Source organism: Muscardinus avellanarius, assembly GCF_963383645.1.
Source record: "Muscardinus avellanarius genome assembly, chromosome: 4".
Taxonomy (NCBI): domain Eukaryota; kingdom Metazoa; phylum Chordata; class Mammalia; order Rodentia; family Gliridae; genus Muscardinus; species Muscardinus avellanarius.
Genome location: NC_137789.1, coordinates 119,573,266 through 119,643,604, shown reverse-complemented (window position 1 = coordinate 119,643,604; position 70,339 = coordinate 119,573,266). Strand labels below are relative to the sequence as shown.

General features: G+C 49.1%; 2 protein-coding genes across 3 annotated transcripts in view; one reads left to right on the top strand and one right to left on the bottom strand.

Moving 5' to 3' along the window:
• Positions 1-30,203: 30,203 nt before the first annotated feature.
• PSAP (prosaposin) lies at positions 30,204-61,778 on the top strand (the record flags this gene model as incomplete). The annotated part of the gene is made up of 14 exons (XM_080693590.1): positions 30,204-30,243; positions 46,407-46,540; positions 47,712-47,786; positions 48,647-48,772; positions 50,416-50,616; positions 51,171-51,314; positions 52,642-52,698; positions 56,446-56,577; positions 58,515-58,610; positions 59,319-59,577; positions 59,661-59,818; positions 60,105-60,185; positions 60,468-60,575; positions 61,743-61,778. 14 exons carry the CDS (start codon positions 30,204-30,206, stop codon positions 61,776-61,778), a joined length of 1,647 nt encoding a protein of 548 aa, XP_080549716.1.
• Positions 61,779-63,644: 1,866 nt separating this feature from the next.
• Positions 63,645-70,339, bottom strand: part of LOC308262624 (cadherin-23) — a gene marked incomplete at both ends in the record, with an annotated part of 17,466 nt that continues 10,771 nt past the window's right edge. The window contains 13 exons of one of the 2 annotated variants that reach the window (XM_080695160.1): positions 63,645-63,971; positions 64,693-64,797; positions 65,116-65,238; positions 65,335-65,464; positions 65,937-65,997; positions 66,107-66,147; positions 66,309-66,388; positions 66,466-66,586; positions 67,006-67,103; positions 67,648-67,904; positions 69,310-69,471; positions 69,545-69,796; positions 69,890-70,019. In XM_080695160.1, coding sequence (XP_080551286.1) covers positions 63,645-63,971; positions 64,693-64,797; positions 65,116-65,238; positions 65,335-65,464; positions 65,937-65,997; positions 66,107-66,147; positions 66,309-66,388; positions 66,466-66,586; positions 67,006-67,103; positions 67,648-67,904; positions 69,310-69,471; positions 69,545-69,796; positions 69,890-70,019 — 1,887 coding nt within the window. The remainder of the gene's footprint in view (positions 63,972-64,692; positions 64,798-65,115; positions 65,239-65,334; positions 65,465-65,936; positions 65,998-66,106; positions 66,148-66,308; positions 66,389-66,465; positions 66,587-67,005; positions 67,104-67,647; positions 67,905-69,309; positions 69,472-69,544; positions 69,797-69,889; positions 70,020-70,339) is intronic. The other variant, XM_080695161.1, reaches the window with a different exon arrangement.

Genomic DNA, 70,339 nt, shown 5'->3' with positions numbered 1-70,339 from the left:
AGTCCTGTAGTGGGCAAGGTAGTGCACGCCTATAATCCCAGTACTTGGGAGGCTGACAGGAGAATGGCAGGCTGGAGACCAGTCTCAGCAACCTATGGAGGTGCTCTGCAACTTGGTGAGACTGTTTCAAATTAAAAATAAAGCTGGTGGTACACACTTGTAATCCCAGCACTTGGGAGGCTGAGACAGGAGACTCACAGGTTTGCAGCTAGCCTCAGCTACTTAGTGAGGCCCTGTTTCAAACTTTGAAAAAATAAAAAAGGGGCTGAGGATGCAGCGCACAGGTAGGATGCCCCTGAGTTCTATCCCCAGTACCAATAAATGCATAAATTATTAAATAAATAAATAGAGCTACAGAGATAGCTCAGAAATAGAATGCCCTTGGGTTTAATCCCCAGTACCACACACAAGAAAATCATAAAATCAATACATTTAACTGTCAACATGTAGAAATAAACAGGTTAACAATTAAAATATAAGGAGTAAGGATTGCATCTATAACAGGGATGGAGCCTGGGCCCTGGAGCTCAGTGCCTGACACGTACGGTGCGTGTTGAGTAACTGGCAGGGTGCAGGGAAGGTTGAGAAGTGGCTGCTCTGTCTTCCCCTCGCCACCACTGGCTTGTCCATGAAGCATTTAATAAGAATCTATTATGTACACGGTGCTCAGACGTCAGGGTAATGAGCTCCCTGGCTCGTGGGGAGGCAGCTGTAAGGCCATCAGGAGCCCCAGGGACGTTCCTTTTATTTTATTTTAATCAATTAATTAATTTTGATACTGGGGATTGAACCCAGGGGCATTTTACCTCTGAGCTATACTCCCCAGCCCTTTTTATTATTTTATTTTGAAATAGGGTCTTGCCAAGTGCTTGAGAGCCTCACTGCACTCCCGAGGCTGGCCTTGAGTCTGCAGTTCTCTTGCCTCTGCCTCCCACGTCCTGGGATTGCAGGCTTGCACCCCCATGCCTGGCCCCAGCAGGGTTCTTCACGCATCCTGGGGGACCTGCTCACCCCCGGGATTGAGGAAGCTTTCGTAAAGAGGGGGAGATGCTGGAACCCGAAGGACAGAAGTCTATGGGGCTTGAAGGAGGATGTAGGTATCCTAGGCCATAAATGCACATTCCTTCACTGTTCCATTTCTTTACTCAGTCATTCCAAAAATAATGCTCACCAGCACTCCCCTCCCCCCCTGAACTCTCCCTCCTCCCCTCTGTTTCTAAAGAAAGTTTCTAGAGCACCTTCCCTGTTACGTGCTGGAACACTGACCATATGATGAGATGCAACAAACAAGATTACTATCTGTCCTCATCACAGGCTTGTGCAAGTTTGTGCAAGTTCACCAGAGAGTAAGTAAATATGCTAGAAAGCAAGGAAAACCCAAGAACAGAGGGCTGGAGCCGGGTGGAGAGCGAGGGCCAGAGGCCTTTTGGGCCCCGAGGGTGTCAGGGAACACGTTTAGCAATGGGCAGCCAAGCCGGGTGTGGTGCGCACGCTTGTGATTGCAGTACTTGGGAGGCTGAGACGGGAGAATTTCAGGTTCAAAGTCAGCCTTGGCAATATTAGCAAGACTCTCAGAAACCTAGCGAGACCCTGCTTTCTTTCTTTTTTTTTTATTTTCTTTTATTTTTTATTTTTGGCGGTACTGGGGTTCCTGGAAGCCCTTCTATCTCCGGGCTACACTCCCAGACCTATTTTTATATTTTTTATTTGGAAACAGGGTCTCTTAAGCCAGAGAGGCTGGTTCCGAACCAGCGCGATCCTCCTGTCTCCGCCTCCCAAGCGCGGGGATTACAAGTGTGCGCCACCACGCCCGGCTAGACCCTGCTTTCAAATAAAGAAATAAAATCAGGCTGCAGGCATAGTTTGGAAATAGAATGCTTCTAGCTTCTAGGTTCAATCTCTAGTATCAAGAAGAAAAAAAGGAAAGAGGGAAAGAAAGAAAGAAAGAAAGAAAGAAAGAAAGAAAGAAAGAAAGAAAGCAAGCCAGCCAAGTGGGTATGGTGGCTCAAGCTTGCAATCCCAGTACTTGAGAGGCTGAGAATGCCTCTGAGTTCAGTCCTCAGTAACACACACACACACACACACACACACACACACACACACACACACAAACGGGAGGGGGGAACAAAGAGTGAGGCTGCCAGGTGGGAATAAGCCCTGAGTGTTGTCAAGAGGGGAAGGTGACAGACCACTGCAGATGTGACAGGCAGATAGTGCCACCTGATTGGCATCTTATTTTCTTTTTTGATGCTGGGGATTAAACCCAAGACCTCGTGCATGCTAAGCACTCACGCTATCACTGAGCTACACTACATCCCCAGCTCCTGATTAGCATTTTACTTCTTTTTTTTTTATGTTACAGGGAAGCTACACCCCCCAGTTCTTTTTATTTTTAATTTTAAAATAGGATTTTACTAAATTGCTCAGGATGCCGGGCATGGTGGTACACGCTTGTAATCCCAGCACTTGGGAGGCTGAGACAGGAGGATCACACAGGTTGGAAACCAGCCTCAGCTACTTTGTGAGGCTCTCAGCAACATAATGAGACTCTGTTTCCAAATAAAGTATAAAAAATAGGGCTGGGAGTATAGCCCAGAGGTAGAAAGCCCCTGGGTTCCACCCCTAGTTCCACCACCAAAAAAAAAAAAAAAAAAAAAAATAATAATAAATTGCTCAGGATGGCCTTGAACTTGCATATTCTGGTCTCAGTCTCCCAAGTACTGGGATTACAGGCTTTACAGTTTACAGGCCTGTACCACCACTCTGGTCTCTAAAGTGATTTTTTTTCAGCAATGAGAATTGAACCCAGGGACATTCTACCTTCAAGCTACACCCCCAGTCCTGATTTTTATTCTTTATTTTGAAACAAGGTCCCACTAAGTTGTAAAGGGCCTCACTAAGTACCTGAGGCTGGCCGCAAACCTGCAGTCCTCCTGTCTCAGCCTCCCAAATACTGGGATTACAAGCATGTGCCACCAAGCCTGGCTTAAAGTGATTTTTTAAAATGCTAATCAGAAATCCAAGGCACAGCCCTGTAATCCCAGTACCTCAGCAATGTAGCAAGACCTAGTTTCAAAATAAAAGATGAAAAAGGGGCCCGGGTGTAGCTCAGAGATAGACTGCCCCTGAGTTCAATACCCAGTACCTTCCCCCCCCCCCCCGAAAACATCTTAACACCACAATAATCAGCCGTTTTCCCCAGAAGGGGGTACCCTTTAAAGCTGTTTGGGTCTGGGCAGTGGCTCACATGTGTAATTTTAACTTCTTAGAGGCTGAGACAGGGGACGTAGTCAGTAGTAGCTACATTTACTTCCTGTCCCCCAAAAATAACATTTGAAAAAATTTTATCAAACTTTTTGGAGGTACTAGGGACACTAAAAAGGCACTTTATCTACATCCTCAGCCCTTCAATTTTTTTTATTTTTTGGGGGAACTGGGGATTGAACACAGGAACATTTTGTCTTCAAGCTACACTGCCAGCCCTATTTTATTTTTGAAACAGGGTCTCACTAAATTGCCTTGCTAAATTCCTGAGGCTGACCTCGAGCCTATACTCCTCCTATCTCAGCCTCCCAAGTACAGTTGTGAGCCACCACAGGTGGACTTAAATTTTTGTTTATTAGCCAGGTATGGTGGTGTACGCTTATAATCTCAGTACTTGGGAGGTTAAGACAAAAGGATTGCAGGTTCAAAGCCAGCTTTGGCAATTTAGTGAGGCTCTCAAAAACCTAGTGAGAACCTGTTTTCAAATAAGCAAATCAGTCTGGAGGTATAGCTCAGAGATAGAATGCCTTTGGGTTCAATCCCCAGTACAAAAAAAATTATTTATTTTTTGTTTTGTTTTGTTTTTGTAGTGCTGGGGATTGAACCCAGGTGCATTCTACCTCTGAGCTATACCCCCAGCCCTATTTTTTAATTTGTATTGTGAAACAGCGTCCTGTTAGGTTGATGAGAGTGTTATATTTGCTGAGGCTGTCCTCAAACCTGTGATCCTCCTGTTTCAGCCCCCATGTACTAAGATTATAAGCGCGTGCCAACTCATGGCAAAGTTCTTATTTTGAGAAAGGGTCTTGCTAAACTGCCAAGGCTAGCCTCAAATTTGAGATCCTTCTGCCTCAGCCTTCAAAACTGCTTTTGAAGCAAACTGAGATTACAGGCATGCGCCACCTCTCCCAGCTCATTATTAATTTAAATTCACAAATGGTGAATCGGACGTGGTGACACACACCTGTAATCCCAGTACATGGGAGGCTGAGACAGGAGGATTGCAGGTTGGAAGACAGCCTCAGCAAGTAGTGAGATTTTCATCAACCTGTTTCACAATAAGCAATAAAATAGAGCTGGGGATGTAGCTTGAAGGTAGAATACCTCTGGGTCCAATTCCCAGTACCACACACACACACAAATCACACAAATGGTGCATTTTTGTGGCTGCTATATATTGTATATGTTCTTCACATATTTTTTTTTCCTGTGCATTATTGGAACTTCAGATTTTGTTCCTTTGGTTCAAGAAGTGTACTTGCCACATCCCGCCCCATCGACAGAGTCAGCCAAGACAAGACTTATTTTCCTTCAGAAAATATCTGGCTTCCTTCTTAGAATTCGAATAAGCATGCGTTCCCATGACAACCATTTCACATCTGAGCCTTGGCAGGGTTGAAGAACCGCTGCTCTGTCTAATGTACTGGGGGAGCGGAGCCCCTGCGGAGGGATGCACAGGTAGTGCCTCAGGGAAGACTCGTTGGTGCCTCTCGGACAGAGCAGGAGGACACCAGGGGCAGGGACATGGGCAGCAAGGCTGGCAGACCTCGGCCAGGTGGAGGTCTCTGTGCCTCCCAGGACTTGGGCATGTTTAACTTGAAAGGGGCGTGGTGTGGAATCCAACCCAGGCACCAGAATCCCCACCCGGGATGGAGCCAGGAGCCACCTGGATACCACGAAGACCACCGATGAGAAATGGGGGCCGGGACTAGGGTGATAGTGGCTGAGGTGGTGAGAGGTGAAATATTTGTCTTCTCTCTGTGTTCTGCAGCCTGGCACATTTCTTTGGAAAGGTGACTGACTCTGGGCTTGGTGCTAAGAGCAAAGACCTAGGAATGTAAGGCCCAGTCCTGCTGCTGAGTTGCTATGTGACCTTGACCGGCCACTTAGCCCTTTCTGGGGCTTATTTTTTGAGCAGGAAACACTAGTTTAGCCCTCAGGGTGCTGTCAGTGCAGGCAGAGCTGCTGTGGACGTGCCCTGAGAAGGCAACGTGCTGGGCCCCAGGACACTCCACCCAGCTATCCTGGACCTCGGCCTCACCCTGCTTTGTGTTTCTGGGACCAAGGATCCAGGACTCAAGGATGGGGGGTTGACTGGCCGCTGCTGCTCCTGGCATTGTTTGAACATACCTAGCCCAAACTTCCCACTAGCAGATATCCGGGGCTCTACTGTCTACAGGCCTCTCTGTCCATGGGGCTAAAACTCTGGAAAGCCACACATACACACACACACACACACACACACAGCTACATAGCCCTACATATACACAGCCACACTTCCTGTCCAGGGTAGGAAACCTTTATCAAAACTCAATAGTAAACTGGGAGAGGTGTTATGTGTCTATGGTCCTAGTACTTGGGAGGCTGAGATAGGAGGATCATGGGTTTGAGGCCAGCCTGCTAGGCAAGCACTCTACTACTGACTACATCCCCAGCCTAAGACCCTGTTTTAAAAATAAAAAATAAGCCAGGCGTGGTGGTGTACATTTGGAATCCCAGCATTTATTTGGGAGGTGGAGACTAGAGGATTGTGGTTCACAGACACCCTCAGCGACTTAGTGAGGCCCTTTGTAACTCATTGAGAACTTGGTTCAAAAATATAAAGACTAAAAAATAGGGCTGGGGGTATAGCTTGGAGGCACAATGCCCTTGGGTTCCAAAGGTTCCAGTACTGCAAAAATAATAACAATAATAATAAAATAAATAAATAGACTGAAAAATAGGGCTAGGGGTGTAGCTCATAGGTACAATGCCCTTGGGTTCCATTCCCAGTACTATAGAATAAAATAATATAAAATTTAAAAAAGGGCTGGGGGTGTAGTCTGGAGGTAGAATGCCCTTGGGTTCAATTCCCAGTAATGTGCGCTCACGCGCGCGCGCGCGCACACACACACACACACACACACACACACACACACACAGCCAGGCATGGCAGTGCATACCTCTAATCCCAGAACTTGGGAAGTTGAAGACAGGAGGATCACAGGTTAGAAGCCAGACTCAACAATTTAGCGAGGCCCTCAGCAGTTCAGCAAGACCCTGTTTTAAAACAAACAAACAAAAATAAATAAAATTAAAATTAAAATAAAAAGGGATGGGGGGTATAGCTCAATGGTAGAATTCCCCCTAGGTTCAATCCTCAGTATCCTCCCCCCAAAAAATTCCTGGTGATAATTATAAATTAGAAGGTCACCCTCCCACCATAGATTGTAGGAACCTCTCACACCTCCATCTCTGAAGGCTCCTGAAGGACCAGAACCCAGCAAAACCAAGAATGTAACCTCAGGATCCCCTGCCCCCGCCGCACACACACACAGACTATACCCTAAGTACCCGGCGGGCCCTCATCAGCCCTCAAAGCTTGAGCCTTTTGCAGAAATACAAGCTCCCCCTTCCAAGGGGGAGGCTGGCACACATTAATTTTCATCCCTGCTAAGTGTCCTTGTCCCTGTAACTCCCACCACAAAGCTCAGTAATTGCCATTCCTCGTTCCTGGAGCAAAGCTTCTTAGGCCTCCTAGATTAAAAGAAATTCCAAGTTAATTTCTTAAGCAGATTATCACTAGGGCAAAAGCCCAGCACAGGAGAGAAAATCTTGCACAAGGAGTCAGGAAGTGTTTCTGCTCTAGCCTCTTGCTGGTGCCCATGGAGAGGTCTCTTGCCTCCTCTGGGCCTCAGTTACCCTTTATGAAAAAGAATGCCACTGGACAGGAGCTCTCTGAGGGACTGGAACTTCTGTAAGATGGTGTTTGTGTCTCAAGGCCAAGGTCCTCTCGGCTCTGACCTGCAGTTGCTGCACTAGGGCCCCAAGAGCTCCTTGCCCGTTTTCTAAAAGCGGTGACCTCTGGCTTACAGGCACTGACATCTGTGCCTTAGCTCCTGACCCAGGGAGTCACAGGGCTCACCCAGGGCCAGGAAGTGGCGCAGGTCAGGTGGGGCTGAGCTGGTGGCTCTGAAGCACGTGACCCAGGCAGCTGTGGGCTCTGACTTCCCCAAGCTGTGACCCCGTTCCCCGCCACCCTAAGCCCTGGGTGAGGGGTGGATGGGCCTGCGGTCGCGCTGGGGAAGGCAGCCCCGGCAATGTCTTTTCTGGGCCTTTCCCAGGAAGCCCGGCTTAAAGTGAGTGAAGGCTGCCGCTGCTCCTAATGTTCTCACTAAACCAAAGGGCCCAGAAACCCAGGAGGGAGAAGTGTTCTCTTTCTAGGCTTTCCCACACTGTCTGTATTGTTGTTGGTGAACATACACACCCTTGGTAGCCAGGGCAAAAAAAAAGTCTCTTATTTTATTTATTTTTTTGTGGTACAGGGGATTGAACCCAAGGGCATTCTACCTCTAAGCTACACCCCCAGTCCTGTTTTATTGTTTATTTTTATTGGTGCATTGTAATCATATATCACATTGGAATACAAGACTTGAGAGGATATACAAGCACACATCATCCAATTAGCCCTCATCCAGTCCCCATCCCATTCCCTCCCCCTCCCTTGATCCCATGCTTGTTTAGTGATTAACTTTGATACATATGTTTATGTACCTCCTGCTTTTTAAAGAGGCTCCATCCTCCCCTATTCCATACCCTCTGATTGGTCACCTTAGTTGCTTCACTATAGGGCCCTTTCTATAGCTTGACCTCTTCCTGTTGCCCCTTTCCTCCTAGTTTTTGCTGATTAGGGGAAGCATCTGATTTTTATTTTCTGTGATATTTCTCTGTGCATGCCGCGTTGCAAGTACTGATCCCACTCTTGACGACCCCAGTAGTGGCCTGGCTACCCGGTGGACTGATCCAGACCTCGCTGACTCAAGCAGCGGCCTTGCCTCATGGGAGACCCTGATTCTGGTCTTGCTGGCCCCGATACCAGCCTAACCCCTCAGCTGGCTCTGATCCCGGCCTCAGAGGCCCCAGTAGCGGCCTCACCTCATCACAGCAGGCTCCAATGCCGGCCATTGGCCCTGGCACCGGCCTAACCTCTCAGCAGGCTCCGATCCCGGCCTTGGAGGCCACAGCACCGGCCTTGCCTCATGGTGAGCTCCGATCCCGGCCACGCTGGCCCTGGCACCGGCCTAACCCCTCGGCAGGCTCCGATCCCGGCCTCAGAGGCCCCAGCACTGGCCTTGCCTCACGACAGGCTCTGATGCTGGCCATTGGCCACGGCACCGGCCTAACCCCTCGGCAGGCTCTTATCCTGGTCTCGGAGGCCCCAGCACTGGCCTTGCCTCATGGCAGGCTCCGATGCTGGCTACTGGCCCCGGCAACGGCCTAACCCCTCGGCAGGCTCCGATCCCGGCCTTGGAGGCCACAGCACCGGCCTTGCCTCATGGTGAGCTCCAATCCCAGCCACGCTGGCCCTGGCACCAGCCTAACCCCTTGGCAGGCTCCGATCCCAGCCTTGCCTCACAGTAGGCTCCGATGCCGGCCTCACTGGCCCCAGCACCGGTCTAACCCCTCAACAGGCTTCGGTCCCAGCCTCGGAGGCCTCAGTAGCGGCCTTGCCTTATGGAAGTCTCCGATGCCGGCCGCTGGCCCCAGCACCGGTCTAACCCCTCTGCAGGCTCCGATCCCGGCCTCAGAGGCCTCAGTAGCGGCCTTGCCTCACAGAAGGCTCCGATGCCGGCCACTTGCCCCAGCACCGGCCTAACCCCTCGGTAGGCTCCAATCCCGGCCTCGGAGGCCCCAGCACCGGCCTTGCCTCACGTTGAGCTCCAATCCCGGCCTTTATGGCCCTGGCACTGGCCTAACCCCTCGGCGGGCTCCGATCCCGGCTTTGAAGGCCCCAGCACCGGCCTTGCCTCATTGGCAGGTTCTGATCCTGGCCTCACTGGCCCCAGCATCGGCCTAACCCCTCAGCAGGCTCTGATCTCAGCCTCGGAGGCCCCAGTAGTGGCCTTGCCTCACGACAGGCTCCGATGTCGGCCATTGGCCCCGACACCGGCCTAACCCCTCGGCAGGCTCTGGTCGCTGCCTCGAAGGCCCCAGTACCGGCCTTGCCTCACAGCAGGCTCCAATTCCGGCCTTGCTGGACCCAGCACTGGCCTAACCCCTCAGCCGGCTCCGATCCTGGCCTCGGAGGCCTCAGTAGTGGCCTTGCCTCACAACAGGCTCCAATCCCAGCTTTGCTGGGTCTGTCGCCGGCCTCACCCCTTGTCAGGCTCCAATCCGAGCACCCTCTTCGCCCAACCAATTGTCCCACGTTCTCGAGGGTGCGTGGTGGTAGCATTCTGCCTCTGGGGATATTATTTCAAAGGTTCCAGGTGTAATGCATCAGATCTCTGCCTCCCCTGAGTACTGGCCATTGCCATTGCCACTGCCTCCACCATTTCAAATCTTTCCCAAGCTCTTTTTCCACTCTGAATGTTGTCCAGTGTTCCTAAGCATGTGTGACGGTAGCATTCGACATTTGGTGTAATTTCTCCAAAAAAATAAGGTTGGTAGGATCCGATTTCTGCTTCTCCTGAATACAAGTCTCCACCGCCATCGCGGAGACCGCTTTCAACACCGCCTTTCTCCTTGGTCTCCGCTAAACTCTCTCCTTACAGGTGATGTCCAAGATTCTTAACAATATAGAGAAACAGCAGTCCTCCTTCACGGGGAATTTTCTCCTAAGTTCCAGTGCATTTGGATAAGTTTTGTCTGCATCTCCAGTATCCTGGCATCCGCCACGGCCTTCTTAACCCCTCTCTGATATTTTTTTTTTCTTTTTCTTTTCCTTTTTTTTTTTTTCTTCAATAATAGAAGACAGTATGTGTGGTTTGAGGAGGTAGTGGGATCAGGCACTCAGTAGCATTGTGACCCGGCCTGGTTTCCCCATGGGTCCAGCGTGCTCCGCATTACTCCGCCCAGGGCCCAGAGTCCCGCGACCCGGGCCCCGGCTGGCGTGCCCCACCCGACCCCTGCCCAGGACCCAGGGTCTTACTGCACCCGGTTTCTCCAGGGGTCTGGTGTGCTACGCGCGGTCCGGCCCAGGGCCCAGAGTCCCGCGACCTGGGCCCCGGCTGGCGTGCCCCGCCCGACCCCTTTATTGTTTATTTTGAAACAGGGTCTCACTAAGTTGCAGTAGCCTGTGTTGCTGAGGCTGACCATGAACCTTTGATCCTCCTGTCTCCGCCTTCCAAGTACTGGGATTCACCACCATGCCTGGCTTTGATAATATTAATAATACAGAGCCATGGGAAGTCCCAGTGTCTCTACACAGTCACAGCCTTTTATTTCTTGGGCAAATCACAAATCTCTGGTCCTGGAATCGTGTAGGTCTCTAGTTTCTATGTATGGCAGAATTCTGTTTTATTTCAATTAATAGACTTTTTTTCTTAGAGTAGTTTTTAGGCTTACAGAAAAGCTGGCAAGATAGCACAGAGAATTCCTGTCTCTTCTTTTCTACTAAAGTTTCCCCTGTTAACATCTTGTGTTAGAATGATACATTTGTTGGCTAGTGAGTCAATGCTGATACATCATTACCAACTGAAGGCCATAGAATTCACTGTTTGTGCTGTCTCCTGCTTGGGTTTTGACAAACACGTGTCCTGTATCACAACTATCATTATGGTATCACACAGAATAGTTTCAAGGCCGGGGATGGGGGTAGAGTGTGTACTATGCATTCTTTTTCTTTTTTGTTTTTGTACTGGAGATTAAACCCAGGGGTGTTCTAGCATTGAGCTACACCCTCAGCCTTCTTGTATTTAGGTTTCAAGAAATCAAAACATTTATTTATTTATTTATTCATTTATTTATTGTGATACTAGAGATTGAACCCAGGGGCATTCTGCCTCCAAACTACACCTAGCCCTATTTTTATTTTTATACAGGACCTTGCTAGGTTGATGAGAGTATCACTGCTTGCTGAGGCCATTCTCAAACCTGTGATCCTCCTATCTCAGCCTCCCAAGTACTGGGATTACAGGTGTGTGCCCCCACACCTGCCTTATATAATTTTATATTATTTTATTTTATTATTATTATTATTTTTTTGCAGTACTGGGGATGGGACCCAGGGGTATTCTACCTCTGAGCTACACCCCAGCCCTATTTTTCAGTCTTTTTATTTTTTATTTTTTAATTTGTTTGTTTGTTTGTTTGTTTGTTTATTCTGCAGTACTGGGGATGGAACCCAGGGGCATTCTACTTCTGAGCTACACCTCCAGTCCAATTTTTTATTCTTTATTTTGAAACAGGGTCTCACTGGATTGCAAATGGTCTCACTAAGTCGCTAAGGCTGTCTGCAAACCGCTATCCTCAGGTTTCAGTCTCTTAATTGCTGGGATTACAAGTGTACGTCACCACACGCAGCACCCATATAATTTTAAATCAAAGTAAGAGTGATCAGATTCAATGGTAATGATTTAAGTACACATGATGCTGACTTTCACATTTATTTTCTTCCTTTGAAGTAAAGGCAGATCAACTGGTGTGTGTGTGTGTGTGTGTGTGTGTGTGTGTGTGTGTGTGTGTGTGTGTTACTGGGGATTGAACCCAGGGGCAGCCTACTTCTGAGCTACATCCATAAGCCTATTTTATTCTTTTGTTTTTTAAATAAAACTGGGGGTTGAAACCAGGTGCATTCATTCTATCTCTGAACTATACTCCCAGCCCTATTTTATTTTTGTTTTGAAACAGGGTTTTGCTAGGTTGATGAATCTCACTACCTGCTGAGGCTATCCTTGAACCTGTGAATCCTTCTGTCTCAGCCTCCCAAAGTACTGAAACTACAGGCCCATGCCACCATACCTGGCTCTATTTTATTCTTTGTTTTGAAGCAGAGTCTCACTACATTGCTGAGGCAGGCCTGGAACCTTTGATCCTCTGGTCTCAGCCTCCCAGGTACTGGGATTATAAGCACACGCCACCATGCTCAGCAGTTCAGTTGTTCTTGAACAAGCCAAGGCAGCTTTGCAAGAGGGAGACTGCGTTCCTGGCATGCCTTATTTCCAGTGAGACCTCTCAGATTCTTCCTAAAAGCCGCCACTCTCTTCAGAAAGCTGTTCAGGTTTCTGGCAGTATTCTTGCTGGTGTGCCTTCACCAGCCTGACGTGTTTGCTTCCTAACCAGGCCCTCTCCAGAGCTTGTCTGAGTTCTCCTAGTCAACGAGGCTCTGGTGCGCCTGTATAAAAGGGCCTTTGCAGATGCTGTGTTGATCTCTGTCGGCTCTAAACCTGTGTGGGACGAGGCTCAATCCTCTACTTTCCTAGGCTTCTCAAATTGTTCAGCAGCCTTCAGTAGGTAGCTGTTGATGGCCGACAGTTCTTCTAAAGCTGGGCCCTGCAAGTGGGCCACAGTGTGGATGTAGTCAACGGCAATATTTTATGGGGTCTGGTCCTTCTTTAGCTTCTTCCAGTCAGCTTTAGCTCAGGAATCCTTGATTCTGTTGTAATAGTTACGTAGGAAGTTCTTCTCTTGCTCAAGGAAGTCATCCGCCTCCTTACCTCCAGGAAACAGGACTTCATCAGCACTTTTCACCACATTCATTCATTAGTGCATCGTGTGTGTGTGTGTGTGTGTGTGTGTGTGTGTGTGTGTGTGTGTGAATTTGAATTACGGGCATTCGACCTTCGAGCGACACCTCTGGGTCCATTTTATTTTTTCGTTTGGAAATGGGGTCTCACTGAATTGCAGAGGTTACTAAGTGAGCGCTGAGTTACTGTGCACCAGCTTTGAGCCTGAGTCTTCCTGTCTCTGCCTCCCAAGCACTGGGATCACGGGCCTGGGCCACCAGGCCTGGCCTCCACCACACTTTTAAAACAGCCGCCAAACGTCTCTTTGGTATTTTTCTGCCTAATGCTTAGATCACGATCATATTCCAGGAAGACATGAAAGTTGAGATCTTTACTGTGGAAAGGATGAGAAGAAAGCCACTCTTCACGGCGGGGCACAGTCTTCTTAACAACAGCGAGACACTCAGCTTCCAGTCCTTGTTCATCTTGGCAACTGCTTCTTTGGCCACAGGTCCTTCGCTCTTTCCCAGTTTCCCCGTCTTTCCCGAGGGCCACTCAAATCCGGCTTTATGGGAGCAGGAGGAATCAAAAGTCCAGCATAGTCTGTGGTCTTGATTAGAGTGTCACATAGACATGGACTCTCCGAGTTTCCTTGTAACAGAGGACTCGAGGCTCTGAGAAGTGGGCGGCGTGCCTGTGGTGTGCAGGGTAAATCTGACCTCTCTCACTGAGGACATCCGGCACATCAACCTGAAGCCAGGGATCGGCATTCAGTCCAAGGGACAGATCTCTTACAAATGCGTTCTCAGTGGCTAGTATGAAATACTTGCTAGTTTGGTTAATTTTCACATATCCATTGGTGAGATCTCGTGCGGAGGTCCTCTTCCTGCTGCAGCAACTCAGGAACCGTCGCCAGGGTGACGCGGCCTAGAGCACAGACCACCACGGAGATGAGGAGCCATGGACACCGTCTCAGTGAGGCACCTCTCAAGCTCATGTTATTTTTTATTTTGAATGAGTGACTTGCTAAATTGCTGAGGTTGGCTTTGAACCTGTGAACCTCCAGTCTCAGCCTCCCAAGTATTGGGGTTACAAGAATGAGCCACCACTATAGGAGGGGTACTTTGTGTTCTTGAGGCCCTGGGTTTGCTCCCCAGCACTGGGTGGTGGGTGACTATTCTCCCCTCCTCCCATCTCCTTCCACCCCTCTGCTCCTGGCCACCACGACCTTGCCACTTTCTCTCTTTGTGTGACAGGGGTTTGAAGGGGAGGCTTGCCCTGTTCAGACTATGCTTCTGGTTCCAGGAGGGTGGGAACAAGAGGGGCGGGCATCTGATGAAAACCAACCTAGTGATTCCTTGGAGAACCCTGAAGTACTGCATGGGGCTGCTGGGTGAAGGGCTGGGGTCTTAATTTAAGTGTCAGAAGAGCTGGGCATGGTGGTGCATGTTTGTGAACCCAGTACTTGGGAGGCTGTGAAAGGAGGATCCCACATTTGCAGCCAGCCTCAGCTAATTAGTGAGGCCCTCTGCAACTTAGTCAGACCTTGTTTCAAAAAAGTAAAGAATAAAAAAATAGGTCTGAGGGTACAGCTCAGAGGCAGAATGGCCCTGGGTTCAATCCCCAGTAACACACACACACACACACACACACACACACACACACACACACACACAAGCTGGAGGTATAGCTCAGAGGTAGAATGTAGAATGTCCCGGAGTTCCATTCCCAGTACCAAAAAGTGTCAGGAGCAGCTGGGTTATGGATTACAAGTATATCTGTAATCCTAGTACTTGGGAGGCTGAGATAGGAGGATTGCAGGATTGTGGCCAACCTTAGCAACTTAGTGAGACCTTATTTCAAAATAAAAAATAAGCTGGGCATGGTGGTACACATTTTTTATCTCAGTACTTGGGAGACTGAGATAGGAGGATTGCAGGTTCATGGCCAGCCTCAGCTACTAACTGAGGCCCTTTCCCCATTTCAAAATAAAAAATAAAAATAGGACTGGCAGTGTGTAGCTTGGAAATAAAACATTCCTGGGTGGGTTCAATCCCCAGTATAAATAAATAAATAAACTAGGTAAAATTAGGCTGGGGGTGTAGTTCAAAGGTAGAATTCCCCTGAGTTCAATTCCCAATACACACACAAATATATATATATATATATATATATATATATATATATACACACACATACATGTATATGTATATGTACATACGTCAGAAGTGTTGCCTGCTGAGTCATGAGGATTGCTTGAGTCTAGGAGTTCAGGGCCAACCTGGGCAGCATAGTGGTGCCTCTCTCTCTCTCTCTCACACACACACACACACACACACACACACGCACACACACATACACGCACATGCATACACACACACACAATGGAGATTGAACCCAGGATAGTTCTGCCTTTGAGGTACAACTCTAGACCTTTTTATTTTTTGTTTTCAAACAGGGTCTCACTAAATTACTGCACACTGGTCTTGAATCTGTGATCCTCCTGTCTCAGCTTCCCAAGTACTGGGATTACAGGTGTGTCACCATACCCTGCTGAAACCTTAAATCTTAAAAAAGTAAATAAATAATCTGGGTGGTGCATACCTGTAAGCCCAGTACTTGGGAGGCTAAGACAGGAGGATCACAGTTTCAAAGCCAGCCTCGGCAATTTATTGAAACCGTCAGCAACTTAGTGAGACTCTGTTTCAAAAATAAAAATATAAACTGGGCATTGTGGTACATGCTTGTAAGCCCAGTACTTGGGAGGCTAAGACAGGAGGATCACAGTTTCAAAGCCAGCCTCGGCAATTTATTGAAACCGTCAGCAACTTAGTGAGACTCTGTTTCAAAAATAAAAAGAATAAACTGGGCATTGTGGTACATGCTTGTAAGCCCAGTACGTGGGAGGCTGAGACAGGAGGATCATAGGTTTCAAAACAGCTTCAGCAAGTATCTAGACTCTCAGCAACCTAGGGAGACCCTGTTTCTAAACAAAAAATAAAAAAGGCACAGGAGGCCGAGGCACTGTGGCCAGCTGGTTGCGTGTGGAGTAGGTGGCTTCTTCCATTCAGGCTGAGTAGGTAGTTGTCTACTTGGAAGGACATTGGCTATGGAATTTGTGGCTTTGGCAAGATTGAAATTATTGCAAGTCTAGAAAATTTGATGCCCAATTCCAGTTTACTGGCATTAAAAAAAATATTTCAACTCTTATACTCTCGCAGGAAGAATGAATTGTATGCTGGCCACATGTGAAGGTATTGTTTTGCTTATCTTACACTTTAAACTAAGGTTAAAAAAAAATCCAGCTGTGAAGGCAACATAAATGGATTCTAAGATGACCACATCTGTTAAATTCCCATGCCTAGAGAAGCTAATGTCATCTCATCATGTTATAATATTCAACTTGTACAACAAATTATGAACCTGGAAATAAAAGGGGGCTGGGGTTGGGCATGGGGGCGCTCGCTTGTCATCCCAGCATTTGGGATGCTGAGACTGGAGGATCGCGGTTCGTGGACAGCCTCAGCTACTTAGTGAGGACCTCCACAACTCAGTGAGACCCTGTCTCAAGATAAAGAATAAAAAATAGGGCTGGGGATGTAGCTCAGAGGTAGAATGCCCTGGGTTCCATCTCAGTACTGCAAAAAAAGGGGGGGGGCGGTTAGGGGTATAACTTGGAGGTAGAATGCCCTGGGTTCAATCCCAGTACCACTAAAAATAAAAATAAAAAATAAAAAGAGAAGGAATGTAGCCTGGCGTGGCCTAGAATCCCCCCACCCCCAAAAAAAGTGGAGTGGGGTGGGGGTAATGTGGGATAGGGGAAGCAAATTTGACATTGAAACAGGCTTATCCTCCCCCTCAGTGTTCTCAGTTGGGAGAATAACCATATTTGTTGTGCTGATGGAGAAAATGAGGTCTGGGGGTTGCAGGCCTCCCCAGAGGTCAGACACAACCAGCAAGAAGCAGACCAAGGAGGAGACTCCAGGTCTTAGGTGCCAAGCTCTTTCTTCTCAAAGCCACACTTTCAGAGTTAGTTTGGGGGTTGTGTTCCTGAGTGAAGCTGTGTGTGTGTGTGTGTGTGTGTGTGTGTGTGTGTGTGTGTGTGTGTTTAATTCTTGCAGTATTGGTGGTTGAACCCAGGGCATTCTACGTCTGAGCTACACTCCCAGCCCTATTTTTTATTCTTTATTTTGAAACAGGGTCTCACTGAGTTGCGGAGGGTCTCACTAAGTAGTTGAGGCTGGCTGCAAATCGAATCTGTGATCCTCCTGTCTCAGTCTCCCAAGTACTGGGATTACAAGCGTGCGCCACATGTGCGCCACCACGCCCGGTTTGGGTGAGGCTATTTGAATTCAGTCAAATTCCTAACAGAATAAAGAAACTCTGAACACAGGAAAATATGTTGTAATGGAAATCTCTGAAAACCTAGACTCAGAGGCCCTAATTTTCGGTCTAAACTGTGAGTTTTCTTTTGTCACTGGGGATTGAACTCAGGGGCGTTCTGCTTCCGAGCTACACCCCTACCCCTATTTTATATTTTTTTTGTTTTGAAACAGGGTCTTGCTACATTGCTAAAAATCTCACTGCGTTGTTAAATCTGGCCTCAAACCTGCAATCCTCCTGTCTCAGCCTCCCAAGGACAGGGATTACTTGTGTGTCACCACATCTGGCCTACTGCTTTGAGTACCATGATACATGACATCACTGTGGCCATAGGCCAGCTGTGAACCCCTTTCTTAGGGCATTGACTCCTTGATGAAGTTTCTATAGTACAAGGGTTGTGGTTCACCTGACAAAGTAACAAGTTTACTATTTGGGGGGCCCATAGTTGATAAGACTCCTTAGTAAACTTAAAGAACCTGATTCATAAAAACCAGATTAACAGTCCTTTATGGTGAGGAATAGCCCTATCACCTGAACAGAATTATCCTGCCGGTGGAACAGCACACCCTCTCCCTACAATCAGACTGGTCAGGCAAGTAATAAGGGTTTGCTCAGGGCATGTGACCCCTGACATAAAAAGGTGTTGTTTGCCGGCAGCTGACTTTGAGGACCCCAAAAACCTCTGTCCTTGGTATATGCCTTCCTGGGGTGTTATAGTTACTCCCCCAGCAGGTAACCCCTGGGTGGTATGGTTCTCAATGGAGTCAACAGGGCACGGACTTCCACTCTCTTGGGCTCACATCCTGGTTCTGCCAGGATCAGGTATATCCTCAGCATGCCAGTCTCCCTGAGACTCAGTGTCTTTATCTGTAAGTTGGGGATAATCAATGCGTTTAAATACTGAAGATCAGGTATCAATGCCAAGTGTTACGATTATTCTACTGCCAAAGTGTTACGGTGGTAATGGTGCTGAGAACAGATATGTCGAATGTGGAAATTAAAACGAATAGACAGCTTGGATGCAGCTTAAACGAATCTTTATTACAAGATCAACAGGAAGTAGAAAGGGAAGAGAAGAAGAGCAGTGTGCCTGAAGACACACTAGGGAGCCCGAAAATGCAAGTCTGCACCCCTCTTTGACCCTGGCCCTCAAACACAGTTTTCTTATTGGTATGTTCTTATTGGCATTATGTAGGCAATGGGCTAGTAACTTATTTCTTAGGCAAGGTGGTGCCTTCTTGTCTTTGGACAGTGTAATTAGTAAGTGCAGGGGTTAATAATCTATTTTTTTCTACCTCTGTTGTATCAGATGCCTATCGACTGCTCTGAAGTAACACATGGCATTTACATTTCACATACCAAAGTCAGGCCACGAAGAAGAGGAGGGAGACGGAGGCCAGAGCAGTGTGTATGATGTCCAGGAGCAAGGCACGAGGCTCTTACCACCTTATGGCTTTCAAATGTGCCAGGCAGAGTCACTGTGATCTAAGGGCTTTTAGTTGCTTCTATATATTTTGGGGGTTAAAGGCTTTAATTGTCTCTACGTATTTTTAAGGCTAATTGCATCTACATTTTTTACTATGGGTTAACATCAAGGCAAAGGAGAGGGGAGGGGAGTTTCGAAGTGTAACAGGCTAAGCTGCGTTTTCCCCGGCATAGCATTCAGGCCTTTACTGCCTTTTACATATTTATTGAAAATCAATGCTGGAACAATTTTCCAATACCGGCACATAAAAGATAAAGTTATGACAATTTGATTTAAAGCTCTTTTTTGGTAGTGGGAATTAAACCCAGGGGTAGCCTATCTCCAAGCTATACCCCAACTCTTATCTGTTTATTTATTTTGTGGTATTTGAGATGGAACCTAATGGTATTCTACCTCTGAGCTACATTTTTTATTTGAAAACAGGGTCTTGCTGGGCATGTTGGTGCATGCTTATAATCCCAGTACTTGGAGGCTGAGACAGGAGAGGTGGATTGCAGGTTCGTAGCCATCCTCAGCTACTTAGGGAGGCAGGCCTTCTGCAACTCAGTGAGACCCTGTTTCAAAATAAAGAGTAAACCAAGCATGGTGGCGCACGCTTGTAATCCCCGCTCTTGGGAGGCTGAGACAGGAGGATCACACAGGTTCGAAGCCAGCCTCAGCTACTTAGTGAGGCTCTCAGCAACTTAGTGAGACCCTGTTTCCAAATAAAATATAAAATAGGTCTGGGAGTATAGCCCAGAGGTAGAAAGCCTCTGGGTTCCATCCCCAGCACCACCAAAACAAAAAAACAAAACAAAACAAAAAAACCAGGGTGGTCTTACTATGGTTGCAGAGGGCCTCACTCACTCATGCTGAGGCTGGCCATGGACCTGTGATCCTTTAGACTCCCAAGTACTAGGATTACAAGTGTGCACCACCATGCTCTGATTATTTTTATCTTGAAATAGGGTCTTACTAAATTGCTGAGGATGGCCTTGAACCTTTGATCCTCCTGTCTCAGCCTCCCAAGTACTGGAATTACAGGTGTGTAGCCATTGCACCTACCTATAGTTTAAAACTTGGGTGTGCGGGGGAAGGGGGTACTAGGGATTGAACCCAGAGGCATTCTACCTATACCCCTAGTCCTATCCATTTACTTATTTATTTATTTATTGGTACTAGGGATTGAACTCTGGACATTTTATTTCCTAGCTATACCTCTGGCCTTTTAAATTATTTATTTATTTATTTTTTCAGTACTGGGGATAGAACCTGGGGGCATTCTGGAACCTTCGAGCTATACCCCCAGCCCTATTATTTTATTCTTTATTTTGAAACAGGTTCTCACTAGGTTGTGGAGGGCCTAAGTAGCTGAGGCTGGCCTACTGAGATCCTCCTGTCTCAGCCTCCCTAGTACTGGGATTATAAGTGTGCACCACCATGCCTAGCAAATAGCCCCGGTCTTGCTTTCCTTCTAAGCTCAACAACTAGTTGTTCTCTTTCCATTTTTGTTTATTGTTTACCCTCCCAGCCTGGCCAGGAGCAAGGGTTTGAGAAGTGAAACTCTGCATGTTGGAGGAAGAAAAGACACCTGAGGCTAGCAGGAGCAGGAAGCTTCCCAAAACGTGAGATTCAGCAGGACTGAAGCTGGAGGAGTCTACCAGGCGCAGCCGTACACTCCTGTAATCCAACAGTAGGGAGGATCGCAGGTTCACAGCGATCCTCCAATTTAGCGAGGCCTTCTGCAATGTAATGAGATCCTGTTTCAAAAAAAGATAAAGAAATAAACTGGGGGAGCTTGGATAGATGCCTGAGATGGATGCCATGCTGATTATTCCAGGGCTGTAGGTGCTGGAACTCAGGGGGGCTGGTGCCATTCTGTAGAAATTATATATACCAGGGCTGTGGGTGACCCAGGCACTTCTTCCCCTCTTCGGGTTCACAAAGGTTCTCATTTTGACAGGCACAGACAGCCAGGCCGAGACCCTCAGGAGGCCAGTGTGAAACATTGTGTCTGAACACTTTCCTGGCAGCTTTAGGCTTCCTTCAGGCTGGGCCTGCGCTCTGACCTCACCAACCCGCAGCCTCTCCGAGGGTGACTCAGCAGCTACTGTCTGCTGACTGCCCGCTGCTGAATCACTTCCTACGGCATCCCCACCAGCTCGGGATAAACCATAGCCCTGCTGGTAGGCTCTGCCTGTCAGTGTGGGCAGAACTCCAGGCCAGCCCAGTCCCGGGGTGCTGCCAGCCTCCCAGGTAGACGGGCAGCCTAGGGTGTGCTCAGTCCCCGCCCAGGGATTGGCAGGGTCTCAGTGCCAAATGGGACCTGGTATCATGAATCCCAAGAGAGCTGTGGGCATGTTTGGTACTCTGGCTTCCTGGGAGGAGTTAGGTAACATTAGGCTCTGTGTGTGGTCTTTCCATGCAACAGGTGTCTTAATTCAGTGTGTTCAGCCCCTAGTACAGTGCCTGATATATACTGTCAGGCACCATAGTTGTGTGTGCATGTGTATGTGTGTGTTACTGGGGAATGAACCCAGGGCATTCTACCACTGAGCTACACCCTGAGCCTTAATTTATTTTTTATATTTGAAACAGAGTCTCACTAGGTTGCTAAGAGTCTTGCTAAGTTTCTGAGGCTGGTCTCGAACCTGCAATCCTTAGCCTCTCAAGTACTGGAATTATCAGCTTGTCCTGTCACACCTGGCATACACAATTTTATATAATAGACTAAAGCACTGGCAGAGGTTGGTATCCACAGGGAGCATAGAACCAATCCCCTGCAGATACTGAGGGATGATTCTACTTTCAAAGAGCCATTTGGAGCAGGGCGTGGTGGTACCCATTTGTAATCCCAGTTTTTGAGAGGCTGAGACGGAGGATTGCAGGTTCAAGGCCAGCCTTAGCAATTTAGGCCCTCCACAATTTAGTGAGAGCCTGTTTCAAAATAAAAATAAAAAGTAAGCCATGCTTATAATCCTAGTACTTGGGAGATCCAGACAGGAGGATCTCAGGTTCAAAGCCAGCCTTGACAGCTCATCATGGCCGTTAGCAACCTAGCAAGACCCTGCTTCTGAATAATAAATAAAATCAGGCTGGGAGTGTGACTTGAAGGTAGAATGCCTCTGGGGTCAATCCCCTAGTACCAAAAAAAAAAAAAAAAAAAAAAAAAAGAATAGGTAGAAAGCCCCTGGATTTAATCCCAGATAACACACACACACACACACACACACACACACACACACACACACACACAGTTGAAGGTGGAACTGTATATGGTGGTGCAGGCCTGTAATCCCAGTATGTGGAAGGCTGAGACAGGAAGACATCAGTTTGAGGCCAACCTCAGCAACTTAGTGAGACCTTGTTTTAAAATAAAAGATAAAAAGTGTTGAGGGTGTAGCTTGGAGGTTGAATGCCCCTAGATTCAATCCCTAGTCCAGTACAAAACAACAACAACAACAACAACAACAACAACAACAACAACTGAGAAAGAAAGGTATTTGTGCTGAGTGTGGTGGTACACACCTGTAATCCCAGTTTTTCTGGAAGGCAAAGATACAAGGATCATAAATTTGAGTTCAGCCTGGCAACTTAGTGAAACCCTGTGTCAAAATAAAATTTAAAAGAGGGATTGGAAGCCTGGCCTGGTGGTGCATGCCTGTAATCTCAGTACTTGGGAAGCTGAGACAGGAGAATCACAGGTTCATAGCTAGCCTCAGCAACTGAGACCCTCTGCAACTTAGTGAGACCTTGTTTCAAAATAAAAGAATAAAATAGGCCTGGGGATATGGCTCAGAGGTAGAATGCCCCTGTATTCCATCCCCAGTACCATGCACACAAAAAGAGTCGGGAGGGCAGTATAGACATGGCGAGTGTAAACGGCTCCAGGAGCAGGCAGTAAAAGGAAGGTGAGAGGAAGCACAGGGCCTTTAGTGCAAGTCAAGGAGAGGAGAGGGCTCCTTCAGCATGGCAGCCCCAGGCCTACGTGTGGGCTGAGAGGAGAGCCGCGCAGGGGAGGCTGAGCTATGGAAGACAAGGGCAGAGGAAGTCCCGAGGGGTGAAGTCACCCTGTCTAGGTGGGTGGGAATGGGCAGAGATTAGCCCGGTCCTTAAGGTCACAGGAGCTGCTCAGCCTGCGTGTAGGAGGCTGCTGAATGCACTGAGGGGAGAGAACAGGAAGGGCCTCCTCCTCCTTACAGCCGGTGTCTGGCCAGCCTGTAAGGATAACGGGCTTGAGCCCTGCTGGGATGCTCTGGCAGGTAACTGAAAAACTCCACAAAAACTCACATAAGGCATGAGCAGGTGCAGTCTAGAGCTGCTATAATCATCGAGGATTCAGGCATTTATCTTTTTTCCTTGTTTCTTTCTTTTTTTTTTTTCAGTACTAAAAATGGAACCACCCAGGGGCATTCTACCTCTGACCTATGCCTCCAGCCCTATTTTTTATTTTTTATTCTTTATTTTGAAACAGGGTCTCACTGAGTTGCGGAGGGCCTCACTAAGTAGCTGAGGCTGTCCGCGAACCGCGATCCTCCGGTCTCAGCCTCCCAAATGCCGGAATTACTAGGGTGCGCCACCATGCCCGGCTTCTTGTTTCTTTGTTTTTGTTTTGTTTTGTTTTGTGTGTATGGGTGCATAATACTGGGGATCGAACCCAGGGCCTCATACACGCTAGGCAAACACTACCACTGAACTACATCTCCAGCACTTTTAAAAGATTTATTTTGAAATAGGGTCTCACCAAGTTGTCCAGGCTGGCCTCAAACTTGAGATTCTCCTACCTCAGCCTCATCAGTAAGTGGAATTAGTAGGTGTATGCCGCCACACACAAACATACACAGCGCCTTCTTGTGTGTGTTTTTGTTTTGTTTTGAGACAGGGACTCACGCACGATGCTGCCCAGGCTGGCCTGGAACTCCCGTGCTTGCAGCCCTCCTGCTTCCGCTCGGTGGTGGTCTTTCTTTAACAAGGCTTCTTCCTTGTGCCCCAGGATGGATGCTTGAGCTACTGCCATTGTGTTTGCAATCCAGGCAGCATGAAAAGGGAATGAGGTTGCAGTTAGGACTGGTGTTTAGCTAGTACGTAGCAGAGGTGTACCAGTGGTTAGACAATGAAATTCTTCTAAACCAGAAGGTAGAACTGAGCGAGATGGCCCATGCCTGTAATCCTAGTAGGTGGGAGGTGGAGACAGGAGGACTGTAGGTTCAAGGATAGCCTGAGCAGTGCAGCAAGACCCTCAGCAACCTAGTGAGACCTGTTTCAAACACACACACACACACACACACACACACACACACACACACGCGCGGCTGGGAGTCTAGGTTGGAGGTAGAATGGCCCTGGGTTCAATCTATAGTACCAAAAAAAAAAAAAAAAAAAGAAAGAAAAAAGAAAAAAGATAGAAAGAAAGAATGAATAGTACCAGAATTCACAAAAGAGGCATTTCTTGTTCTTGTTTCTACGTCATTGGTCAGGTCTGTGGCTTTGAGGGAGGTCAGGGTTTTTTTTTTTTAACTCTAGATGACTGAGTACTCAACTAGAAGTAGGGTGTCGATTACTATCAAGGTCAAGGAGCAGGGGTGAAGAGAGGGCAGGGGCTGGTGGGACTGGCTGCTCTGTTACTTGCCACAGCCCAGAAGAAGTGGGGGGAAGGAGTAGGGAAGGAGCAGCATGCTGGGGATTGGTTGAACTGAGAGAGGTGGGGGCAGGACGGGCCCCCGACTGACACCTGAGGTGCCCAGACCACACAGAAGGAAAAACGCAGGCTGGAGAGGCAGAGGAGGTGCTGGAGGGAGAGAAAGCTCATCTTTCCTTGAGACACTTGGGGCTGGGCTTTCTTTCGGAACATGAGGGGGCTCCCGGGGGCTGTTTTGGAGCCAGAGTGGAGCTGGGGACCTGACACCCACCACTGTGGCCTGGGCTGCCCGGCCCAGCGCTCCTGCAGGTGGAGACACAGTGACAGGAGGGAGTCACCTGGGCCCTTGTAAAGGATCTGTAGGTGGGGCCAGGCACTAACCTTGAAGCCCCATGGGGAACTGGCACCCAGAACTGAAAAGCCATCAGGAACCCTGCCTGGCAGCGTGGCTCACATTTCTGAGGAAAGAGAGACTTTCGGTTCCCTGAAAACAGGTAGGGTGGAGGTGGAAAGGATTTTCTTTTCTCCTTTACATTTTCCTCTATACGTATATATTTTCTTTTCTAAAGCCATCATAAAATGACGTGGGCATTTTGCTGAGTGAAACAGTGCAAGATGAGTTAATGCAAAGTCAGTAGACTTCCCATCTCCCCTCTTCTGTTCCTCTTCTCATAGGAAGCCCCAGCTTGAGAGAGGACTGGGCAGGAGTGCGCCTGCTCCCGTGCAGCTCCTCCTTTAGTGCTACTGGCCAGGATGGGACTTTGCAGCCAGGCATGGTAGTGTACTTCTGTAGCCCCAGTACTTGGGAGGCTAAAACAGAAGATCCCACGTTGCAGGACAGCCTCAATGATGCAGCGAGGCTCTCAGCAACCACGCAAGACCCTGTTTCAAAAATAAAAAAAATGAGCCGGGCATGGTGGTGCACGCTTGTAATCCCTGCACTTGGGAGGTGGAGACAGGAGGATCACGCTGGTTCGGAGCCAGCCTCGCTGGCTTGAGAGATCTTTCTTTCTTTCTTTCTTTCTTTCTTTCTTTCTTTCTTTCTTTCTTTCTTTCTTTCTTTCTTTCTTTTTGGTGGTACTGGGGTTCCTGTAAGCCCGTCTACCTCCGGGCTACACTCCCAGACCTATTTTATATTTTTGAAACAGGGTCTCTTACGCCAGCACGGCTGGCTTCGAACCTTCGCAATCCTCCTGTCTCTGCCTCCCAAGCGCGGGGATTACAAGCGTGCGCCACCACACCCGGCCAAGAGACCCTGTTTCTAAATAAAAAATATATATGTATATAAAATAGGTGTGGGAGTGTAGCCCAGAGGTAGAAGGGCTTCCAGGAACCCCAGTACCACCAAAAAAAAAGAAAAAAAAAAAGCCAGGCATGATGGCAAAATGCCTGTAATCCCAGTACTTGGGAGGCTGAGACAGGAAGATCACAGGGTTGCAGCCAGCCTCAGCTACTTTGTGAGGCCCTCTGCAACTTGGTGAGACACTGTTTCAAAATAAAGAATAAAAACTAGGGCTGGGAGTATAGCTTGGAGGCAGAATGCCCCTGGTTTCAGCCCCCAGTACGAAAATAAAAAAAGGGAGGTGGGCTTTGCACTTCTGCCCATGTTTTTTGGAGGCCCCCAGCCTTCCTGCTTATACACCATTATTCTGTCCAGCCAGTTTCCTTAGTCATCCTGCCTTTGTTGAGCATTTGGGATCGTTCCAGATTCCATCCACTATTATAAAAGGCCCTTGTGTGAGCACTTAGGATAAAACACTTCCCTGGGGTATATAGCTGGGCTAGGTATCAGAGGGCCAAGGAGTTTGAATAGCTATACTGCTCTTGTTTGCCTACACCCAGATGTAAGAGGGTATTCTAAGAGGATTTAAGCATCTACTGACTTGGTTAAAATTGTACTAATCTACTTACTGTTCTCATATTCTTTATTAAAATTCTGTCCTCATAGGGTTCAGAAGGAGGAGGCTGAAATAAGAATTACTGTGGAGTTGCATGTGGGAAAATGAAGGGCTGCCGAAGTTCCTCTGACATTCCTCAGTTCTGAAAGGGGGCCACGAGCAGAGAGGCCAGGTGGTTTAGCTCTGTCCTTCACCAGCCAGGAGATCTCTGCAACTCCACCCATACATGGGACTCTCCTGTGTGCAGGTCTCCAGGCTTTCCTGGAGTCTTGCAGCCTGGGCAGGGGACACAGGAAGGCTTTGCATCTTCATCAGCATGGAGCTGGGGGAGGGGGCTCCAGGATCTCCACCTCTCTTGCATTTTATCAGCTGTGGGAGAGGTCAGCCTTACCCTGCTACCCTGCTGTAGGAAGCCCAAAGAAAGGACCTTCTGAAGTCTCCATCTGGCCACTGAGGCTGCCCTGTGAGGCATCCCATTGACACCACATCTTGCCACTTGTACCCAGCTGTTGCCGCACATGGCTGCGGGGTGCACTTCCCCACCAGCTCTGCAGGGCAAGTGGCAGCTGTAGGGCAGGGCCTGGCAGAGGGGGCTCCGCAGCCTGTCCTGTCTGCAGCTGTTCCTCAGAGGGGAAATGGGCTGCAGCAGGTGGAAGGAGCCCTGGGTAGGAACCTGATCCTAGACAAGTTTCTGTCCCAGGCTGCTGTGTGACTGGATCAATAAATGTTTTTCTCTCACCAGGCCTCAGTTTCCCCAGTGGCACAACAACAGAATGGGATTAAGTGAACTCAGAGGGCCTGCCTAAAAAGGCTGAGATTCCTCTCATTCCTTCCCTGGGGTTAGAAGGGGCAGGTCGGCCTGGGGAGAGCAGGAGGGTTTCACCTGAGTCACGCAGGCAGGCTTTCCCTTCCTGGTCAGAAAGGAGGTGAGGAGTGGGGGCTGGGCGGGGCTGCCTCCTTTGGCTAAGGCTGGCTTTCAGCTGGTTCTCCAGTTCTGGCTTTGCTTCAGGCTCCCTTCTGCAGTGGCTGCACTACTCCCCACACCCCCCCTTCCTACCCAGAGTCCCTTTCCTCTTCTTTCTCCAACTCAATAGAAACACCAGGGTAGAGCCTTGATTAATTTTGTGGCACTGGGATTGAACCCAGAGGCATTCTATCTCCGAGCTACACCCCCAGCCCTTTTTAAAATTTTTTGAAACAAGGTCTCACTAGGTTGCCAAGGCAGGCCCTGAACCTGTGATCCTCCTGTTTCAGCCTCGCAAGTACTAGGACTACAGGTGTGCACCACTACCCCAGGCACCGGGACTACGTTTAATTCTGAAAAACCTGTCTGAGGAACCTCAGGGAGGCCCACAGTCTCATGAAAATGTGTATACGAAATGTTAAGAGAGAAAACACAAGATACAGAATTAAGCTCCACACTGACCCTAACCCAGCCAAGCACCGCAAACACGAATCCGGACACAGTGTGGCTGAGTGCGGAGTCTGAATCCAGATGGTGAGAACTTGGATAAGTTATTCACCTTTGTCAACAGTCTGTGAAAATAATAAAAAGAAAACAACAATGAAAAACCTTCTCAAGTAGAGGGGTGGAGGCGTCAGGACAGAGATCCCAGATGCTGCCTAGGCTCAGATGCTCTAATTACCTTCTCAGCTGCAGCAGCTACAACACATAACTACCCTGTGCTCAGAGGTGCCAGGTACAAACTAAGAGGTTACCAGACTATTGTGCATACGGCACTGGGATGGAACCCAGAGGCATTCTGTCTTTTTTTTTTTTTTTTTTTTTGCGGGTCTGGGGTGGAACCCAGGGGCATTTGACCTCCAAGCTACACCCCCTGCCCTATTTTTTATTCTTTATTTTGAAACCCGGTCTCACTGAGTTGCAGAGGGCCTCACTAAGTAGCTGAGGCTGTCCGCGAACCGTGATCCTCTGGGTCTCAGCCTCCCGAATGCTGGGATTACAAGCGTGCGCCACCACGCCCGGCTAGGCATTCTGTCTTTGAATTACACCCTCAGACCTTTTTATTTTTTATTTTGAAGCAGAGTGTCATTACATTGCTGAAGGGCTCACTAAATTGCTGAGGCTGGCCTCGAACCTGCAATCCTCCAGTCTCAGCTTCCCAAGTACTGGGATTATAGGCATGCACCACCCTGCCCAGCTGGCATAAATATTTTTATTAAGCATACATATCCTTGTCATTAACTTCTGTCATGGACCCCTGTACAGAGCACCTGTCCTTTTCTGAGTTCAAAGGAAGTTCTCTGAAAAGAAATTTTTATTGCTTTGTACTTCTTGTCCATTTAAGGTTTTGCTTTCCCTGCCTGCCCTAGAACTAAGACTCAGAGATATCTGAACCTGTGTCTCCCAAATTGCAATTCCTAAGATTCCAAATAAAGTCCTTGTTCCTTTTGCATTTTCTGAGTTTGCGATTGATCACAAGAGACAGTGTGGATGCCTGTGTGTGTGTGTGTGTGTGTGTGGGTGGGGGTAAGTTTGAATCATTTTGTGTGTGTACATACACCACTGGGGATTAAATCCAGGGGCATTCTACCTCTGAGCTGCACCCCTGCCACCCACTTTTGGTACTGCAAATGGAACTCAAGGGCATTCTACCCCTGAGCAACACTCTCAGCCCTATTTATTTTGAAACAGGGTTGCACTCAGTTGTGAAAGGGCCTAAGTTGTTGAACCTAGCCACAAGCCTATGATCCTCCTTGTCTTAGCCTCCAAAGTTGTGGGATTACAGGCATGCACTACCATGCCTGGCTATCTATCTATCTATCTATCTATCTATCTATTTATATTGTAGCTTGAACTCAGAGGCATTCTACCTCTGAGATACAGCACCAGCTCTTTTTATTTTGAAAAAGGGTGTTGCTAGGTTGCTGGGAGCCACCCTAAATTGCCAAGGCTGGTCTTGAACCTGTGATCCTACTGTGTCAGCCTCCCAAGTACTGAGGTTACAGGCGTGTACCACCACACCCAGCTTTATTTTTTATTTTGCAACAGTGTCTGGTTAAGTTTCTGGGGCTGGCCTTGAACCTCCTTTCTCAGCCTCCAGAATTGCAGGAGTTACTGGTGTGCACCATTGTGCCTAGCTTCAATTTATTTAGGTTCTTAGAGTTGAGATTCAAACTCAAACTGGTGTGGTGGGTGCATGTCTGTAATCTCAGTAACTCGAGAGGCTGAGACAAGAGGATCTTAAAGGCCAGCCTTAACAATTTAGTGAGACTCTGTCTTAAACAAAACACAAAAAAGGCTGGAGTGTAGCTCAGGGGTAGAGTGCCCCTGCCTGGGATCAACCTCCAGTACTGACAAACATACATATATACTTGGGCAAGTCATTAGCCCGTTTGCTATTGATTGATTCTTACCCATAAAATGGAACTAATAACAATACATGGCACCTCATAGAAAAAATGTGGTCAGAGAAGCTTAGTCCTGGGTCCAAAATCTTTGGCTCGCACTGTCAACACTGCAAAGGTAAGAATAAACTCGACATTAAACTGGGTTAAATGTGGACCATTGAGTTTTCTGTACCTAAAAATAGAGAAGACCTACCTTAGGAGTTGGTGGACCGTTGCTCAGTGGTCGAGCGCCGCCTAGCATGGGCGAGGCCTCGGGATTGACTGATTCCCCAAGAGTGTGTGTGTGTGAGGGGGTTAAGATAAATTCTAAAAGCGGGTATGGTGGTGCATGCCTGTAACTCCAGTACGTGGGATGCTGGGACAGGAGAAGAAGATCGCAGGTTTGTGGCCCACCTGGGCAATTTAGAGAGGCCCTGTCTCACAAGAAGAAGACAAAGGGCTGGGGGCATGATCGGAGACAGAAAGGCCCTGGGTTCCATCCTCAGTACCCCTCCCCAAAAGATGCACCCAACGCAGTACAGAATACCTACCTAGGGTAAGTGTTGGGGGGGGGGCATTGACCCTGGACCCTTCCCCTCCCCTCCTGCAGCCCCGCCCCTCCCGCAGGCGCCCTGCGCGGCGCTGAGTCAGGCTCGCCGGGCGGGGCGGGGCGGGGCGGGGCCGCGCCTGCGCACTGCGCGGCGGCGGGTGGGGGGTAGGTTTATATTCGCGCGGTCAGCTGACGGTCTGCATTGCAGGCTGCAGAGCGAAGCGACGCCATGTACGCTCTCCTCCTCCTGGCCGGCCTCCTGGGCACGGGTAAGCCGGGGCGCCGCCTGGAGTCGCGAGGGGCCCTGCGCAGGCGTCGGGGGCCGGGGCGTCGGGGCCGGGCCGGGGTCGCCCTGCCGGGGGCGTGGGCTGCGGGCGGCGCACGTGACGGGCCGCTGGACCCGAGCCGCCCGCAGACTCGCCCTTGCCCTACCTAGTTCGCGCTGATACTGAGGTTGCCGGAAGCGCAGGGACCTGTTATCTAATGTTGACGTTTATCTTGGCGTCTGTATTTACTCGGGATCCCACCTCTTGAAGGCTGCAGGGGGTTTTGTGGTCCCGACTGTGGCAGTGGAGTCCTTATTTCATTGTTTTAAAATGCCTCCCACGGCCGTTGGGCAGTTTAAGCAATGACCTTTGTTTTGAGGCAGCTCTAAATATGTGAGAAATTGTCCACAGAATATTTTACCTATTTATTGTCAATTTATTGTCCTAAAATAGTACGGACGATTGTTAAAATCGCTGCCGGTTCCATGCAGGCAGCGCCTGGGAACAACTGCAGGGCCTCCTGGTATTTATTAGGAGGGCCCTACTGTCTTTCTGGACCCTTCTTTTTTATTTTCTAACTCTGGCCTTCTCGTCTTGGCCCAATTTAAATCATCATGGTAAAAAGAAAAGCCCTAGGCGTAGTATAAAAAAAAAATTATATAGTTTGCTGGGCAGATTGGTGTCAAAGTGCTGGAATCCCAGCTTCTCAGGAGAGTTGCAGGTTCGATGCCAGTCTGGGCAATTTAGCTAGACCCTAAAGAGGGAGAGGAAAGAGAGAGGGGAGAAAGGAGAGAAATTGATTTTAATCCCTCTAGAGAGGATGCCAAGTCGTAGCCCAGACCTGATCTTCAGCTTCCCCAACCGCAGTTTCGGTTTCCCAGTAACTGTGTAATTTAGGGGTTAGCTTCTAATAATCAGCTATTTAAGTTTTAATACACGGTAACAAAGCAGATGATGTAGTTGATGGAAAACCAAAGAAGTTTTAAAAATTTAATTATGGATCGATACATATAAGACATTCTTCTCATGATGGCTTTCATCAGGCTCTTAAATTTGTTCTACTTGTAGGTTATGAAAGGTGGTCTTGTTTATAAAGAAAAATTTAGAGTTTTATAGTTGCTGAAGATGTCTTACTGAGGTTTCTACTACTATTATTCTATAGCCTGTATAGTTAGTAAATGAATGTTAGCCTCTAAGTATGTGTGTGTGTATATATATCTATATCTATCTATCTATATCTATCTATCTATCCATCCATCCATCTATATATATATATACTGGGGATTGAACCCAGGAACATTCTACCTCCACTTTGTACCTCCAGTCCTATTTTTTATCTTTATTTTATTATTATTTTTATTATTATTATTTTTATTTTTTGGTGGTACTGGGGTTCCTGGAAGCCCTTCTACCTCCGGGCTACACTCCCAGACCCATTTTTTAATATATTTTTTAATTTGGAAACAGGGTCTCAAGCCAGCGCTGCTGGCTTCGAACCTGCGAGATCCTCCTGTCTCCGCCTCCCAAGCGTGGAGTTTACAAGCTTGCGCCACCACGCCCGGCTTATTCTTTATTTTGAAACAGGATCTCCTTAAGTTGTAGAGGGCCTCACTAAGCTGAGGCTGGCCGAGAACCTTCGATCCTCCTGTCTTAGCTTCCCAAGTACTGGGATTACAAGGTGTGCCATCAAACCAAGATTTTTTTTCAGCATTATCACTATTGTTTGTGTTGAATTCAAACACTTCTCATGAGACTCTAAAAATTCTGATTCACTTGGATCACACAAAAGGGATTTGTTTCTTTGGAAATGTAAAATTCATTTCTAATGTATATGGGAGTGTGTTCAGCAAGAATATGTGCTTATCCAGGGACCCTCTTCCCTGAGCATTTGGGTAGATGGCGTGTCTGTAATGGCCTTGGCCTAACCTTGATGCTTGGCCCTTGGGATTATGCCAAGGCCCAGTGAGAGCCCAGTGTGGGAATGCGAGCTTGCCTTGACAGCTCTGCCCATTGTGGCTTCCTGGAAATGTTATTTCTAACATTTCTTTTTTTTTTTTTCTGGCACTGAGGATGGAACCCAGGGGGCATTCTACCTCTGAGCTATGCCCCAGCCCTATTTTTTTTAATTTTTTATTCTTTATTTTGAAACAGGGTCTCACTAAGTTGCAGAGGGCCTAAGTCACTGAGGCTTTGGGCAAATCCACAGTCCTCCTGTCTCAGCCTTCCAAGTACTCGATTACAAGCATGAACCACCACACCCAGGTTGTAAATCATTTTTATTTTGTGGAACCATTGGTATAATTGAATGAAGGAGGAAGGGATTGTTTTAAACCAACCGGTGATTTTTCAAGTTCTTGAAATATATTTGACAAAAAAAAATTTTTTTTTCTTTTTTGGGTACTAGGAATTGAACCTCAGGAGTAGTTTACCTCTGAGCCATGCCCCTAACCCTTTTAATTCTTTTTTTTTCTTGTGGCACTGGGCTGAGGATTGAACCCAGGAACATTTTTTCCTTGAGCTATACTCCCAGCCCTATTTTTAAATTTTGAAACAGGGTCTTCCTAAGTTACTGAGGGTCTTACTAAGTAGCTAAGATTGCCCTCAAACTTGGCAATCCTCCTGTCTCAGCCTTTCAAGTACTGGGATTAAGGATGTGTCCCACCTTCTCCGGTTTGACAGATTGTTTCGGATACCTGCTATGGGAGTTGAAGTGTGTTGGATTGAGTGGAATTTTCTAGATCAGGTGAAAGAAAACCTAATCCTCCATTTTCTTGTGTGAAACTGGGCTGTCCAGGCAGCTGGCTGAGGCTTGAACAGATAGGGAAGAGGAAGGGCAAGTTGCTGGCAGGAGAGTGAGGCGAGCTTGGGAAGTTATCCAGGTCAAGAAAGACAAAGCCATGTGGAGTGGGCAGGTGCAAGGCAGTCTGCTTGCGTGAATCTTCTTGGCTACCGGGCTTGAAGCCTTGGAGGTTCTAGATTTCTTTTAAATCAACAAAAGGGAGCGCTAATTACATTGTCTGCTTGTTTACATTTTTTTTTTTTTTTTTTTTTTTTTTTGCAGGATGCAGTGGTGCATCCTATAATCCTAGTCTGAGACAGGAAAAATCACAGGTTCAAGACCAGCCTCAGCAATTTAGGGAGCATCTGCAGTTCTTTCTATTGGGACTGAGGTGATGCCAGAGTAGAAGTTTAACATTACCACATTGCTGACACTAGCCGTATGACCTTGGGCAAATTACTTAACCTTATTTCCTCATCTGCAAAATGGGATTAATTGTTACCATGTCTCTGGGTTGCTGTGAGGCTTTTATAATTTAAGTCAGCATATAAAAGGGCATAGTAAAGTACTGTTTGTTACTGTACCACACTAATGGATACAGTGTCACACCATCAACATCCTTATCCCACAGCACAGGGACCCTCCTCTGACCTTGGTTTTGTGACTTCACTGCAAAGGATGTTGTAAGTTTAACATGCTAAATTGACGGATTAAGAATGTACGCGTTGGATGTAATTAGTGAGTCAGGCAAATGAAGCAGGGCAGGCTGACAGCAGCGAGAGGGAGCTGGGAGAGAGTTCCGTACTCTGGGAGCCAGACCAGGTTTGGCGCCCCGTTCAGTCTCCGTGTAGCAGCCATGGATCCGAGCTTGACCCTGGTAACCTGAATATGTGGGTCTAGACCTGTTACCACTCATTCTGGGCCCTGGGATAAGTCTGTTCAAGTCCCCAGCCTGGTTTTCCCACCCAAAGATGGAGGCAAATGGTTTAGAGTAGGTAATAAATGCATAAAATACACAGTTTAATATTCAGTCAGTTTAATATTGTGAAGAGTAAAAAGTGTATCTCTCCATGTTGCTATCTCCCAAACCTTTCCAGACAACTTAGAACCAGCACCCACTCTGTGCCCTTCTTTCCTTTATGTAGGCTATGATGGGGATTGAACTCACACATGCTAGGCAGGTGTTTGACTGCTGAACTGCACCCCAGCCCCACCATTTTTCTTTCACCTTTTCTCTATTTCTTTTCCCTCCCTCATTCCCTCCCTTCCTCCATTTCTTTTGTGTGGTACTGGGAATTGAACATTCTATCTCTGAGCTACACCCCAACCCTTTTTATTTTATTTATTTATTTTGGTGGTACTGGGGGTGGAACCCAGGGGCTTTCTACTGCCGGGCTATACTCCTAGACTTATTTTTATTTGGAAATAGGGTCTCACTCAGTTGCTGAGAGCCTCACTAAGTAGCTGAGGCTGGCTTCGAATCTGTGCGATCCTCCTGTCCCAGCCTCCCAAGCTTGAGGATTGCCACCACGCCCAGCCCTTTTTATTTATTTTGAAAAGAATTTTGATAAGTTGCTGAGGCTGGCCTTGAATGTGTGACCCTCCTGTCTCAGCCTCACAAGTAGTACTGGGATTACAGGCTTGAGCTGTTCTGACACCTGGTCCACCATCTTCCTTTTTAACACAAGTGATACCACATTATACGGACTTTTTTGCTTCTCGCTCTTTCTTTTAATATGCTTTTATTGGTGCACTGTAGCCTCACATCATAATGTAAGCCATGCTGACAGTGACATACGTGCACTCAGCACTTGGTAGACCCTCCACCTCCCCATTTCCCTCTTTTCTAAAACAATACTGAGATTGACATTGGTATTTCATGTGTATGCACTTAGTGGATGGTAGTAATTCCATTAACGAACCTCACTCTCTCCCCTCTCCTTCCCTTAGACCACCTCCCTGGCTCCACTGAGCTTTCTCCTCCATTATCTGGAGGCCCTCTGGTATCCCTAGCTTCTTGCTCTTTTTTTTTTTTTTTTTGCGGTATTGGGGATGGAACCCAGGGACATTCTACCACTGAGCTATACCCCCAGCCCCATTTTTTTTATTCTTTATTTTTTAAACTTTAAATGCTGTTAAATTACTATATTTTTGATTATGTAATTTATTTTTTAATATAAAATCTTATTTTTTATTTTTTTTTAATTCTTTATTTTGAAACAGGGTCTCACTGAGTTGCAAAGGGCCTCACTAAGTAGCTGAGGCTGTCCTTGAACCACGATCTTCCCGTCTCAGCCTCCCGAATGCTGGGATTACAAGCGCGCACCATCATGCTCGGCATTTCTTGCTCTTTTTAAGTTGTGAGATATTTTAGATATCTAGAGAAGTGTTTGAGTAATTCTAATGAACTACATGTATTCAGCACTCATTTGGAAAATGGATTCTGACAACTCACCTCCCTCCGTAGATAACCACTTTTCTGGACTCCGCTTATCACTCCTCTGCGTAACCTTCAACAGTCTGCATAGTATTGTTTAGAATGTCTTAAACAATTTATAGATCCTTTGTGTATCCTTGGGTTAGTTTTTTTTATTTTGGTAATGAGATTTATCCCTATTGCTAGTGTGTTTACATCTAGGAGCGGAATCGCCAAGTTGTGAGGTACATGTTTTCTCCTTAATTAGGAATTACCACATTGTTTTTCAAAATGATTTTGTCAACTTATATTCTCACAGTATATTCAGTTTCAGGTTGTGGCATATCCTCAATAACATTTGATGTTCACTCCAGCTCCTGGGAAACTGAGGCAGGAGGATTTTTTTTTTTTTTTTTTTTTTGTGGTACTGGGGTTCCTGGAAGCCCTTCTACCTCCGGGTTACACTCCCAGACCTATTTTTACATTTTTTTTTTTTTTAATTTGGAAACAGGGTCTCCTAAGCCAGTGCCCGCGGTTGGCTTCGAACCTGTGCAATCCTCCTGTCTCTGCCTCCCAAGCACAGGGATTACAAGCGTGTGCCACCATGTCCGGCCTGCAGGAGGATTTTAAGATTGAGTCCAGCCTGGGCAACTTAATGAGACCCCATCCATCTTAAATGAAAAGAGGGCAGGAGATGCAACTAAGTGTTAACATAACGCCAGTAAGGAGCTTTCACAGCAGAAGTTTGGTTGGGCTGGAGTACTCTTGAATAAACAAAGTGGAAATTTCTGTCTGCCAAATTGCATCATTCTTTTGTTGTTGTTGTTATTGTGGTGCTGGGGATTGAACCCAGGGGCCTTCTACCTCTGGGCTACCCCTAGCTGTTTTCTATTTTATTTTGAAACAGTCTTGCTAGGTTGATAAGAGTTTCATTACTTGCTGAGGATAAGAAATCGGACCTGTGATCTGCCTGTCTCAGCCTTCCAAGTGGGTTACTGGTATGTGTCACCATGCCTGGCTTAAGCATCATTCTTTTATGGTGTTAAAGGAATTGCAAAAAATAGGGCCGGGGGTATAGCTCAGCAGTAGAGCACTTGCCTAGCTAGTGCAAGACCCTGGGCTTAATTTCTATCACCCCCCTCCCAAAGATTGTAATAATGTATAAAACAAGCCACTCTTCTTACCAAATATGCTTGTGTTTAGGAAAATGTTTTTGTCATTAAAAATATCTCTCGCATATAACGAGTTTATCATTATTCATAAATGATTAATTTAAAAATTATATCAGTTGGATTTATAAAGAGATATTGACAGATTCACCCCACAGGAACAGAAGTTCTTTGGGGTCCTTAACAAATTATGAGGATACAGGAATCCTGAGACCAGAACATTTGAGGACTACCAGGCTAAACATTTAGAGAACAACCAGCTTCTTTCTTGAAACCATAGGGGAAAATCATTTCCTCAAATTACAGCCGGTTCCCTTTTCAGATTTACCTCAAGTCAGAGCTATCAGGGAGGGATATCCCAGACTAACATTAGGCTCCCCTGTCCGAAAACCTATGTAGAATCTTCTCCATCCTGTTGAGTGAGGGTGTCCCTTTAACCTGGACACAAACCTTTATGCAGGTCAGCTCTTCACTCTTGATTTGCCAACTCCTAAAAGCAATTTCTTTTCTTTTTTCTTTGTGAACTAGGGTTCGAACCCAGGCCTCACAAATGCTAGGCAAGCTCCCTACCTCTGAGCTACATCCCTAATAACAATAATAATAATAATAATTATTATTATTATTATTATTTATTTTTGGGTACTGGGAATTGAATGTAGGGACATTCTACCTCTGAGCTATACCCCCAGCCCAGTTTTTTTTTTCTTCTTTCTCCCAGTACTGGGGGTTGAACCCAAGGGCATTCTACCTCAGAGCTATATCCCTAGCCCTATTTTTTATTCTTTATTGTGAAACAGGGTCTCACTAAGTTGCAGAGGGCCTCACTGAGTAGCTGAGGCTGCCTGCGAACCTGTGATCCTCTTGTCTCAGCCTCCCACATACTGGCTTATTATTTTTGTGTGTGTGGTACTGGGGATTGAAACCAGGGGCATTCTACCTCAGAGCCACCCCCCCTTTTATTTTTATTTTGAAACAGGCTCACTAGGTTCATGAGATTTACTTGCTGTGGCTGTCCTTGAACCTGTGACTCTTTTATCTCAGCCTCCCAAGTACTGGGATTATAAGCATTCACCACCACACTCAGCTCCCCCAGCCCTTTTTTAAAATTTTGAGACAGGATCCAAAATAGTTGCCCAGGCTGGCCTCAAACTTGGAATCATCCTGCCTCAGCCTCCCAAGTTGCTGGGATTACAGGTGAGCGTCACCATACCTGACTTCTAAGTGCTTTATCCTTAGCCTGAATGGATTTACCTAGGATCACCCTCTGAGATGAGAGCAACTAATCAGAATGCTGGGCACATTCCAGGAATCCTTCCTTCCCTGTGTGTGGTCTGAACCTGTTAGGTTTTAGTATTTCAAATGAAGGGAATACTCCTATTAATTTTTTTTTTTTTGCAGTACTGAGGATTGAACCCAGCTCATTCTACCTGAGCTATATTTCCAGCCTTATTTATTTATTTATTTATTTATTTATTTATTTATTTATTTATTTATTTTGAAATGGTCTCCGTAAGTTGCAGAGGGTCTCACTAAGTAGCTGAGGCTGGTGATGTACCTGTGATCCTCCTGTCTCAACCGCCCAAGTACTAGGATTATAAGCATGTACCACCACGCCTGGCTTTCTGTTAAATATTAATTTAAAGGAATCTAAAAATGACATTTATAGCAGACACACATGTGTCTGGAACATTTTGGCTAATGAGCAATCATGTGAGATAAGATCAGAATGTTGAGTTTCCTTATTAGTGAAGTGCGCGTGAAATCTTTTTTAGCTTATTACTGCCTTCTGCGAGTGCATGGAGACCACGCAGCCTGTCAGCAGGGCCCTGTGGAGAGCCAGCACCGCTCTGTGTGGTGGACTGCATCTGTAGCATGCCAGGTTGACAACGTTGCCCCAGAGCAGCTCCCCCAAGGACCTGCAACCTGCAGGTTCCCCCTGGTCCCTGACTGGAAGCAGGGCAGTCCCATTAGGGTTGCAGCATAATCTTGAAGGTGATTTAAGCTCATCTCTGGTCATCACCTGATAGAGGTGGGTTTGAAGAAGAGCTTTGGTAGTGGGAGTTTTTGTTGGTCTAGAGTACTCTTGGATAACCAAGTGGGGATTTCTGTCCTCTGAATCGCATCACTCTTGTATGGTCTGAGAGCATCACATCCTTGTCGCCTGATTTCTCAGTTGTCATTGCACGTCACCTGAAGACTATTGCCTTAGCCATGGAGGTAGCTTTCATATCCTGGGATGTAAGAAAAATTGGAAAGTGAAGCATTATTGGGAGAGAGGAAGGAAGAAAGAGCCTTTGTCTTAAATAACTCCCGACTGGGCCACAAGAAATGGGATGCCAGCCTGGCAGGCTTATGTGATTTGTTGCCACTGGTGTCTTTTGTGATTTAAGGAATATTTGAGCTGGGTTTGGTGGCACACTCCTTTAATCTCAGTACTTGGGAGGCTGAGATAGGAGGATTGCAGGTTGGAAGCCAGTGCACAGCAACTTAGCAAGACCTGGTTTCAAAATAAAAAATAAAGGGCTGGCGTGTGTGTAGCTCAGTGGTAGAGTGCCCCTGGGTTTGATCCTCACTACATACACACACACACACACACACACACACACACACACACACACACACACGGGATAATTGGACTTTTACTTTGTGGGAGTCAAGACAGACTACTTCTGAGTGTATGCTATTCTTTTGGTAATTTTTTGGTCCTGTGTATTGAACCTAGGGGCATTCTACCTCCGAGATACACCTCAGTCATATTTTTAAATTTGAAACCCTTTTAAAGTTGCTGACTCACAAAGTTGTTGAGTCTGACTTTGAACCTGCAATCTTCCTGTCTCAACTTCCCAAGTACTAGGATTATAGGTGTATAATGTCTGGTGAGTATGTTCAGTTCTGAAAGATTAAACGTGCAGTGTTTTTATTTTGCTATACACAATATTTCTAAAAGCAGAGTTCCTCAAAGAAGAGACAAAAGCTCTTTGCCATCAGAGGTATTTGTGACCCTGCTGTCGGGTGGAGTTGGTGCTGAGCGCCTTGTGTTACCGCCCACTCCTAGGGGATCCAAGTACCATGGGATGCAGTGCATGTATTTCTGTGAGAAGTGGCTGAATGCGGGGGACCTGAGGTAGCCTCTGCCTCTCCTGGGGTTATATTATCCTCTGCTAGTTTCCTAGCAACCTGCCTGTTGCTGTGGCAACATATTACCCAGCCAGCAGATGCAGTAGCTGTGGAATGTTTGCTCTGATTGGTGTGAGGGTGCGTGCATTTTCTGCTACCATTCTTTTGGTAGCTAGATTCAGAGTATTTGGCACGTTACCTGAAATATTTAAAAGGAAGAAGGCATGTTGCATGACCACAACGAGACTGATTTAACAAGTGGAACATAAGGCACACCATCCTGGAAAGGCTGTCCCCTTCATTCCAGGGTGGTTTCTGAATATCCTTGGTAATGTGGCTTCTCAGTACCTTCAGTGGAGGTAAGCCTTAGTAAAGACTCAGTATTTGGAGAGTATTCTGGTGAACAGAGTAGCTGGTGAGGGAAGTATATTAGTTAGACTTAAGTCGGCCTGCAAACAGCAAAGGCCTGCGGTAATAACGGCTTAAATCTTGATAGAACAAGTTCCGTGTGGTGGTGCTCAGCTCTAATCCCAGGACTGGGGAGGCTGAGAAGAAGGATCTCAGGTTCAGTGAGAGCCTCAGCACGTTATGAGACTCTCATCAACCTAGGAAGACCTTGTTTCACAATAAAATGAAATGGGGTTCAGTCCCCATTAAACACACACACACACACACACACACACACACACACACACACACTGGTAGAACCGTGCCTGTTCACCACAGGAAATTCAAAGAGCAAGATAGTCCAGCGCTGGCTGTATTCCCAGATCCAGCCTCTTCAGCTCCATGTTCTGTGTGTGTGTGTGTGTGTGTGTGTGTGTGTGTGTGTGTGTGTGTGGTGTGCTGGGGATGGAACCCAGGGGCATCCTAGCTCTGGGCTTTATCCCCAGTCCTATGTTTTATTTTTTATTTTGAAACAGGGTCTCACTAAGTTGCAGAGGGTCTAAGTTGCTGGGGCTGGCTCCAAACCTGCGATCCTCCTGTCTCAGCCTCCCAAGTACTGGGATTACAAGTGTGCGCCACTACGCCCGGCTCAGCTCCGTGTTCTGCAGTCTGCAGTGGTGGAGGAGCCAGGATCCAGATGAAGTCAGGTCTGCTTTTAGAGCCAGTCTGGCAGGGGCAGGGCAAATGACAGTTCCAGAGATGATGGTGGGGTGGCATGGTTGAGAGGTGTACTCTGGCAGCTGGAGGTGTTTATGCATGATTTATCTCATCTTGATTCTCAATAATCCCCTGGCATCAATAGCTTCATCTTCATTTTACAGATGAAAAAACAAGCTTAGAAGGACTGAGACCTGCCCGAGGCTGTTTGGACAGGAAGTGGCAGAGCCAGGCTGGGAGGCAGGTTCTCCCTATGTTCTTCTACCTCATCAAAAACACCTAAATGAGCCGGGCTTGGTGGCGCACCTGTAATTCCAGTGCTTGGGAGACTGAGATGAGGATAGCAGGTCAAGGACAGCCCTTTAGTGAGATTCCCAGCAATCTAGTGAGCTCCTGTCTCTAAATTAAAAAAAATAATAATGAAATAGGGCTGGGGGTGTAGCTCAGAGGTAGAATGTCTCTGGGTTCAGAGTACCCTCAGTGTCACAAAAAAACAAAACACTTAGATGGCTTGGCCTGGTGGTACACACCGGTAAGTAATCCCAGTGACTTGGGATATTAAGGCAGGAGGATCCCAAGTTCAAGGTCAGCCTGGGCAACTTTGCCAGACCCATCTCAATAAAAAATAAAAAGGAGCAAGGTGTGGTGTTGCATGCCTGACTCCCAGCACTTGAAAGGCTGAGACAAGAGGACAGTGACTGCATGTTGCATGGTTTAGAACATGTTGCTCATTTTTTTCTAGAATATGTGTGTATTTCTAGTCTTGGAGTAAAAGGCAATACCATTGAAATTTGTGCCTTTTAAAAAGAAAAAGAAAGCCTGTGCCTCCTGGCTGGGTGGCAAGGCCGTGAACTGAGCGCTGTTCCTACGACATGTTCAGTCACAGACCGCTGGGGGCTCAGGCACACACACAGCAGACCACCTCCCACCTCAGAGAAGGAAGTTGGTGTTTTGGGGTCAGGATGTAGGAGGATTAAGATAGAGGTTAAAGCTTTGCTGCAAGCATATTTTGAGAAATAATTCACCAGAAAGTGGTTTTGGGTAACTTATATGTTGGTTGTATCTGTAATTCCGAAACCTTCATCTGCCTCATTATTGTGAGAATGTAAACTGGTAAAGCCTCTGGGAGGTCTTATGTCCTGATTTATACTCAGAGGATCCCTGGTCGTGGGTCTCTTGTTGCTGCCTGGTTCCTCCACTATTGGAGAGCTCATCACCTCACGGGCAGCCCCTTCCCCCTGGTGTGCAGCGTGCTGCTCTCCTTGATGTGGTCGCCTGCTTGGCCTCTGCTTAGTGCTTTGGGGTCTGGGGTCTGGAAACACCCAGAACAGCTCCGCTCCCTATCTGAAGGCCAGCTTGTGTGCCTGAGTCCTCGGCGGAGACTCTGGAAAGGTGGCTTGTGCCCTGCGTGCTCAGATGCGTCCGCCCTCCCTGCTGCCGGGGCCTGGCCTGGTGCACTCTGTCTGGGAGGCTGCGCTCCTGCCCCGCCCTGTCCTCCCGCTGTTGGCCCTGCTGTTCTGTTCTTCTATCCCGACCACCTTCCTCTTGAAGCCTTTAGTTTTGTATTCCCATCTCTCTCCTGTTGGAGTCTCTGTTAGCTTCTCGCAGCCCTTGCTGCCCCAGGTCTTGCTTGGATCTTCCTAATCAGCCCTCCAGTGAGGTGTCCGCCTCCGTGAGTGTCACCTTCCTTAAGCTGTGCCGCCTCAGGCGCGGGTCAGGACGCTGACACGAGCTGCTTACATGTACCCAGGCAGAAGTCCCCAGTGGATCCCGTGATGCTGCCCGCAGGGTGGACCTCTCGTTTGGGGTGAGCTGCCAGCAGGTGTGGCCTTCCTAGAGTGTCTGGGCTCTGTCTGCCCGCACAGCCTCCTGCTTCTCCGCCTCCACTCCTGAAAAGACAAGGGACTATATTTCTCCTTGACCAAAGAGAACTGCCCTCCTTGGAAATGTTCTGGATCTCCCCCCCCACACACACATTTAGTCTGTGTTTTGTATCACCATCTTCCAGGTGCCAGCCTAGTTTTGCTGAGGAAGGCTCCTAAAGTCCTCGCCTCGATGTGCCGGGCATGTGGCCCCCGTGTGTAGAACGCATCAGTCCCATCGGGTTCTGTTCACATTGGTCTGCTGCCTGAGGCCACCAGGCTTGGGCCAGGTGGTGCAGCCAGGAGCCTGTCTTCATTGGGGTTGTTTCCCCACCAGCTGTCCTTACCCCTAGAGCTTTACCGTGAATCCACAGCTGTGGTCCCTAAGAGCCTCCTGAAATGCCATGAGGGCTTGTTTCTCCGGTATTGGTGCTTGAACCTAGGGCCTTGCACTTGCTAAGTAAGTGCTGCACCACTGGGCTACATACCAGGCCCTTCCTTTCTATTTTATTTTGAGGCAAGATCTTGCTAAGTTGCCCAGGCTGACCTCACACTTGTGATCTTCCTGCCTCAGCCTCTCCAGTAGCTGAGATCACAGATGGGCACCAACACATCTGGGTTGGCATGAGAATTTTGTGTATAAGTACATTTTCTGGGGAAGGGATCTATGTCCCCATTAGGGTCTGCACCGATTTCCTCCTGAGCCAGTGCTCCTGAGGAGCAAGTCCTGCAGCTTTGAGCTGCGGGCTTGCCTTGCTTACTCATGGTCCTGAGGACCAGCAGTCGCCTCTCTGTTTATATGCCTGGGCTCAGCTTAGGCAGTCAGGTCTGTTGTATGCCACACAGCAGTGTTCTAATAGGCACCTTTACAAATTCAGCTTTAGGCTGGAGGTAAATGGGCAAGGCTTGCTAAGAACTGAATTTCTAGGAGTTGGAGCATGATCCTTCCTTTTCAGTACTCATGGAATTCACTTCAGGCTGGAGCTGGAGCAACAGAGCTAAACAGCTCTCCACCATGCAGACCCTCCTGGAGGAGTAGAGGATTGCTCTACTCAGGAGGCCGCTGGACAGTCCTTCAAGATTGAACCTGACTGGGATTGTGCAAGCTAGACCAGTGCCACATAAAAGGGCTACCCAAGGCTGTTTTCAGTCCAGCCGCCTGTCCAAAACAATAAAGTCACCATTGAAAATGATTACTGCAGCAAGTTCCTAGCAGGAGGAAACCATCTACAGAGTATTCTTGTGATAGTGAGTTGTCCTCCTGAAGACCAGGTAGATTTTGGTCAGTGGTAGCCAGTTGCTTTGAGGAGGAGAAGATAGCCTGGTCAGTGCCGTCCTTGACTGCGTGCTGGTCAGTGTGGGGAGTCGCTGTCACTCGCCCGGCCTGCAGGTGTGTGAGCCCGTCTCCACTGGTCCTCCCGATGCCATTGTGCATTCCTTCCTTTGCCCAGAGACCTGTTTTGGCAACTTCCTGGGGTGGAGGCAGGTGGTGTGTCTTGCTGGGCACTTTTCAGGAGTCCTGGGAGCTGGTATATGGGAAGGCCGGGGGCAGTGTTGGATCTTGGGGCTCCCACTGGTGCAGCCTCCTACAACCGGCTCCCCATCCTCGTGACTCACCCCATCCCTTCCCCGTGTCTGGCACCAGCCTAGCTGGGCCACATCATGTGTTAACCAAACTTTTGTGTGCCATCTGGGGAGCCTGGCACCGTTCTGAGTCTGGCACATTTCCCCACAAAAACCAGAGTCCAAACCAACAGCTTTGATGTGTGGCTAGCTGAGCTGAGACGGTGACCTGGTTGTGTTTGTGATTGCTCCCTAGGGGAGGCAGGGAAGACTGTAATACAACCTGGGCCACAGCAGGTTTATAACTTACTGCTGACATCTGAAGGGATGCAGTGATTTGGCTTGGGCCTTTTGGGGAACTTGAATCTTTGCATGAGTAGTTTGTAGTAGTAGAAGAAAACATTTCTTTCCCTTCCTCTCCTGGAAGAAGACCCTGCTCACCTACTTTCACATGTGTGCCTACGTGTGACATGTACGGGGAATCCCGGTCCCTCTCGCTGGGCTTGCAGGGTGCAGCAGCATACAGCATGGCTCCAAATGTAGCTCCCAGGGGGCCGTGCTGTTTAAAATACTTTAAAAAATTCTACACACACACCCCATAACATTGAAAGTTAAAACAATCCAGCTAGCCATCCCACTTTATTTTTTCATTATACAGCTGTATAATTAAATATTCTTTAATTTTTTTCACTTTTTTTGTGGCACTGGAGATTGAATATTCTACCTCTGAGCCACACCCCAGCCCTATTTTATTTCTATTTTGAAACAGGGTCTTTGTAGGTTAATGAGAGTCGCACTGTTTGTTGAGACTGTCCTGACTCCTGCAGTCCTCATGTCTCAGCCTCCCACGTACTGGGATTACGAGTGTGAACCACCATGCCTGGCCTAATTTTTTCTCTTTATATGCATTATCTTTGTAAGTATATCTGACAGATATATAGTGGTTTAGTAAAATATCAGTCATTTTTCTCTCCTTTATTCAGCCATTCAGGTTGTATATGCTTATTTTTAGTAGTTAGTATTTTAAGTAGTTAGTAGTTAGTATTGTAGTTAGTATTTTAGTAGTTAGTATAGTATTTAGTAGTTAGTGTGTATTTATATATGTCACATATATATTTGCATTCAATTTAATTCCTGCAGTTTCTTAAGGTTCTTCTAGTTTTTTTGGGGGGTGGCATCCAAACCCAAGGCCTCACACATGCTTGGGTTTGCTCTTGCTCTTGGAAGGTAATCCCCCCCCCCCCAGTAAGTAATGCACATTAATTTATTTTGAGAATATTTACTAGTCACACTGCTGTCAGCTTGAGAAGAATATTTTTTTTCCTACTACAAACTCACTATTCCACAACAGGTGTTTTTCTGCTTGGCTAGTTTAATTTAGCCGAGTGTGGTGGTGCTTGCCCAAAATACCAGTACTTGGCAGGCTGAGACAGGAGGATCACAGGTTTGAGGACAGTCTTAGCAAGCAATGAGACTCATCAACCTAGTGAGAGCCTATTTCAAAATAAAAGTAAAATGGGGCTGGGGCCTAGCTCGGAGGTAGAATGCCCCTGAGTTCAATCTCAAGTACCAACCCTCCTCCCAAAAAACGTGCTTTAACCTGCATTTTCTGGTCCTGGGTGGCAGAGCCTTTTGTCTGTTTTTCTTAATCTTTTGTGCATGGGCTCTGGGGCTTCTCAGTGCCACAGCCGGCAACACACCTGGGTTTCAGTAGACACATGTTCACTCTGGGGTTAGGTGGCTTACTCAGTCTTACTTCCTGCCAGTATAACTCGTTTGTGTGCAGAGACACAGGAGAAATAGATTTATAAAAGTGCTCTTTTACTTGAGTAACTTCAAGAGCCCTTGTTTGTTGTAATAAGGCATGAATCTGTTTTCACTATAGGTCTTTTGTACCTTTCATTCTTACAAAAGTTAGGATCTTCTTTTTATTTAAGCCTGTTTTTCTTCTCTCTTATGCTTGCTTTCATACATCATAAGGGATTTAAGGTCTAGTACTCAGTGTTGAAGATGGTTAGGATGGAATGAAATGGATAAACGAGCCACCTCCAGCCCTGACGTAGGACAGCGCGTGGCCCTGTGGTGTGTGTCACGGGCCGAGGGCCAGCCCTCCACTCTGGGGATCGGCTCCCTCCTCACTCTGACTTTCCTTGCAGCCCTCACCGGGCCTGTTCCGGACCTGAAGAAGTGCTCCCAGGGCTCTGCGGTGCTGTGCCAGGACCTGAGGACTGCGGTCGACTGCGGGGCGCTGAAGCACTGCCAGCAGATGGTCTGGAGCAAGCCCACTGTGGTGAGTCGCCAGGCCCCTCCCTCCATCCCTCCTGTGTGATGCTGCTCCTCAGTGTGACCCCTGGAAGGTGGGGCTGTCCCATCCCATCCTGTCCTGTCCCCACCCCTCCCCCAGGCCCTGTCTTGATGACGTAGGGCTGAGGTCCTTTGTCTGCCTCTGTGTGCACCCTGCGCTGTCTCTGGCTGCCTGCATGTCCCACTTCACTTCCCCGCCTAGATGAGCCCCCCCCCCCACTGCGCAGGCTCCCAGACACAACCTGTCCTTCATCACCCCACCAGCTACAAGTGGAGCGTTTCAAATCTCCGCATGTGATGTTTGGTTCTCCCTTAAACCCTCTCAAACAGGCAAACCACTGATTGAGACTCTAGAGCTTAGTAGCCATTGATGATTTTATTTTCAGCTATAACCATACTGGGGAAGATACCAATGATTTTTCATTTAAGTGGTGTTAAATATAGCACTTTAATAGGGGACTCTGGGAAATGATCTGAGCACAAGCCTCACACGCACTCTTCACATGTCCTGAGTCCCCTTGGAGACCACACTTTGCTGATGGTCCTGGTAGGATGCAGATGCTGCTCCTGGCTCACTCTAGGATGTCGTGTGGTACCCACTGTGTTGAGCCGAGTAGAGTCTGAATTCTCAATTTGTCAGTGGCCACTAGTGTTTCTTCAGTAAGAGAAAAGAACTTAAATAACATTGTTCTTTTAGAAATAGTTTCTGCTGGGCATGGTGGCGCACACCTGTAATCCCAGTACTTGGGAGGCTAAGAAAGGAGGATTGCAGGTTCCAGGACAGCCTCAGCAACATAGTGAGACTCTTAGCAACTAGCAAGACCCTGTTTCACAACGAATAAAAAGGCTAGGGGTATAGCTCAGAGGTAGAATGCCCTTGGGTAACTAAACAATAAATAAATAAAAAGAAATTGTCTCGTACCACATGTACCAAGCAGAGCCTAAAGGGCATGGGGTACAAGAAAGGGCTTCTGTCCCACGGAAGCACAGAGTGTTGTATAGATCATACCTGCCCTTCCCTGTGCTCCCAGTTCTCCTTGCAGAGGCAGGAGGCTGTGAAGTGGAATGTGGCCTTGACCATAGCCCTGGCTTTCAACTGTGTGGGGTGAGAATTGCCTACAAATAACAATCCTTCCCCTTTGTGCTTTTTCTTTTAGAAGTCCCTCCCATGCGACATATGCAAGGATGTCATCACGGCCGCCAGCAACATGCTGAAAGAAAATGTCACTGAGGTGAGCGGCACGGTGCCTGGCTGTGGCCGAGGCCGCGTGTCTTGGCTCTGTAGGAGAGCTATAACTCGGGGTCCAGACAGAAAAGGCCCAGGCTGGGGCACAGGGGCAAGAGGGGAGGATGTCTTCTGTAAAGGGAGGGCCTCGTAGGAAATATTTTAAGCCTTAGGGAGACATACTGTTTATTTCACAGTCTTTTTTTAAAAAAAAATCTTAAACATTTATTTAAAAATTTTTTTTTTGTACTGGGGATTTAAATTGAAACCAGGGGCATTCTACTTCTGTGCTACACCCCTAGCCCTTTTTACTGTTTTGTTTTGAAGCAGAGTGTCACAGGTCGCTGAGAGTCATGCTACGTTGCTGAGGCTAGCTTTAAACCTATGGTCCTTCTGTCTCAGCCTCCCAGTTACTAGGATTATAGGTGTGTGCCACCATGCCCGGCTCACTTTGAAAATTCGAAACTATTCTTTGAATACAAATAGGCTGAAGGGCCTCGTTTGTAGACCCTCTGGACTAAATATTAAACACACGAGATTAACCAGGATTTTACACTGCGTGCCATCGGCTTGTAACTTAGCCTGTGGTCATCGCTTTGGCTGTCCCTGTGCAGTTTTCTTTGCCTGCAGGAGCACAGGTCAAAGAATCTTGGTTTTGAGTTTTCACGTGTGTCTGATTTTGCCTGAGCCGAGGAGACATGGGGGGCTGCTAGCTTTCCACCGTCCTTTGTCCTGAGGGCTCTTTTGCAGGCTTGCTTTTTGAGGCATCACAGTGGGCCCCTTGCCTTCAGGTATGTACATTTCCTCCCTTCTAGGAAGGGAAGAAGCCCTTCCTGATTCTGGCCTTTGCCTTGTGTCTCCTGGCAGGAGGAGATCCTCACTTACCTGGAGAAGACCTGCGACTGGCTTCCTAACCCGAACCTTTCGGCCTCATGCAAGGAGATGGTTGACTCCTACCTGCCTGTCATCCTGGACATGATTAAAGGGGAAATGGTAGGTGACAGGGAACAGGATTTTCCTTCAAGGTGCTTCCAGGGCCCAGAGGAGGCAGTTGCCCACAAGCAGCGTGATTCAGATGGAAAGGCTGTTCTTGGCTCTGTCCTTCACAGCTCCGGAGTGTGGTTCTGCCCTCCAGCACAGCCGTGGCACAATAGGCCTTCTGCGTCTAATGTGCCTGGCTGGTGAGATTGCAGCAGAGGCAGAGGGTAGCACTGCGGAACGTTCATAGGTGTCAGATAACATGCCATCTTTGACCCTTTGAGCAGGCCAATAACTTCATGTCTGAATTTCAAGTCATTTTATTTCTGTGCATTTATGATTAAGGAATAATTCAGGGAATGTACTTTTGCGCTCACCTACAATGGAATCTTCCATTCATCAGGTATGAATTGTACAAAAAACCATGTGTCAGAGGCTGAATTTCTAGCCTGAACAAGGAACTAACTGGAATTTGGAAAGGCCTTGAGGAAGGAGAGGTGTTTATGAAACTGTAGAAGGCCATCAGGGCAGGAATGTCCCAAGACAAGATCAAGGTTTTGGCAAGGAAGGCAGGGTCACGTCATGCCAGGCTGTGTTCTAGGCTTGCACATGTGGCGGGAAGCTGTTGGAGCATTGCCAAGGTCACATGGCCGAGGTACAAGTTCCAAAAGGTCTAAATCCCACTGCCTTGAGCTGTGTAGGGGACACAAGCAGGATGCTCAGGAGGTTATGGCAGTGTGTGGGAGCTGTGGTGGCGATGGTGGAGGCGAACAGGTGCACATATCTGTTTGGAGGTTGAATGGACAGGCCTTGCTCATGGAGAGGACATGCATAAGGGAGGCAAGAGTTAGGGGTGTCTTCCAGGTCGTTAAGAAGATGCTGGTGGAATCATTTGCTAAGATGGAGTTGGAGGGGGAACAGGCTGGGTGGGGTAGAATCAGAGAAATTGGAGGTGTCTATGCAGTGGGCTTGTCTACTGGGTAGGGGATGTGAACTTGGGAACTCTAAAGAAGGGAGGTAAAATAGTTTGTGGGAACTTGTTGGGAGGAGGTGGCTCAATTGTTAGCCCTCCCCCGCGATCCACTGCTCATAGGTCATAATTTTCCCTCCCTCCCTTCCTACCTCTCCTTCTTCCCTTTCTTGTTTTTCCCAGTGCTGGAGATGGAACCCAAGGCCTCATAAATGCTTGGCAAAGAGTTATAATTTTCAAAGCCAGGCGTGGTGGCGCACGCTTGTAATCCCAGCATTCGGGAGGCTGAAACCGGAGGATCTCTGTTCGCAGATAGCCTCCGCTACTTAGTGAGGCCCTCTGTAACTCAGTGAGACCCTTTTTCAAAATAATAAAAAGTAGGGCAGGGGGTGTAGCTCGGAGGTCGAATGCCCCTGGGTTCCATCCCCAGACCCACAAAGAAAAAAAAATTTTTTTCACACCCTCTCCAGGTATGCCGAGCAGTTTAAACTTTCACAGTAAAGTTCTGCGTTTCTTTTTTTCAGTGCTAGGGCTCAAACCCAGAGCCCTGTGCATGCTGCGCAAGTGTCTCCCACGGAGCCACACCCTCTGTGCTGCTTTCTAAGAGATGTGAGGACGGGACCGACTCCCAGGCAGGTGGCCTATGTGGTTCTCCTGTTTTGTTCAGTTGGGTTTCTCTCCCCACCAGAGCCGTCCAGAGGAGGTGTGCTCTGCCCTCAGCCTCTGCAAGTCTCTTCAGAAGCACCTGGCAGAGCTGGAACATCAGAAGCAGCTTGAGGCCAATAAGATCCCAGAAGTGGACATGTCTGAGTTGGTGGCTCCCTTCATGGCCAATATCCCCCTCCTCCTGTACCCTCAGAATGGCCCCCAGAGCAAGCCCCAGCCAGAGGTAAGGTGGGGTGCCCAGTAACTGAAACCCTATAGAAGTGTGGTCGAGTGAGCTGTTGGTGGCAAGGGTGTGTGTGTGTGTGTGTGTGTGTGTGTGTGTGTGTGCGAGAGAGAGAGTGTGCGCGTGTGAGCGAGCAGCAGCGATACATAGGTAGGTAGATAAGGGTAAGGGACAACATGTACATGGTTCTAAACAGAAGCCTGTTCCTTCATGTGGCTTTGCAGGTACATAACTAAACCTGAACAGCTGTAGGCCAGTTTTCAGGTGTTACACCATGAAGTTTCTATAGAATGGGATGCAATATTTTACGGTGCTGGGAATGGTACCCAGGGCCCTGTGTATGCCAGCCGTGTGCTCTACCGCTGAGCTGAGCTCCACCCTGGCCGCCTCCCTGTTTTACAGCACTATTACTATGATGAATACCCAGTTGATTTTAAACCTCAGCTGTTTGGGGCCTGTAAACCCCGTTGGACTGCTCAGCCAGGCATCCTGCGCTGCGGCTCTGGGTGGATGAGAAGCCTCTGCACTGCACTTGTAATTGTCCTTCTCTGCAGGCCAGTGGAGACGTCTGCCAGGACTGCGTTCAGATGGTCACTGACATCCAGACTGCTGTGAGGACCAACTCCACCTTTGTGGAGGGCTTGGTGGAACACGCCAAGGAGGAGTGTGACCGCCTGGGGCCTGGCATGTCTGACATGGTGAGGGACTCTCCTGGAGGGTGTTCTGGGCCAGGCAGGACAGTGCAGACAGGACTGGGGGCCTCGGAAGCATTGAAGGTCCAGCCTATGGTTTCAGATAATCTCTTTCCTTTTCCCAGCTGCTTTAAGTGGGGACCTTAGATAGACTTTGGTTAATTAAATCAGACACCTAACAAAACTCTTGGGACAAAATGGTGGAAGAGACCACTTTTGTCAAAATTTATTTTCTTCCTGACTGTATTAGAAACATTAGAACCACTTGCAGCCCTTTTGAAAAAATTGGCTGTTGTACGTGAGGCCTGTGCAGGTACCTACAGGTACTTACTGAAGGAAACAGTTGCCATCTGTGGGAAGCCTTGTAAGCTGGCTTGCAGGATGCTCACCTGGGCCTGGGAGCCATCCCTGGGCCTGTGGCCTCACACCTATTTTGTTAGCCCCTTTGGTGGTTTTATTTCTTGGACCTATTCCCATTATTAACCCTGCTCATGATATTGATGTGTAAACCTGAAATCCAGCTTAGCATGCCTGAGCACCTGAAACCTGCCAAGCTGGCGAGTGGAGATGGCGGCTGGAATCATTCTGTGCTCTGGGGTTGAAAGTGGCTTTCCTGGTTAGGAATGGTTGGTCTTGGGAGCTGAGGGCACCTTTCTGTTGAGATATTCTCCTTAGGCTGACGGCCATTTTGCTTGGCATCCTGAAAGCCTGGGACTCTTGTAGAGTCATTGAAGTGTCTTTGCAGTTGTTCTCTTAATTGGTTTCCCAGTCCAGCCATTTCTGAGGCCTATGGCATTACCCTAGGATTTTCTCACTGAGGAAGCATTCAGTTTACTACAGCGGGCATTATTCTCTGAGGATCTACTAGAAATACTAGATTTGTGTGACAGTAGGCAGTCAAAAAAGTCATTCTAACTTGCCTCTACTGGATTTAAATTGTACAGCCCTGCTGAGAACATGTGAATGGGTTTGAAAAGTAATTTTGGATTGCAAGATTCATTGTTACTGCTCCTGCTCAGGAGCAGTGTATCTTGTAGCTACATTCTAAGTTGCTGTTGAGTGGCTGTTGTATGACCTTGGGGCAAGTTTAGGCCATAAAACACAGAGGACAAAAACCTCTTTAAGTTCCCTTGGTAAACAGTTTCAAAACACCTTCTTCACACATTTCCTGCCTGTTGTAGAATAACTTGTCACTTTCACTTTATTAAAACTGGCTCAGAGCATAATAGTCACCAGTTAGCACTTTTGGAAGTGCTGGTTTTTTTCTTCTGGGTGAGGGGTGCATTGTTACAGTCGTTAATTTAACAAGCTGTTTTTCTTTCTTTTTCTCCAGTGCAAGAATTATATCAACCAGTATTCTGAAATTGCTATCCAAATGATGATGCATATGGTAGGTGGCAGGGGAACCCCTTGTTAGCATTTTTATTCTAAATGATGTTGTTTCCAGGAATTTTAAAAATTAATTGTATGACTTATTTTCCCTTCTTTACTTTAAGAGTACTGAATTAGGCTTAGAGTACTGAATTAAACTCTCTACTTGGGATCTCAGTCCTCCTGCCAGTGAGGGCCGAATGAAGCAGCCTCACCCCAGAGCTGCCCTGCCTGTGGCTTGAGACTGTTGGCCTGTGCATGAGTAAGCTGGCCATCACATTGCTAGTAGCCGGCCTTATCCTGGGACCTGTAGCAGTAACCTGCTCTTTAACTAAACCAGGCTGGAGCATTGCTGCGGTACAGCCTGAGTTGGGGGCAGGGGTGGGGATGAATCCCGCATGGCAGAATTGGCCCTTTGCCATGTAGCAGGGCCACCTCACTCCCATAGTGGTGTCTGATGTGTCAGAGGGCAGGGCATTCATCCCTCAGCGGTGGGAAACAGGCTGGCTCTCCATGTCTTATGTTGTCATAGGGAGCTGGCTGAGGGCATCCTGACCCGGGAGGCGCCCCTGGCCTTAGATTTAGTCTGCAGACCTGGAGCCGGGTGGGTTGTCCTGTTTTCTTATCATGCTGATTTTCTGTGCTGAGATTGTTATATATCCTCAGGTTCTCTAAACAGAGGCCTGCAAACTGTAGCCCAGCACCTGCTTTGTAGGTGAAGCTTTGTTGGAATCTGTGATGGTCATTTGTGCTCCATGGCACGAGGGAGTCACTGCAGTCAGGGCATGTGGCCTGCAGAGTCTGACTGAGTGACCCTTGGCTTGCTCTGTCCACTCAGTAATGGGCACATTGGTTTATTTGGGATTACTGCTCACCTAATTTGTAAAAGCATTTAAAGGTAGCTTGCATAGTGCAGCTGAAGGAGGTTATAAATAAGTGTACGCCTTTGATGTGACTTTCGAAGTGCTTTCTTAGAGCTAATCTAAAGATATTGTCCTCATTTAAATACTGTATAGACTTTTTTTGGGAAAATATGGATAATACTCCCCACAAGAAAAATTATTTGCAGTAGTTCTCAAAACACCAATGGAGTCATATTTATTTATTTTAACATATAAAATACATGTGTTTTATATATATTTTATATACTTGTACTTTGTAGTTTGCATTTCCCCTAAAAAGCATATGGATCATTAAATATTCCCCTACAGATGATTTTTCCACGGCTACACCTTAGTCCACCGTGTGGGTAGAACATAATTTATGCAACCAGTCCCCTGTGGCTGGGCATTTAGATCGCAGGTTTGCACTTGGAGTGATGAACATCCTTAGAGCCAATTATAACACGCGTCTGTGCACGTTCCCCTTGATGTGCTACCTAAAGCCGGAGTGGCCAAGTGAAAGCGCACGGTTTTCTACTCACTTCTCACATCTGCCTTCCAGGCTGGCATTTGGCCATGGGTAGATGGCCCCTGAGGCCAGGCAGGGAGAGCCGAGCATCTGCACCTCACACCTGCTCTAACTAACCTGTGGGGAAGGCCAGGCGGGGTTAGGCTCGTGGGGGTGGAGAGCCTTTACAATGGCATTTTCTGGGGACTTTGCGGTAGGGTGTTTTGAACATGATGTAGTGTTCAGTCCAGTGACAGTGCACACGCTAGCCAGACACTGTGGCTTGCCCCTTGAAGGCCAGAGTAGTTTTCCGGGGAGCAAGATTGATTGCTGATACCAGCCCCCCGGAGTGTTTTTCTCAAACTTCTGACATCCTTATGCCTTGTTAACTGCTTGATTATTGTTGTTTTAATTTTTCTTAACTGTTGTGTCCTTTCCTTTCTCTTATTTTCATCTCCGATTTCCTGTTTTTTTGTTCAACAGCAGGATCAGGTATGTGATGGAGAATTTGCTTGTAGTAGTGATCTGCTGCTTTTCCTAGTTACTTTGCTTTTTGGGGGGGTCTAGTGTGGTCAGCTTTGACAGATACAAGAGCTAGTTGCAAAAGGCCAGGGTCCCCTCTATTCTAGGCCTCCTTCCCCTGAGGTGCAGCTCTGAGGCCTTGGGGGTTGCATCTCCCTTCACGGGTCTGGAAGACGAAGCCAGCGGAGCTTTGCAGTCAGTTATGGTCGATGCAGTGTGCATCCATTGGCGTGATGATGGGAACAGGGTGGTCCTAGAAGTCCACTCCTTGTGTCTGTCACAACACAAGTAGGCATTGCATGTCTTTAATGCTGTTTTGATAACCCCAGGAATGCTTTTGCTGCATGAGCAAATTAGTTCTGCAAATAACAGACTGTTCCCCTGTTGAATCCAGAGAACTGGAAACAATCTCTTGATTGTAGCTTCTGCCCTTCTGGGTGATGGGGTCTTTTGGGATCTGGAGCCATCTCATATGGCAAACTATAGGAACCATGCCCCCGGTCCACACTGGCTGAGCCAGGGTCCTTTGGGGCTGTTCCAAGCATTGATTGGTTTCTTCTAAACATTGTCGTCTCTCTCTAGGGATTAGATTTAGATGTTTGGAAGGCTTTTTTTTTTTTTAACTGGGTATTGACCCCAAAGGCATTCTACCTCCAACCTATACCCCCAAACCCTTTTTATTTATTTATTTTTATTTATAAATAGGGTCTTGTGAAGTTGGCGAGGATCTTACTAAGTTGCTGAGTCTGACCTCAAGCCTGCAATCTTCCTTTTGTACTCCCAAGTACTGAGATTACAAGCATGAGCTACCAAGCATGGATGGAAGGCATTTTGAAGTCTAATGGGAGGAGAATTGGGTTGGAATGCTTGGATTTTCTCCTTGGCCGTCTTGAGTCAAAACAGAGCTGATCCTGAGACAAGAGCACCCATATACGTCCTAAACCTTGACATTTTTTTTTGTCCTAAAATGCTTGCTGTCTCTTAGCCTTGTTCTAACCTTGCCTCATTCTTAAGGTGTGCCACACATGGAGAATTTGGTGTATACTTTTCCCTGTCTCCACAGTGTTAATTCTAGAGCCTTCTAGATAGTACAGGATAAACAAGTGAGGTCTGGCGTGGCTTTAGTAGTCCTGTTCCTGCTGCTTTTAGGTGTGGTAAGAGACAGCCCACAGGCCCAGGGCTGGGTGCTGTCTGCATTTAACTCACACAGTACATAGGATCTGTATTCTTTTTTGTGCTTGACCACCACAAGATGTACTGCTGGAGATTTCCAAACTCTTTCCTTCTGGGTAGCTTGGTGTCTAGATGGATTGGGCTGAAGACCTTGTGATTTAAAATGACTAATCATCTTGGGTTGGGCTCCCATATACTGTGTGCATTCATGAGCACAGAGTGTGGCTTTTAAGAAAAGCCAGTGTTTCCCCTTATTGCGTCATTTTAAATGGTCTTGCCGCTGAAAGATCTGGTGTGGTTTTATTTCCAACACATTTGGCTTTCTCTTTATTGGGCATTGTAGTTCCCCTCTGGAAGGAATACAGGGCTCACCTCTACTGAGAGTGAGCCGAGAAACACATCCTGGTGCAGCCCAGGTGTGCTTGGGGATGCTAAACGTGCTGGGGAATTTGTGGCCATGGGTGGCCGAGGGGACTGCCAGGGCCCCTACTCCCCAGACATAGTTGCTTGGTGTACTGTGCTCTTGGACAGGAGCCCTTTTCAGCTGAATCTGGGTGGGGGAGGGTCAGCCTTGACATTGGGACCTGATTGCTCCCAGCACCCCACCTTTGCGTCCAGAGTTCAGGGCTGTGGGGTGGTGGGCCCAGGCTGCATCTGACCTGAGATTCTGTGTTCTCTTCAGCAACCCAAGGAGATCTGTGCACTGTTTGGGTTCTGTGACGAGGTCAAGAAAATACCTATGCAGACTCTGGTCCCTGCTGTCGAGGCTGCTGAGAACGTCGTCCCTGCCTTGAAGCTGGTGGAGCCCCTTGAGGTACCTGCTATCATAGTAACGTGCTAGCTGGGCCTATGTGACACCTCACCACCCCACACTGTGTTACATGCTACGAGTTACACACTCATTCCTTGTCTGGCTCCTAAAGGTGTTTGCATTTGAGACCACTAGTTATTGTATGGTTATCCCCCTCTACCCTGAGCTGTTTTGAAAACATTTTATAAGCCCTGGTGGCCATGGAGCAGGTCTGTGGGTTTTCAGCATGCCACTGAGGGTGGTTTTTCAGTGCCCAGCTCCAGCCTAACCTTTTTACACCCCTGGACTCAAAGTGCAGTCAGTTTTCCCAGAGCACCACCCCCAGGGCCTGGAAAGAAGCCTCACTGGGCCGGCTGCCTGGACATGTGTGTGCAGGTGTGTCTTGTCTATCTAGATTCTCTGGCAAAGATCTGCTCCATTCCACGGTGGTCTTGTGTCTAGCATTTCTTATAGGGCAGGTTGGTAGTGTAGGGCTTCAGTGAAGAAACAAAGCCCTTTTGCATTCTGCCTCTTCAGGGCTGGTGTGTCTGTCCTTGAGTGGCCGAGTGGACTGGCAGGGCCCCTACCCCAGACCTTAGGTGCAGCACACACACACACTTCCTATTCTAGAATCTCCCTGACTGTCCCTCCCTCCCTCTCCTGTCTGCTCTCTGCATGGGCCATGTGTGGCCACAGGAAAGGGTCAGGGTGTCAGATGGAATGAGGGGAGCATGGCCGTGTGCTCACAGAGGTCTCCTAGACCCTAGCCTGCCCTGCCCACCCAGTTCATGGCCATAGAACATGGGAGAGAGTTACAGCTTGTACTCTTTAACATGTGACCCCTTATTACATTTAAACAAAATTAAGCAAAGTCGGAACTTCAGTTCCTTGGTTACACTAGCTACATTTAAGTGCTTGGTAGACACACATAGCTGGGATCTGCTGTACTAGACAGCAGAGATAGAAAATGTTTATGTTGTCCCAGACAGTTTAGATTGTAGAAAAGCAGTCTTGGGTGCTACTGGGACTTGGGACAGTCAAAAGCAAACCTGAAATGTGTTTACAACTCTGACTTCTGAATAGTAGGTGTGTACTAAATCTCTTGTTCTGTTCCTTCTTTTTCTTTTTGTAGTGTTAGGGATCGGACCTAGGGGCATTCTACCTCTGAGCTATACTTTATCACTACTTAAAATATATATTTTTTTTTTTTTTTTTTTTTTTGCTTGGCGTGGTTGCGCACGCTTGTAATCCCCACGCTTGGGAGGCTGAGACAGGTGGATTGCACAGGTTCGAAGCCAGCCTCAGCTCCTTAGGCTCTTGGCAACTTAGTGAGACTCTGTTTCCAAATAAAATATAAAATAGCTCTGGGAGTATAGCCCAGAGGTAGAAAGCCTCTGGATTCCACCCCCAGTACCACCAAAAAAATAAAATATATATATATATATATATATATATATTAATTTTGAAACAGTCTAAGATGCAGATGGCCTCACGAAGTTGCTGAGGCTGGCCACAAACCTGTGATCCTCCTGTCTCAACCCAGGGTTATTCTATCTCTGGGCTATACCCCAGCCCTCTTTATTTTTATGTTGAAGCAGGGTCTCACTAAGTTACTGAGGCAGGTCTCAAACCTGCGGTTCTCCTGTCTCAGCCTCCCAGGCACTGGGATAGGCACGCACCACCACACCTGGATTGAATGCCTGTGTTTTGAGGAAGGAGTAGAGGTATAGGAGGGGGGAGACGTGGTAGAGGACGGGGGAAGGGAAGGGTCCCTAATCATAGATAAGTTGTAGGAAATTGAACTTGGGTGGGAGAGGAAGCCACACACCATTTTGAACGCAGTAGGCGGGGGCCCTCTGTGTGAGGCTCATCTGCGCTGCTCTCCGAGTCCTTGTTAGCAGGACTGGGGGCCTGCCTCGCAGCAGTAAAGCCTTCCTGTTGTCCTTGTGCCCTTTCAACAGGAGGAGTTAATCCAGGCAGAGGCTAATGTTTTGTGCAAGGCATGCGAGTTGGTGGTGAAGAAGGCAATCAGCCTGCTCGAGAGCAACAATACTGAGGTATGTTATCCTCCTTGAAAGTGAAACTCGCCTGTCCTTCAGTCAGAAGGCTCCATTGGAGCATCCAGGGGAAGGGGGTGTGACGTTTTGGCCCTTGACTTTTTTTTTTTTGGTACTGGAGATCGAATCTAGGCTCATCCTCTGAGTTACACCCCAGCCCTTTATTTTAATTTTGGAACCAGGACTCATTGAGTTGCTGAGGCTGGCCTTGAACCTGTGATCCACGTGTTTCAGCCTCCCATGTGCTGTGGTTACACATGCAACTTTGTACTCTGCTGTTATTTATTTATTTTTTTTTTAAGATTTAAAGAAGCTTATTAGAAAGCTAGAAATACAGAAAATAGAAATACAGCCCCATGCCAAAATGGCATGGGGGGGGGGATGGCTTGAAATGAATATATCCATACTCTGCTGTTTTTGTTGTTGTTGTTTTGCGTTTTTGCAGTGCTGGGCCTGGAATGCAGGGCCTGGGGCATGCTAGGCAAGGCCTTTACCACTGGGCCACCCTCAGCCCTCCTTTGACACCAGCCTGGGAGTGTGTACAGCCACGCCCCTGTCTGTAGAAGGCAGGTGGGCAAGGCTGCTTTGCTCTGCTCATAGCTTTGGTCTTTCTAGCTGTGCACACCTCCTGGGAGGGTTCGCTGTTGTCTGGTTTCCTGGGATTCTCAGAATTTCTCCCACCCCTGATCCTCTCATTCTGTATTTCAGGAAGAAATACTCCATGCCTTGGACCACGTGTGCTCCTTGCTGCCCAAATCCTCATCAGAAAAGTGCCAGGAGGTGGTGGATACATTTGGCAGATCCATCCTGTCGCTCCTTCTGGACGAGGTGACCCCTGAGCTGGTGTGCAGTGAACTCCGTCTCTGCAAGGGCCGGGTCAGGGTCAACCAGATGGGGAAGATCGGCCAGGCCGGATCGCCCGAGCCTCCCAAACTACCTGTGATGCCCAAACTGCCGGCGCTGCCTGGTGAGCCCTGGCATGAGAGGGAGAGGATGGGTCCTGGGCTGGGGAGGATTCTGCCAGCATCCATCCTTGCATTTTCTTGTTAGCACGTGTGACTTCGCTGAAGGGCGATGGTTTCTGCGAGGTGTGCAAGAAGTTGGTCAGCTATTTGGAGCACAACCTGGAGAAAAACAGCACCAAGCAGGAGATCCTGGCAGCGCTTGAGAAAGGCTGCAGCTTCCTGCCCGACCCCTACCAGAAGGAGGTAGCAGAGGCTGAAGCAGCTTATGCCCCTGGGTGCAGAGGCAAGGGAAGTCGGCTGGCTTTGGCTTAGGCTTAGAGATGATCTGTTGGTGGGTGTGGACCCGTGGAGGGGAAGGGACCTAAGCCCGTGAGGCTAGGCATGGTGGGTGGGTGGGGGGTCTGGGAGGGAGGCTCTGAGTTGGGAGTGTCAGGGACTTGTAGAGAGTGTGGTGTGTCCAGCGCCTGTCTGGCCCCACTGTACTCTTGCACTCCCCGACTTGGACCCGTGTCCCCATTTTACTTGGCAGTGTGATGAGTTTGTGGCCGAGTACGAGCCGGTGCTGGTTGAAGTCCTTGTGGAGGTGATGGACCCTTCCTTTGTGTGCTCGGTAAGCCTCACCGGCCAGCCGGACCCTCCCAAGACAAGATCTGGGAGGAGCGCTAGACCCGAGTTTCCACTGGGACTTTGGGCCTTGGGGCAGAGTCTGGGAGAGCCAGGAAGGCAGAGAACTAGGCCTTTAGGCCTCCTCACTCGTCAGCAGCCCTGCCCATCTGAGGGCATGTCAGAGTTCTCATTCCATTTGCTTCTGGAAGCTCTTAGCCTCAGTTCTGGAAAGGAATGACTGGGCAGCCCCTAACTCTTTCCCCTTTTGTACTTTTTCACCATATAGAAAATTGGAGCCTGCCCCTCTGCCCGCAAGCTTCTCTTGGGAACTGAGAAATGTGTCTGGGGTCCCAGCTACTGGTGCAAGAACAAGGAGACCGCAGCCCAGTGCAACGTGAGTAGCCCTGTGTTCTGCCCCGCCTGGCTTCCTGGCAGCTCTGGGCGAGCCCCGCCTGCTCGAGCCTCAGCAGTCTGCTCTCCACCTTGCCTTTAGGTGGAAACTGAGGCTTGCAGGGCTAACGTGCCCTTGCCTTCAGGGAGGAAGGGGTGTGTTTAGAGGTGGAGAGTCTTATGTTTGGTTTCTGCTCTTGTCTTCATTTCCTTTGTGTGACAGTGTCAGATCTTCACGAGGTCACTCAGGGATTGGGCAGAGGCTGGGGACTCATCACCCAGACCCGGGCCCAGATCCTGATGCGCCCCCACAGCATGTTTGCTATGGCCGGAGCCCGGCCTGAGTCTTCACTCAAGGCCAGCTGCTGTTCTCAAGTAGCCCGAGAGTCCCTGCCTGGCAGCCAGGATGTCCCGAGCCCCGTCCTGGCCAGGCAGCCACCAGTTGGGTGGCTTGTGCTGCTAGCCTGAGGCATGTGGGGCTGTTACTTAGTGTCTCTGTGCAACTGTTTCTTCCTCACTGGGGTTCCTCGTGGGCCACTGTAGGGAGGGGCAGAGACCCACCCCTGGTCCTGTCCACCTCCTTCCTCTATCCAGGCCCAGCCCGCCTGCACCTTCACCTCTAGCCTGTAGCACGGTGGGGGTGGCAGATTGGGTTCTACTGCCAGCCTGGGAACGCGTGCTCATGAGGAGGGTCTGCCCCAATGTGACTGAGCAGCAGGACACTGGGACCAGGTGGTAGTGGGTGAAGGGGTCCTGAGCCGTGCCTACATGAGTGTTTATCTGTAAAACACCAAGGGCTTTGCATCTGCTGCTCTGGACTCTTGCCTTAGGAGTCCCCAAAGCTCTGATGGCCACATGCTCCCTAGCTTTTTGTTTATATGGTATTGAGGATTGAACCAGGAGCATTCTACCTCTGAGTTGCACCCCCAACCCTGTTCTGTTTAGAAACGTGGTCTTGCTCGGTTGCTCTTACTGAGTCTCACTACTTGTGATCTCACTACCTACAATCCTAGTGTCTTAGCCTGCCCAGCACTGGGATTACAGATGTGACCCCCCACACCCACTGCGTCCTGGTTTTGATGTGGTCTTCAGCATTCGGTGCCACAGAGGACAAGATGCCAGGTTCCATTTTGGGTGATGAGTTTGTCTAAACTGTTTCCTCTTTTCCCAGGCTGTGGACCACTGCAAACGTCATGTGTGGAACTAGGAGTCCCATCCTTCAGAAGCCATAGCCTTCTTTCCTACTGTGTGTCTGGGGTAACGAATGCACAGATCTGTTCTAACAATAGGACCCCTTTGACCTCCCATGTCTGTCTTCCTAAGCATCGCTGTCACGAGGGAGATACTCGTCCCCACCAATGGAGCTGCTTCAGCATCCTCTTCCTGCTGGAAGGTTGAGGTCTCTAGTTGCCCTTGCATGGCACCTGCTGGGGAAGGGGAGTTAGTGCTGGTAGGAGCCTGTGCATCCTCTTGGCTGGGGCTCTGATCTGAGGTCCCTCCTATGCTGTAGCGGGACCTTTCCCTGTCCTGTTCAATAAAGCAGCCGAACAAAGGCAGTCTTATATAATTAGGCTTTAAAAATAACGTAATTTCTACAATAACAGAGCTTTTGGAAGCAGCTGCCGGGACTCGGGATGTTGGTGGGGTAGTGGGTTTGCTGTCCCTGGGTCAAACCTCGGTTCTTCTTTCCTGTCACTGCCTTGTTTGGGGTTCTGTGGTTTAGGTTGGGAGGGGGAAATCTGCCTGAATGTAACCTGTTAGCTCTACACGGGGGTCCCGTGGGCCCAGCTTGTGTGTGAGGCCTATCCCAGCGGGACCGCCTGCTCCTGTCTGCCCAGCCGCCAGGCCCTGCTCCATCTCTCTCTGTTCCCACCCCATCTTGTAGATGTTCTTTTTGACCTTCCCTTTAAAATAAATGTGGATGACATGCTCCTAAGCCTTTGCCTGGTGGGCAGTGACAGCTGAGGGGTCTCTGGTTGTGCAGCATGGGTTCTTACTGTCTGGGGACCTGGCTGCTGCCCATTTGGCCACTCAAGCGTCTGCTCCACTTTTGGTTGCCAGGAAACAGCAGGATGGGTGGATGCTATTAAATGGAATTGGGGATTTTCATTTGTTTTGCACTAAAGTTTCTGTGATTTAACAATAAAAAGTTCTGTTAACCAGATCCAGGCCTGAGTGTTTTATACCTCCTTAGAAGAGTTTGTTCTATGCTAAGCTCCATGCCCTCTGCCATTGGTACCTAGCAGTCCTGTGGCCCCTGTTGGCCAGGAAAAGAAAGTGAAATGGGTTAACGAAAAGAGCCACCTATTTCTCTCCAAGGCCCAGCCTTGGGGCACTTGAAGGTGGGGTCTACCCATCCTCCCCCCGTCCCTGCCCCAGGCCAGCACACCCGAGTTTACCAGAGCCAGTGTATTGTCAGTTCCTTGCAAGTTGCTTTTCTTTTTAAACAGACCATTCCAGAAACTTTCAGTGAGTACCAGTTAAACAAAACCAAGGGGAAAATACCAAGGGAATAACTTAATTTTAAAAAGGAATACACACAAACACTCTACATTCAAAACCCAAGGGAATGTCGGTCATTTCTCTTTATAAGCTGGCACATTTGGGAAGCCAGTGAAATGGAAAGAATGCTGTGACCTTGACCTTGTCTGTATGGCAGGCAGGGGTCACTGCCTCCACCTGGACATCCAGCAGGGTGCATCAGAAAGTGCAGTGGGACTTGAAGTCGCTGGGCCAGCAGGGGCGGCAGCTGGTAGACGTGCCAGGGCCCAGCGGAGAGGGGAGGCCTGCTTGGCCTCCAGCAGAACTGGTCCTCAGACTCCTGGGCCCCCGTGACCCTCCTTACCTTATCCTTAGATGCTTAACATTTTTGTTTGGTTTTCTTAGAAAAATAACAAATTTTATGAAGGTAGAGATCAGAGGCAGAATGAGTGTCTGGTGGAAATGGAGTCTGAGCAGCTGGGAGGGCCCCAAGGCTGTCCACGCAGGGCTGGCCTGGGGGCCTTGTGCTTGCTCCTGCCTCGAAGGCGGTGGGAGGTGCTGCTCACACCAGCACAGCTTCCGATCTGACCCGTCACAGCTCCGTGATCTCCAGGGGGCTCTCCATGATCACGTCTCGCAGCTTGTGCAGAGGGGTGGATTTGGCGGATTCCGTGCGGGCATTGCGCTCAAAGGCACTGGCTTCAGCGGTGGTCAGCGTCTCTAGCGAGCGGCCCAGGCCCTTCTGGTCATCCTCTGGCAGGCTGTTGAGGTCAGTGGCCAGCAGTGTGCCTGTGCTGCCATGTACCACGTGGATCCCATCGGGCCCCTTGAGCTCCATGGGCGGTTTGTGGCGGAAGCGTAGGCTGCCCTGGCCTGGGCTGCGGTCCCCAGGCTCCTCTTCCAGCTCCGTCTGGATCAGCTGCAAGAGGCCAGACACCATTCCACCAACACACACAATGGCTCAGAAACCTTTGCAAGGTCAGGGCTATGCCCAAGGGTGAGCAGGCGTGTGGCTCCAGAGTCCCACTGACTCTGTGCCTGCCTCATACAGGAACCTGCCACTGCAGGCCTGTGGGCCTCCAGCAGTGCTTCAAACTGGATGCAAAGGGGACCGTGAGATTTAAGGTACTAATGTGTCCTGAGGACAGTGTGCTCCATATGGATATTTTTGTATGTGTTCACTCTGCTCTAACAGTCCCACGACACCATTCTGGGATCTATGCCTGATTTTAACTGGGTCCAAAGGAGGAGTGGGGAGACCGGTGGGTATGGTAGGGACGTGTCTCAGCCTGTTGTGGTAGTAGTGTACATTTAGACCAATGAATTTGTCATGTACACAGTCGCTACCAACACATGTGGGCCTATTTGACTTTTTCTGCCAGTTTCTTAAAGTGACATCACCCCTCAAAGGTGTCTTGGGGTTCCTGGAATCTGAGAGGCAGGCCTCTGATCACTCCCATCCCTGGGAAAGCCCCACAGAGCCCAGAAAGCAGAACTCATTGCTAACTCTAACACAACCAGTGCAGTGTGGCCCCGGCTGTTAAAATCCAGACATCAAGAGGGTGGCAGAGAGTGAGAGCGAGAGAGAGCACCCCCAGGAGTGGGGCACGGCACACAGCTCCCGGCTGCCCGCCGGCTACCTCGGAGATGGAGGAGTGGCAGGAGGAGGCTTTTTGCACCATCCGTTGTGCAAAGAGCTTTTTGAGCCGCAGGTAATCCTCCAGGACCACCTTCAGCAGCGAACCCTGGGGGAGGGAGAGGGTCAACCCCCATCAAGGCCCCCCATGTCCACCCCTCACTCACTCTGTGTGGGAGTCAGGGCTACACAGGTCCCAGGACTGAGAGTTTGGAGCAGAGGCTGGTGACAGTGGCCAGACAGAAACCAATGGGCTCACACTCAAGGCCACCACACTCCTTAGCAGCGCCCAGATCTGGGCCCTGGTTTTCTGGTCCTAGGAGGGCAGGTCTAGCGAAGGCTGGAGGGCTCCACCTCCCTGTATCCTCTGGAGTGAGGTCCAAACGCAGCCAGGAATCTGGATGCTGGAGCTCTTGGGAGGACTCACCTTAATCGGCCCCTCACGAATGATCTGGCCCAGCTTGGCAATGTTGTCGTATTCCTGTATGGCAGCCCGTAGGTACCGGTCATCATCAGGCTTAACAGCTGCTGGCTCCCGTCCAAATGTTCCCTGGGGAGAGTGCACATTCATGGAGCAAAGGCAGACACCACACACGCATGCACAGGGACCACCTCCATCGCTCCCCATCCCGCCTGCCCTGCTCACATGAGTGCGCGTGGGGCTGTTCCACAAGTCCACGATCTCACTCAGGTTCTCTGGCAGGTCATCCTCATGCTCAGCCTGGGCTGCCAGCTCTAGGTTCCGGCAGAAGGGATCTAACCACACAGGGTTGGCTCTGCAGTTGGGGAGAGTGATGGGGTGGAACAGGCTCCGGCTGGAGCACACAGATGCCCTCCCAGCCTCAGCCCCTGACCCTGCCCACTTCCCTGGCCAGCTGAAGGGGCTTTACAGAATGATGTGCAGGGCCATGGGACATGGCTGGGGACTCACCCAGGACACCTGTGGGTGTGTCTTCCCACCCAGGGTCCCATTTGAACCAGGAGGATGTGTGGGTCTGGATTGGATTTGGTGAGGAGCAGGCCACACCCTGCCTGCCTTCACCCAGTACCCAAAGCTTATGCCCTCTTGGACCTGCGGACCCATTGGGGGTGGAGAGCCCAGCTGGCAACCCAGTTATTAAGGATGGAGAGAGAAGGGTGGCCAGGCCACCAGGGGGCGCCTGCACCCCAGGTTTTAGCCAGTTCCTGGTAGGCTGCAGGGATTCTCCAGCTGGTTCCTGCAGGCTTGTGCTAGAGAACCTCACTCACCCATCAAAGGAGTACTTGTTGGTGTTGGGCATGTCCATGATGTCGATGAAGCCCCGATTCCCTGCAAGGAGGAGGGTTGGGACATGGAGGGCAAGAGTGCAGCCATCTGGGGCTCGAGAGCCTGGGCCTCCTACCCTCTCCTCTCCCCACCCATCACAGCCCTCTCTCACCTGCCGAGCCAGCCACAATGGCCTTGAGCTTCCTCTTGTGTCTGGAGAGGAGAGGAGAGGAGAGGAGAGGAGAGAGAGAGAGAGAGAGAGAGAGAGAGAGAGAGAGAGAGAGAGGCAGGCATCCGTGAAGGGGGCTGGATCTGAGTCCCCACAACCCTGCCTGCCTCCACCGGCCCAAGAGCAGGGCGAGGGGGACACTCACACAGTCCTGTAGTACCAGTTCATGAGGATGAAGAGCATGGCTGCCAGGAAGAGGAGGATGGCCAGCACAATGATCGCCATCTGGGGACAGCAGCCAGACATGAGTGCTGGGCTCTGGGGTGAGCTGGAACCCCAGGGAAGGGGGTCCTGTGAGGTACCTGCAGGGCTGACATGTCGTCAGGCAGCCGAACAGAGATGGCAGGCTGCACGTCCAGGACATTGTAGTTCCGAAAGAGATTCCGCAGCTGCTCCTTGTTCTCGTCAATCATCTGGATCACCCTGGATCAGGGGCCAGGGCCTCAGCTCCCGTCTTGACCATCCCCAAGAGACTGCCCTTACACCCAGGATAGTACACTCTGCTCCTGCTTTGAGCCCCCAAAGCTCTCCCTAAGCCTTACAAGATAAAAGCCCCCCCCCCAAGGCTAGGAGAGCCCAGTTCTTACAGGGCTCCCTAGGCCTTCATATGGGTCCTGTTGGAGCCTCATGGTAGGCAGATACTGCCATTTCACAGATGAGAAAGATAAGGCTCAGAGAGATGGAGCTCTGCTTATATCCCCAAACCATGCTTCCTTCACCCAGCCCTGCCCATCTGGGACAGCCTCACACGGCAGACCCAATGGGGCTGTTTGTGCCTCCTTTAGGGGGTCCCCTCCCCAGTGCCAGGGCAGGCAGGGGGTCTGAGCCCAGGCCCCACCCACCGGTCCACATCCAGGATGCGGTTGGTATCACGGTTCACCACGTGGATGAGCAGTTCTGTTTGTGCAAAGTTCACCCGCCCCTTCTTGTCCACGTGGAACTGGGTGAGAGAAGGGGTGTTGTGAGGCCACCATGCAGGGGAGGAGGACCAATGGGAGGGGTGGGCAGGTCTCTTCTAGGAGCCCCTCCTGCCCTACCCCGCAATAGAACTTGCTCATCAAGGACCAAGCACGATGCCAGGGGCGGGGGCTATTTGTTTGTTCATTTATTTTTGGTACTGTTGTGGATTGAACCCAGGGGCATTTTACCTCCAAGTCACATCCTCAGCCTTATTTTTTTTATTTTGAAACGGGGTCTCACTAAACTGTTAAGGGTCTCACTAAGTTGCTGAGACTGGCCTCAAACCTGTGATCTTCTTATCTTAGCCTCCCAAGTACCGGGACTACAGGCCTGCGCCACTGTGACTGGCTAGGTACTGTGTGTTATTAGCACCACTTTGAGGAAACAGAGGCACAGGGGCCTGGGAGGACTTCCTCCAAGTCACATGTCACCTCAGGTCCCGGATCTCACCATGATGCCCCACTCCTGGTAACCTCCCCTTCGCCCACCACTGCCCCAGTCCCAGGACGGGTCCCACGGGCCACCTGCACGTCATCAGTGTTGACGATGGCCCCGGTGATGTTGGAGAGCAAGCGGATGAACTCCTCCTCGAAGCCACGCACGCGGTCGGGGATCTCGTTAATGACGATCTTGACGCGCTGGTCGTCCCTCAGGATGTAGATGCCGATGATGGCTGTGTCATTGTGGCCTGCCAGGTCTCGGGCCACAATGTCCACCACAAAGTAGCCAGGACTGTAGGCCATGAAGAGGTCAAAGGTGCGCAGGATGCCGTCCACGCTCCCTGTGGAGAAGGGCCGAGGGGGCGGGGCTCAGGCACCCCTGGGAGTGGGGAGACACGGAGGAGGCAGCAGGCGTGCCCACAGGCTCAGGAGCGAAGGTGAGAACACGCCACCCATCTCAAGGGGCAGCGGCTCGGCCTCAGCTCTGCTGATGAGGTCACAGGCAGCGTGGTTTTCTAGGGAAACTAGGCACTTCAGTTCTTACACGAAGTCCCCTAATTCTTAACTATTGACTAAGTTTTCATTTCAATGCTTTGTATATTAAACAAAACAACTGTGAGCTATTCTGGGCTGGGGATGACAGAATGTGACTCTGATGTCCCATCAGGGTGCTGGGGTGCCGGCCGGGTACTGGGGTAGGCCTGTCTACAGGGGAAGGAGGGTGCACAGGCCTGGGGTGCTATGGCCACTTTTGACTCTTATGCGCACATGTTCTTCAGGATTCCATAAACAGTAGAGAAAGGACCAGAGGTGTGATGGCGTGGGCTTCTCATACGAGACAGCTGACCTGGCTCAGAATCTGCCCATTCTAGCTGAGTGGCCTTTAGCGGGCTACTTAGCTTTTCTGTGCCTTGGTCTATGAAAGTAAGAGCAGGGAAGGCTCAGAGGACAAAGCGATAGATGGCGTGGACAATGTGCAAGATGCGCGTGAACTAGACCTCGAAGGATGGGGAGGCATATTTGAAAGCAGATGTGTGGGTCAGGATGGCGTTCCAGGAAGTGAAGGCAGAGGGATCAAAGGCCCAGGGGAGGGACTGGAGCTGGCTGAAGGAATAGCAGGCAGCTCAGGTTGGCTGGACACAGGGCTCTGAAGGATAGTGGAGCCAGAAAGAGGCACTAGAAGGAAGATCTAGTCTAGTGGTCCCTGAATGCCAGGCCAAATAGGCTTCCTGGCATTCAAGTATGCATGCAGACAAGGATCTGTGGACAGAGGGCAGGGTAGAAGGGAATGGGCCACCCATGGAGACACTTCTGGAGCTGCCTCAGAAGGCCTCAGCTACCCACAGAGGAAAATGCCCTTGAATTCCGGCCCCCCCGGTGCCTAGCCCAGGGCCTGAGCCACAGGGGCGGGAGGGACACACATGGAAAGATGGGGGTGTTATGGAAAGGGGAATGGGAATGATGAGCGTATGGACAGAAGGATGGGTACAAGGAAAGATGGACAGATAATGGATGGAGGGGTTGATGGAAGAGCAGGTGGATAGAAGGATGGATGAATGAGTACCGGATGAGAGGAGAGGGAGGAAGAAAGAGTAGATAAATAGGTGGATAGACTGCAGAGATGGACAGACAGGCAGATGAACAGAAGGGCTAGCAAGGCTATCTGAGGCTCCTGTGTCCTGTGCTGGCCACACGTAGTGACCAAGGCCTTGTCTGGAGGCCACCCAGGTACAGCCAGGCTCCTACCCATGGTGAAGACCTGACCCACATCCTCGGAGTCGTTGGCAAGTGCCCGGAAGTAGTGAATGGCCAGGATGCCGTAGAAGACGAGGCTGTTGTTGCCGATGTCTGCGTCCAGGGCCAGCACCTGGATCAACTCCGAGCCTACCTTGGCGTCCGTGGCCACCCCTGCAAGAAGGAGCAGGTGGTGTGAGGACTGAGAAGGAGCCGCCACACCCCAAGCCCAGGCTCAGCCCCGCACCTGCAGTGTACTCGGCCTTGGTGAACCGCGGCGGCTGGTCATTGATGTCCTCCAGCACGACACGCACCTCCTGCAGGGTGAGGTCAGTGACCAGGTCGAGGGCTGGGGAGGGCCCGCGGGGAGGCGTCCAGCTGCGGTTGCTGGAGGCCTTGACGATAAAGGAGAAGACGGCTTCTCGCTCCCGGTCCAGGTCCCGCATCACCAGCAGGCGTCCATCAGGCTGCAGGAGGAAGTTCTTTTCCTCGTTGCCAGCTGGGGGTTGGACATGCACAGGGTGAGGGCAGGGCACATTTGTGTCATCTCCAGCTCCAGGGAAGGAGGGAGGCTAGCTCCACTAGGCCCCACCTGCAATGAAGTAGTACACGATGGCGTTGGGGCCCTCGTCTGCGTCCACGGCGCCCGTCACGTTGCCCACGAGGGTGCCGCGTGGCGAGTGCTCGGGCACCGTCAGCAGCTGGTACTGGGGGCGGCCCTTCTGTGGGGGGAGGAGGCTGTGAGCACAGAGCCAGGCCTGAGGGCCCTGGGCAGTGACTCTGGGGCAGCCAGGCCTTGTGGGTATGTGGGATCATTTTAACCCAGCCCAGCCCCGAGGAGAGCATCACCCAATGGTGTCCTCCATAAGGACGGTGCTGGGCTTGGCGTGTTTTCTGCAGTATCTCTGGTATGCTTGAATGTTTGAAGGGGGGGCACATGTATACTCTTGTGCCGCACACACAGTCTTACAGGATAGCCTGTCCCCATGTGTGCACCATGGAGTCCATGCCAGGGGCCCTCAGCCCCAGTTCAGTGAGAGAG